General features: G+C 45.3%; 2 long non-coding RNA genes and 1 pseudogene across 4 annotated transcripts; all 3 read right to left on the bottom strand.

The window, feature by feature from the left end:
• Positions 1–4,112: 4,112 nt before the first annotated feature.
• Positions 4,113–17,161, bottom strand: LOC144281710 (uncharacterized). 2 transcript variants are annotated; one of them, XR_013350133.1, is made up of 4 exons: positions 16,864–17,161; positions 16,169–16,370; positions 4,742–5,008; positions 4,113–4,377 (listed from the first exon to the last, which is right to left on the bottom strand). It is a non-coding gene; the product is annotated as an uncharacterized LOC144281710 (long non-coding RNA). The 2 variants fall into 2 exon arrangements; XR_013350134.1 differs by lacking the exon at positions 16,169–16,370.
• Positions 17,162–26,380: 9,219 nt separating this feature from the next.
• On the bottom strand, positions 26,381–52,747 carry LOC144281709 (uncharacterized). 2 transcript variants are annotated; one of them, XR_013350132.1, is made up of 5 exons: positions 52,687–52,747; positions 30,924–31,181; positions 30,135–30,283; positions 29,905–30,046; positions 26,381–28,839 (listed from the first exon to the last, which is right to left on the bottom strand). It is a non-coding gene; the product is annotated as an uncharacterized LOC144281709 (long non-coding RNA). The 2 variants fall into 2 exon arrangements; XR_013350131.1 differs by lacking the exon at positions 30,135–30,283.
• LOC144282711 (NADH dehydrogenase [ubiquinone] flavoprotein 2, mitochondrial pseudogene) lies at positions 46,202–50,979 on the bottom strand (annotated as a pseudogene).
• Positions 52,748–53,046: the final 299 nt, after the last annotated feature.

Raw genomic sequence — 53,046 nt, 5'->3', positions numbered from 1 at the left:
TGTGAGTGACCAACACTTAACCCATCAGAATCATAATAAATTCAGTGAGAAAAATAATTTGGAAGAGCTTTTAGACAATACTGTCTTATATGTACTGATGTTATAAGCACAAAAAGAAAGTTAAAGTGAGGAATACTGCAGTCTTGAAATTTCTTAGTTAAAAATCTTAACACTGTCCCTCGTCAGCTATGTAACTCTCGGTTAGTAATTTAACTTTTCCAAACCCAAAGTTTTGCATCTTTAAATTGAAAATTATAGCAGAACCTATTCGTAGGGTTCCTATGAGGCTTAAATGGGACATTTCATATAAGACATGCAGCATGGTGGCTGGCACATAGTAAGTATCAACTATTAATGTTCACCATGATGGTCAGACTCAAGATTGCTTCCACGTTATCCCAAGATTTGGTGCAATTATAGCAATCATTGGTGCGGGATATTAAAAAGAAGCAGATGTGTTAGAAGAGGAGGTAGATATTTATACCTCCATGGGAATCTCAGGGTTTGAAAGCAGAGCTTCTGAAGCATGGTAAAAAGCATTAATGGCAAGAAAAGAGGAATAGAGCTTAACATTATTGTGGGAATATCTTGCAATCAATTGGCCAGATAGAGAAATTTTTCCTAATCCATATAATGGCAAAATTGTCCAAATTTTTTTTTTCTGCTCTTATCCCTATATTGCAGTTTGTCATTGAATGCTTACCTCGTACCAGGCATTGTGTTGGAAAGTGCTGGGATTACCCAAACAAACACATCAGATATTAGGGAGATCTGCCCGTAGCATCTCTTACCCCGCCGTGGGCACGCTCATTCTGGCCAAAGTGAATGTTCCTGTCCGCTCTAGTTGTTCCATAGATCCTCTTCACAGGTAGGGGAGAATTTGTGTTTTCAGTTAAGGGTACGTAGGTGCCTCGCCCTCTGTGGAATAACAGTATCAAGGAGCATTTAGTGATCCTCACTGTGAGCCAGGCACGATTCTAAGCATTTTATGCACACTGACTTTTCAAATGCCCACCAAATATATTGTGAAGTGTGCATGATTGCCACCCTCATAAGGAAATGAAAAGACAGAAGGTAAGTAAGTTGCCCCTAGTCACACAGCGGACTGTGGCAGAACTATGCTATCATACGTTCAAGCTGATCCTGGGCACGCTCTTCGGCTCCAATGACCCAGAGCAGCAAATCACGGCCCAGGACTTTAAGCAGCTCAAATAGTCGTGGTGGGTGAAGTCAATCCCTCTAGCCACCTGCTGAAGTCTCATTAGGGAACAACAGCGCATCTAATGAGTTCTTCACTTGACTTCCCGAAAAAATTGTATCTCTTCAAAATCTAGAGGAAGAGATGGGGTGGGGATTGCTGCTTCGTATGTAATTCTAACTCACAAGGTCAAATTGGTTATAAAGTTAAAACAAAACAGAGGAGAAAAATGACTGTGCAGCCCTAGAATTAGTTATGCCCACAGGGAGAAAGGCTAGTGTCAGCCGTGTAGCCTCAGTTGGAAGAAGACAGGATTGCAAAGGCATATGGGAGACAAACAGGCATTATCTGTAGGGCTTGAGAAGCTAAAAAGAGTGAGGACTTTAAAAGAGTTAAAAGCTCTCAAAAAACACTCCAATGTTGTAATTATTAACAATTGCAGTGAAGAATTCTGTAAGAGCTGGAGGGGAAGTCACATGGTCAAGTGCAGATAAGAATGACAGTCACAGGCCTGTGACCGCAGCATTTGGAGAGGCTGAGATGTATGGAAACGACTTGGGAGCACGGCAAGTTTGTCCTATTTACGTCCATGATGAAAATAGCAAATGAGAGCATGACCACTTGCTCTGTGCCAGGGCACAACATACATCACACACACACACGCACACACACGCATTCTTTTTTAGCTTTTTTTTCTTTCTTTTTTTTTTTTTAAGATTTGTTGTTTATTTATTCATAGAGACACAGAGAGAGAGAGAGAGAGAGGCAGAGACACAGGTAGAGGGAGAAGCAGGCTCCACGCAACAAGCCTGATGCGGGACTCGATCCCGGGTCTCCAGGATCACACCCCGGGCTGCAGGCTGTGCTAAACCGCTGCGCCACCGGGCTGCCCTCTTTTTTAGCTTTTAAAAAATTTTGTATCGAAGCACATTAGTTCAGGTGTCCGACGTGCTGATTCAACATGTCTTTACCTCATGCCATGTTCACCACCAGCTCACGCACATCTTTTAAAGTTGTACTTTTGTTACGATTTATTTTTTCTGCCAAGGAAAACAAAAGAGGCAGAAAAGGTACTTGAAGAGCTACCACGATCCGAGATGAGTGCAGAATGTCCTTCTTTTTAAAGGCTGAACGGTATCCCATTGATATGTACGTTCCACATTTCCTTTGCCCATTTGTCCATCGATGGGCATTCAGGTTCTTTCCACATCCTGGCTATTGTGAATAGAGACACAGTGACTATAGACAGGACTGCTACTATCTCTTTGACATTCTGATTTCAGCTGTCTTGGAGTAACACCCAGAAGTGGGATCGCAGGATCACACAGTAGTTCTACCTCTAGTTTTTTGAGCAACTCCCATATATTTTTCCATACTGCCTGCACCACGTTACATTCCACCGACAGTGTGCAAAGGTTCCTACTCTTCCACATCCTCACTAACAATAATTGTCTTTTGCTTTTCAGATAATAGCCATCCTGACAGGTGTGACAGGTGTGAGTCTCTGTACAAGGCAACCACATGGATGCACCTTGAAGACATTACACTTAGTGAAATAAGCCAGTCACAGAAAAACAAATACTGCATGATTCCATTTATATGAGGTATCTAGAACAGTCAAATTCATAGAATTGAGGAGTGGAGTGGTGATTGCCAGGAGCCGCCAGGCTGGGGGAGACGTGAGGAGTTACTAATCAACCGGCACAAAGCTTCAGTTAATCGTGATAAATAAACTCTAGAGGTCAGTTGTACGACATTGTACCTACAGCCAATGATAATATATTGTATGCTTGAAAGTTTGTTAAGAGGGTAAATCTCACGTTGTGTTCACAATAAAATAAAACGTGAAAAGAATAAAAACACCAAAGTCAATATAGAGATTTTAAAAATTTATTCGTTCATGAGAGACAGAGAGAGAGAGGGAGAGAGAGAGAGAGAGACAGAGACCCAGGCAGAGGGAGAAGCAGGCTCTCCACAAGGAGCCCGACGCAGGACTCGATCCCGGGCCTCAGGATCACGCCCTGAGCCGAAGGCAGATGTTCAGCCACTGAGCCACCCCAGGTGTCCCACCAATATAAAGATTTTAAAAGAGTTCCCCAATCTTTGATTAATTCAAGTGTTTTGATTCATATGAATTATATTCCAAGACACAGGGATCAGAGAGAGGAGAGGACGGGCTATTAGCAATCTATGTGAAATCAGTTCCAAAAGACCGAAGATAAGGAAATATTTTTATGGTGATCCCAAAAGGGGAGAATGTTTATCACCTAGATGATAGGTTGCTAAACTTAACCAGACTGGTGAGGGTCCTTGCCTCCATTTCATAAACAGCAGTTCTTTCTGGGTTGTTTAGCCTGAAGCAGGGAGGACAGAGGCAAGGAGGGAGGTGGGGAAGGTAGCTTGCATGATAGATTTCTTCGAATATTTGAAGAGTTGTCACATAGAAAATAAATTCTATTCGAACTGCTCAGTCCCGATGGCTGCAACAAGGACCCGAGGGTTAGAGGCAGATGAATTTGGATTCAATAGAAAGAAGATCTGTCTAAAATTCTAATGAGAGAATAGATTCCTCTGGGAAATAATGAGTTCCCTGGCACTGGAAATGCTCGTGCTGGGTATTGAGAAGGAAATTCAAATAATTCCATGTCACTCCTAACCTAGAGATTCTGACATTCCAAGATGAGATGACCTTAAACAGCCTTTTTCAGCCATAAAACGTGAGTACAACATGTCAAGATTTCTTCTTTGAACACGGTTTAAAATGACCAGATGGCCACTAAGAAACCATTTCTGCTTAAACTGCCATGAAATGAGACATTTAAAAAAATAATTTAAAAAGCAAGTTAGCATATAAATGGCTTAAGAATTCCCCATATTCTAGACTATCTTCAAATTGCAATTTAATTTAGGACGAGCACTTCTGGTTTATGGTAATATCTTTATGCTTACCTGCTCCCATAGAAATACAAATAAATAAATACTTAAATGTATTTATTGCAAATCACGGTCTATTTGGTCCCATCAGTGATGCAACTGGACAATCTCTGCATCCTTAGTCTATCAACGAGTCCAGGGGAATGTCGATGATCCAGTCATTTCGGTGTAGGTTATGTAGGTTACTTTTCAACATGGCCCAGGTCACCGTCTTTGAGCTATCTGGAATATATTTCCAAGCATGCCTGAGGGCATGAAATGGAGATTTAATGCAGCACTAGGAACACGGATCGCACTAAAACACAGTCAACATTCCCAGGAACAAAGAAATCTTAAGGAAGGAGTCTTTGAAACTACAGCTGATGCCCAGAGAAGATGAGGGCAAACCTTAAAGTGCAGCCCAGACTGAGAGGCTGTTATTGAGTCTCCAGCTGTGATGACAAATGACGTTTGTAAATCTTAATAACTTCTAACTGCCGTATCCCTTTCTTTGGGCAAACTGTCAAGATGGTAAATGCAGCAGAAAAATCCCCTTGAGTTCAAGTAAATAACTTTAACTCTCTCCCTTCAAAGGTTCCTAATATGAGATTTTCGTTTTTCATTATGTACCTTTCATTTATTTAGCATCTTCCTCATCCTAAAAAAGCCTTGGAAGCATCCGTCCTTATTGCTGTCTCTTATGGTCTTTGTTTTATAAATGAGGCATAAGGTCTTTGTTTTATAAGGCGAGCCTCGGCATTGGAGTTAGAATCTAGGTCTCTTCCTTCTGAATCCAAAACGTCACCTGGCACACGATCTCCTTCTGCCACCTTCGTGCTGACAACTTCATTAATAAGACTCATTTCCAGTCAATCCAGACTTGCAAATTGTCATTGCCTATGGTTCCAGGGACAAGAAAGAAATTAGACCCCTCCTTTAGAAACTCACTTAGCAGAAAGTGGGAAGGGAAAGAAATTAAAACACGTTATAAAAACCTCCCCTCAGCCCTCTCAACGTTTACGTTTCCATCGTCTCTCTCAGTGGAAAGATATATTTACGCTGCAGTTATTTCCAACTATCTGCCCCCCATGAATCAACATGATGGCTCTGCAAACAATAAACCTCTCTCCCAGCTTTACAGAGAAAATGTGGCCAAAAGTCTTTTGTCCAGAGAAGAGACTCAAGCTGTCTGCACCTTCTTAATGGTCACTTCTACGATGCCCTGCTCAGGAAGAAAGAAATAAACTAACTAAGGATGGAAAATATTATCTTCTCCCTCCCACGCCCACTTCATAGCCTGATTTCCCCCTTCATTTCCAATGTGATAGCATTCACTCAGACCCTTATTGTCTCATGCCTGGAATGATCTGATTTTCCCAATCCCACCATTATTTCTCTGCTTCATTCCCCTCATACGTAGAGGGGAGAATAATAACGATTCCTCTCTCACTGGATGGCTGTGGGAAAGAAATGAGTAAACACGTGGGAAGCGTTTCGATGGGTACCTGGCATACAACAAGCACTCAATAAATGTTAGCCCCAAGTAAAATCTTATCCTCTACACTATAAAACTGATAATTCTACAATGAAAATCTGGGTATATCCAGAATCCACCACGTCCCATCTCTTTCATGGTTACCCCCTCTGGTCCAAACCCCATCATCACTTGTCTAGAGTATCCCAACAGCCTCTTTACTGGCCTTGCTGATTCTGCTCTGGACCTTACACTGCAGACTGTGCCTAGCTCAGGAGCCCAAGGATCCCTCTGAATTTTAAGTTGGCTCTTACCACCCTCTGTTCACTCTTTCTCATGCTCGTGTGCACTTGCTCCCTCTCTCTGTCTGTCTCTCTGTCTTCCCATTCCCTCCCTCTCTCTCCCTAATGGCTGCTCATCTCACTGCAATATAAACCTAAGTCCCTATAGTGGTCGATAAGGCCTTGCAGAGCCCATGACCCCCCTCCAGTTACACCCCTGATCTCATCTTCACCTACGCGGCTCTTAGTTTACTTGACTCCAGCCCCCCCAGGCCTCCAGGATTCTTCACACAGGCCTGGCTTGCTCCCAGATTGAGGCCGGTGAACCCCGATTTCCTCCGCCTGCCACACCTTCTCCTCCCACCCCTCCCACCCCATCTGCATCACTTCCTCCAGTTTCTTCAAATCTTGAAGGACCACCCGATTTTGAACTGCAGCTCTTCCTTGTCCACCCCAGCACGACCGAGCCCCTTAATCTGCTCTTTATTTTTCCATGGCACACACCAGCCTTTAAATGATAATATTGATGGTTTCCCACCAGTAGAAAGTCAACCCCACAGGGACAGAGATTTTTATCACATAGTTTATTGATGTTCCCCTAATGCCTGGAAAAATGCCCAGCACATAACATGTTCCAAACACATGTATCCTATAAAACAGTGAATAAATAAATGAGTCGAAGTGTTCCCATTCTGCTGCATCCCCTTCAGGCTTTCCCGGCTGCCAGAGGTCAGGCCAGACTTCTTAGCCACAAAAACCTGTAACCCTCTGCCCTTCCCCATTCCTTCAGCCCCGCTCTCTGCCAGCACACTGCACTTGGTATGTTGTTGCAGCTTCTTGGTCCTACAGCCTTCTGCTGACCTGAGTGCCTCATCTACCCGGCAAATATCTCCCACCCTCCAGGACGTCACCTGGACTGCGAAGCTTCTCTTGATTCTCCAGTTCCCGGCAGTGTATTCCTCTTCCCTTTGTGCTTCTGGTCTAACCCGAGAACTCTTATCTCAGCACCAGTCACTGCAGTGGTTTCATTTGCTTTCATTGGTTTCCACGGCTATCCGCTTGGACCACATGAGGGCAGGGAACCTACTCATTTGCCCGGCCCGGTGCAACCAGGGCAAACCAGGTCTTATGGGTCATAGTACTCAAGATAGACTGTTGTGTATGCTTAGGAAAGAGTAAAAAATGTCCACTGGACCCTGCTGGTTCTAACACATCTAATAGCAGAGGGCGGGTTAGACAGGAAAGCACCTCCCGGTCAGCTATCCTGCCTCGGTGCTTGGAACTCCAGCCCAGTGCTGATGCTCTCAAGGAAGATAAAGGAGTTGAGGCAGAGAGTACTGCATGTGGATGGATGGAAGGTGGGGGTCCCACCAGGAGTGCACGGAGCCCTTGGCTACAGGCTTCATACCCGCTGACGGAGGCAGGGTGGTCAAGGAGAGGTCCCACTGGGCCACCTGAATCTCTAGATCTTTCCTGAATTGCACTAACTCCAGGCTGTTCCTCTTGAAGCACGGGGGCCAGAGGATAGACAATCACACAGGAGGGGATTGCTCCAAGGAGCTTCCAGTAGTGGAAGCTAAATAAGATGCTAGGCAGGAAGAGATGAGGAGTCAGAGAGAGAGAGAGAGTAAAGGAGAAAGAGAAAAGAAAAAAACAAAACAAAACAAGAAGTGCTACTTTTCCTCCATCAAAACCGCCTTTGCAATGCCCCGCATGCCATTAGCCCAAATTTCAACCCACAACCTTTCAGTGGGGGCGATCCCTGAGCACTAGCCCCATAGAGCTTCTTATGGTGCTGCCCTTTCACTATGGCTTTTAAGTATCCTCCCCTTTTCCCACTGATCATAAACTCTCCTTCGGTTCAGGCATTTTCCCTGGTTTTATTATCTGTTCCTTGGGCCAGGGTCACATAACATGCTGACTAAGGTTAATTACTTCATTAATTCCCCTACTTTCCCGATGCGCAGTATTACTTTTATCACCTTCTGTTCAAAGATGAGTTGAATTCATTAGTAGGATTTTGTGCGTGAAGGTCAGTTAAACATCAAATTGCAGGCCAAGAGAGAGGAAATAAGAAAAGCCCATAGGGCTGCCCCTGAAAGTCCTCTCCCAAATGTGGACTGCGCTCAGTTTATCTTGCTGAGCATATTATAACCCACCCCGGGCACAGCTCTGCTTCTTCCACCCCACATTTTCCAGCAAAACACATACCCACAGCATAAACAGACCAGGAGAACCGTCTGCCATCTTCCCAGGGTACTTCCTTCACCCTCACATCCGCCCAAGCCATTCATTCAACAATCAGGAGGACGGTACCTGCTATATGCCGGGAGCACTGCAAGGCTTTGGGCAGGTAGCATATTACGTACGACTCTGCTCTCAGAACATAGGGTGCGATTAAAGAGCAGAAAAATAAATCAATGGTTTTGTAAAGTGTGATGAATATATAGTGACAATAACACGAGTAGCAATGGTGGCTGAGATTAATTAAATGTGTACTATGCTCCAGCCACTCTTACTCTTCATATATTATTAACTCATTTATCTATTAAGTCAACAGCCCTATAAAGGCAATTACTATTATTCTTCTCTGTTTTGCAGATGAGGAAAATTGAAGCACAAAGAGTTAAGTAATTTGTCCAACCAGTTGATAAAAGTCTGAGTCCTGATTCAGACCCAGACACATATCCTGAGGCACATAAAACAAATAGAGGGGCCAGGACTCCATTCTTCAACTCCACCTGGGAACACTTCTACACCTGCGGTCTCTGTTCCTGACTCGTTGGCCAGCACTTCTGTGGCACGCAGAGCACTTGCGTGTGCCATGCGCTGCTGGTTATACAGAAAGCCTGCAAAGTTGAGAGCACAAAGCCATGTAAGGTGCAATAGTAAAATGGTACACTTAGCACGGTACAGGAAAGCTATGAATAAGGTACAGAAGAAGCACTGGGCAGGGAGTGGGCCTGCTCTCCATGGTAAAGATTAGGGAAGTTTTATCATGGAAGGACTTTGCACAACCAGAAGTAGGAAAGCATTCTTGAAAGGGGGGCTCCTGGGTGGCTCGTGGTTGAGCATCTGCCTGTGGTTAGGTCGTGATTCTGGGGTCCCGGGATTCAGTCCCATGTTGGGCTCCCTGCATGGAACCTGCTTCTCCCTCTGCCTGTGTCTCTGCCTCTCTCTCTGTGTCTCTCATGAATAAATAAATAAAATCTTAAAAAAAAATAAAGAATTGTTGAAAGACATTAAAGGTGGAGGGAATCCCCCATCGCTTTTCTTTAGGAAAGTCTCTCCTCTTTCAAAACCATCCTTGAAATTTTCTTCAAGGAGCCTCCACCTCAATATTTGTGCTGCTTAATTTCAGGTATCAACCTGACTGGGACACGGGGCATGGGGCAGGGTGGGTGCTCAGATACTGGGTTAAATGCTTTCTGGGTGTGTCTGATGGGTGTTTCTGGATGAGATTGACATGTGAATCTGTAGACTAAGGAAAGCAGACTGCCCTCCCGAATGTGGGTGGACCTCATCCAACCCGCGGCTGAGGCCGAAGCAGAACAGAAGGAGTGGGTTAGGGGGGATTTGCTCTCTGCCTGACTGTTTTTGAGCCGGGACACCAGTCTTTTGCACTCAGACTGGAACTACGCCAGTGGCCTTCCCAGTTCTCCAGCTTGCAGGTGGTGGGACTTCACGGCTTCCACAACTGCGTGTGCCACCAAAGTCCTTGAAATAAAGGACTGTTTATTAGTTCACCACCGGGTCTGTTTCTCTGGAGAGCTCAGACTAGAACAATCCTATTCTGGTCACCTTTTTCATGTGTTTCCTTGGCACGCATATGTCGTTGGTTAGGGCATCATAGTGCAGCTGCTATGATATGGGAGTGTCTCCACATAAGCATAGGGGGTCCTCACAGTGAGAAATCACAGAATTCAATATTCTTCCTCGTTGCTCCACCCAGTAGCCACTCAATAGATGTGGTTCCCTTGCTGCCTGTGCTAGGATTTCCCAGCACCTGGAAGCAGCAGGAAGGCTTGTCCTTTGGGGGTTGCACGCTCTTTCTAGCAACATCACACATGGCCAGTTATCATAAGGCAAGTTCAGAAAGATGTAAGCAAAGCAGTCGTCTATTTAGGGCATCCTTTAGATCTGAATGACCACTAACTTATACTCTGGCCGGAGGCACCAGACAAACCCTAGCCCTCAAGTAAGTCTGGTCCCCATCATGGGGACTTGGACTTTTTTGGAAGGACAATCCATGCCTATTTAGAATATAAACTGTAAAAAAAAAAAAAAAAAAAAAAAAAAAAAGAAGCTGAGCTTCACTCATCTTTGAATATTTATGGATGGAACACCATGTTTCATGCTTTCTCCACACTAAACTCTGATCGCCTCTAATTTAAGAAGGAAGAACTAGAGGAAGCTCTCATTGCAGTGAAATCTCCCCAGAAGAGATTATTGGAAATGAATTCGTCTGCATCCATGGAAAGTCTCCATCTCAGAATGCATTTAGGACTGGTACTCATTAGCTCCCCATATATATTCGAGCATTCTCCATGTGCTGAAACAGCACCTTAGTCAAGCCTGGACGCAGCATTAGATGAGATAAAGTCTTTGCCTCATAGGGGAGTAAGAGAGATCTACAATGAACTTGAAGTAATTAAAGCCTCGTGAACCATGTTAAGTCTGTGAAGAAATTAAAGCAGCATTAGGAAGTAGAGACTGAAATCGGTTCGTAGTGTGTGCATGCATGTATGATGTATGAGTGCGTGCGCGTGTTTGGGCTCCTTTAGATATGTTGCTCAGGGGTGGCTTCTCTAAGGAGGTGAAATCTGAAATGCAAACTATAAGATAAAATAAAAAAAGGATATTTCAGGCAAAGGAAACAGCAAATTCAAAGGCCCTGGAGTGAAAATGGCTTGGTGTGATGAGGAACAAGAATGGCACTATGGCAGGGGGCGCCTGGGTGGTTCCTTCTGCTGAGCATCTGACTCCTCATCTCAGCCCAGGTCTTAATCTCAGGGTCGTGAGTTCAAGTCCCATGTTGGGCTCCACACTGGAGCCTACTTTAAAAAAAAAAAAAAAAAAAAGAAAAAGTTAAAGAATGCCGCCCTGGCAGGAGCATCACAGGTAGCAGGGAGAATGACAGAGATGAAGCAGAAAACAGTCATGGGCCAGATCTTGGAGTGTCCCATAAGGCATGGGAACCACACGGGACTTAGGGTTTCCCCCAAAATTTGATAGGAATTCATCGTAGAAGAGAAATAATGTGAGAATCTAATTTATCTTTTCACAAGATGACTTTAACTATTGAGTGTGCAAGGGGTAGAAAGGTGGACTCCCAAAGACAAGTTACAAGTGAGAAGTTAGTCCAGGTGAGAAAGGGTGGTGTGTCGGCCTAGGATTAGTGACATATTGTCATGTAATGGGATTTGGGGTATATTTTAAAAGTGGAGCTGACAGGATTTGCTGATAGTTTGGATGATAGGACAAGAGAGAGAAAAGCTGACTTCTAGAGAGAGCTCGATACTCCGCGAAGATAAAGAAGCTGGAGCTCAAGGCCACTCACCTGGAAGGACATTTTTCCAGGCATTTGCGATGAGCACTAGAAATGTCATACTTGTGATTTTATAATCCTTTTCTTTAACAGGACCCCTAGGATGTCAGGGCCCACAGAGCCTGAATCTTCCTTAGTTCCAAGGTTTTAGCCCGAGTAACCAAGCAAAAAGGATCACATTAAGAAAGCGTAAAAAGTTGTTCAAATCACATATCGAAGGCATGTAACGTCTAGAGCCACGCTAACCAACCGTCACTGGTACATTGACCAAGAACGCCTCATGGGATACGATTATAAAGCAACTCTATTTTTTGTCTCCTCCAGTCCTTATTTTGCTGTTGTTTTATTATCATTTTTCCCTGTTCCTAAATGACAACTCAGAAGATCCTTCTTTTATATTTTTAAATACCTTTAAATATGTCGCAGTGCGAATAATAAAAGTTGACAAGTCTCGTTCAGAATCAGGATGCCTGATTCTCATTCAAAGGCGAGACCTCTCCCTTGCTCCCAGGGCGCTGCTGCCAGGAGCAAGGCTGAAGCCGGGAAGGAGTGTGGTTGGCTGCTCCTCCCCTTCTCTCTGCTCCCCGTCATAGGCACCTGCTGCCTCTGACATGGCCAACGCGGGCGTGGGAGAGTGAGAGGAGAGAAGGGCAAGGGAAGCAGGACAGTCCTTACTGGACTGGCACGATCGTAACTGGGCTAAACTCTCAGAGCCTGGCAGATGGTTGGAACTGGCCTCTCCTTTGATGAGCACATTCACTTATTGCTCAGGAAACTTCCGCCACCAGGGGGGTCTTTCTGAGGTTCCCTTGATTCTTTTGGGCACATCCCTATTTCGCCTTGGTGCCTAGATCCTGGGAACTTGACTGCATCCTTAGCTTCCCTTTGCTGAGCCCTGTGTGTCCACCCAGGGGGTTTCTTGGCGCCGAGACTGCTGTAGCCCAACACTTCCCCTGTGTGGAATATGCTGCCTGCAGTCCACCGCTGACAAGTGGAAGCATCCTTCTCCCTCTGCCCCTCCCCTGCTCTCTCTCTCTCTCTCTTAAAAAAGGAGAGAGGTATTTTTCCACTACAGCCCCAAGGGTATAGACCAATCCTAGGACACTTATCCTTCAGCCCATCCATCAGCACCTAGAGCTGTGCTCTTCGTGTCTTCAGGTAGGGTTCCCACATAGCCGCTGTGAGCTCACAATGACCTCAGGAAGCTCTCAGTGACCTCCTTATAGGGCATCCTTTTCAGTCGAGATGAGGGGGAAGCCCCACTTATCCTTTCCCTTTAGAAGGTAAGACATAGCACACAAACAGCTGTCTCCAAAAAGTCCTCTTCTTCCCCAAATCCTCCTTTTACTTGTCATAGCCAACTAATTTTTGGACACCTGTAGTTTTCAATTTCAGATCAGTGTTCTCTCTCACAATAGCTGCCGCCTCTATCTTAATATCCTTAAGCTTCCCCCTCTGCTGTGTCCTCTGCCTCTCTCTCTGTGTCTCTCATGAATAAATAAATAGAATCTTAAAAAAAAATTCTGATTTTAATATTAGTAGTTCTCAAAATGAGCTTCCGATGACTGCTTAATATCCTTAATATCCTGCTTAGCCCAGTCCAGCTTCAATGAACAGTTACGAATAACCGTTCTTACCTTACCCAAACATTGCAGATTCAGATCTTGTTACATCATTTTAACCAGGTGCTTCATCACATCTTACTTACATTCATTCTTCTTCTATACTTGTGAGCTTAATAAATTTCTGTAACTTGTAATTCTTCAAATTCCAAAATAGGTAAGGTCATGTGGTCATACCAAGTGAGGATGTTCAACCCTTCCTCCACACTGGCGGTTGGCTCTTTTGATGACACACTAAGAAAGCAAGCTTCGGTTTACAGAGATTTTGTGAGTTGTCCCTGGAAACTTTCAGTATTGCTTCATTTCTTCACCAGTCAAAACACAGGGACAGCTGGGTGGCCCAGTGGTTTAGCGCCTCCTTCAGCCCAGAGCCTGATCCTGGAGACCCGGGATCAAGTCCCATATTGGGCTCCCTGCAGGGAGCCTACTTCTCCCTCTGCCTGTGTTTTTGTCTCTCTCTGTGTGTCTCATAAATAAATAAATAAAATCTTTTAAAAAATTCTGATTTTTAATATCTGTAGTTCTCAAAATGAGCTTCTGATGACTACTGATGAAGACATGGCTTGCACTGCCACTTTGTTATTACCCTCAGAACACTATGCTCATTATTGGTTTTCTTTTCTTTTCTTTTTAAGATTTTATTTATTTATTCATGATAGAGAGAGAGAGAGAGAGAGAGAGAGAGAGAGGCAGAGACACAGGCAGAGGGAGAAGCAGACTCCATGCCGGGAGCCCAATGCAGGACTCGATCCCAGGACTCCAGGATCATGCCCTGGGCCAAGGCAGGCACTGAACTGCTGAGCCACCCAGGGATCCCCTCATTATTGGTTTTCTTTTTGAAATTTCAATACAAACAAATATCCATAATTATCATTTTGTACATCTTATTTCCACTTTTTCCTCTTCATTGTCCTTTCTTCATTTGTACCTTTATGCCATGCACATCCCCATCCCAACAGACACGCACACACAGACACACATGCAGGCATGCACATACAGCCCCAACGTGATTATCTTGGGCTTGGCCCTCCAATATGAGGCCTCAAAACTCTGCAGCAAGCAGCAGTGGTCAGAAGGCCAGCATCACCTGACCAAGGAGTCTGGAAGCTACCAGAGGTGGTAGGAGTGGATCCAGTGTTAGACTTTCTGGAATGGATGGCTTCCTGCTGGTTGAAAACCAGAAGTGCTAGTAGGAATAGATGGTGATGGAAAGAGAAGAAATGACACATAATTGGAGAAAAATTCAAGACTGGAGCTAGGAGTTTTCTGAAGACAAGAATGAGGTCCAGCTATCCTGCCCCAAATAATGGTTAGGCCCAGGGCAAGAATAAAAGTAGAGACCCCCGGGGGATCCCTGGGTGGCGCAGCGGTTTGGCGCCTGCCTTTGGCCCAGGGCGCGATCCTGGAGACCCGGGATCGAATCCCACGTCGGGCTCCCGGTGCATGGAGCCTGCTTCTCCCTCTGCCTGTGTCTCTGCCTCTCTCTCTCTCTCTCTGTGTGACTATCATAAATAAATAAAAATTAAAAAAAAAAAAAAAAAGTAGAGACCCCCATATCGTGTATCTAAATATTGTAAAAATATAATGTGAGCTAAGGACTGTTCAAAAATATATGTTCTATTCCCCCATCTTAACAAATATGTACTATTAAGAACAAAATAAACAGTTGTGTGAAGCTATGCTCTGTATCTGAGTAAGGATGAATGAACTTAATTATTATTGCATAAATCTGGGTGTTCTGTTATCAGCGGCCCAGTCCGGGAGGCCTAGTGATGTGTGGATGAGTAATAAAATAGACATTTGTGACCTGTAAATGATAAATAGGTATATTTATATTTTTAATAGTTTATATCACTATAAGTTATATACTTAATTGTTTATAAATGATTAATGTCCATTCTTTAAGACCATTTTTCTTTGTTTACCTTTATTTCAGCAAAATCACTAATTATCTTATTATAATAAAAATTATCCACATAATTTAATGGGAAACAATATGGAGCTTCCTCAAAACTTAAAAACTGATCTACCATATGACCCAGCAATCCCACTTCTGGGTGTATACCCAAAGGAAATGAAAACAGGATCTCAAAGACACGTGCATTCCCCTGTTTATTGCAGTGCTATTCACAAGACCCAACATATGGAAACAGGCTGAGTGCTCATCAACAGATGAATGGATATAGAAGGTATGATATATATTTATGATGGAATATTATTCGGTCATGAAAAGGAGGACATCCTGCCATGTGCAACAACATAGATAAACCTTGAAAACATTAGGTTAAGTGAAATAAGTTAGAGAAAAGACAAGTAGTATATGATATCACTTATATGTGGAATCTAAAAAAATCATAAAAAGAGAGTAGAATGATGGTATTTAATTTTTTTTTTAATTTAAAAAATAAAAAAAGAAAATCTAAACTAGGTTTAATTTGAGATTTTTGACTAGGAGTTACAGGGTTTAAAGAGAATGTGGTTTGGCCAGAATAATTGTGTTATTTATAAGAGGTATTTGAGAGGCTCAGCTTTCTTCTGCCTTTACTTCATCTTTGCCTTCTATCTCGTGCTGGAACCTGCCCTGATTCCATGAATAAAGCAGCAACCGCGTTACACGGTAATGCCACCAGCCCGGGTCCAACACGCCACCCATGGCAGTGTGAAGGCTTGTGAAGTGTTCACAAAAGGCCCATACTCACGCCTTCAGAGTGTGTGGAGTGTGTGGAGTGTGCATTGCTTTGGATCTAAGGGTTAGAAACAGGAAAGCTCAAAGTGCATTCTCTGCTGCACACTTGTTAAAACGCCCTCCCCCTACCCCACTCTGTGTGGGTAAAACATACAGTCGACAACTTCAGATGCATCATCAGAGGTGGGACTCCGTGTTAGGGACTCAGTGTTTGTGTCCCCCCTACATTCCTATGTTGAAGCCCTACCCCACCAATGTGATGTTATCTGGAGGTGCAGCCTCCTCCAGGAGGTGATTAGGGTCAGATGAGATCAGGAGGATGGGCTCCACATGATGGGATTAATGCTCTTAGAGAGGAGACACGAGCTCATGCTCCCTCACGCTCATACTCGCCCTCCCTCTTATTCTCGGCCACGTGAGGACATAACCACAAAGACAGCACTTACTAGAAATTCAATCAGCTGCATCTGGATCTCGGGCTTCCCAGCCTCCATAACTGTGAGAAAATAAGTGTGTTGTATAGGGTCTCGGTCTGTGGTGCTGGGTATGGCAGCCTGGGCTGACCGGTGTGCTACGGAATCATTGTCGTTAACTACACGGAAAGGGGATGAGTGGCGACAACAGGTTGGAGCACATGACTTCTTAGTCCTGAACACACATAAATCCTCTTTGAATAAGAAAGAGAGTTTTGGGCATCATTTTTGTTATATTCTACATGTGGCCAATCTTTTTAGGGTGAAATGAGGCAGTTATGTGCACAGCACGTCTCCTGGGAGCTCCACCTCTCACCTCTACCGTGGTGTGGAAATTCCCTCCCTCGGGGTCACTCTTTAAGGCACCTTCTGGAAAAACAGGCATTTTTAACTGGGTCATTCTAAAGGAATGCCAAAAAAACCTTGTAACCTCTCGGGGGGATGACCTGGACTCCGATGAAGCTGTTTCAGGTTTCTAATCTGATTCTCTCAGCAGCTCCCGAGGGAGGCAGGGCAAGTACTACTGCTCTTGCTGTAGGAAGGAGTATCACAGGGAACGGATGAGTGACTCGCCTTAATCTACACAGATGTCAGATCCCAAATCCTAGAAATGCAAAACCATCCCGCAGCTTCCTTGGAGTCAGGGAACAAGCTGGGAGGTTACTTACTGAGCTGGGATCAGTGCGAGGGGGTGGGAGCCACGAGAGAACCGGCTATGAAGAGCTTATCCTCTCTGCAGCATGGGGCTCAGTTCACCAGGGAAAGTGGCTCCGCCTGAGTGATGCAGAATCAACGCTGACACATTCATCCCTGGTTCTGACCTCCTTATTGGCCAAGTCCCTCCTCTTTGCTTTTATTACACTTCTTTCTGTGTTCAAGAGATTTTCATGACGCAGTGTACTTTAAGAATGCACATGGTTAATAATAAGGCTCAAAGTGATTATTTCCCAACTTCTAGCATCTTTGCCTGTCCTTGCACCCATTGCTCCCTCCGTCTGGATGCTCTTCCTTTCTGTCCCTCCACCACTACCACACCCACGCCCACAAGCTTACATATTGATCAGAGCAATACATGCTAATTATGCAAATGCAGAAGACCAGAAGTTAATTTACAAAGATACTAACAGGTTTTGTGTCAGGACATCTAAGTGGTCTTTCTGTGAGATCATGATAGTGACTTTATCAATTTAAGATGCAATAAAATACCACTCAAAATACTTTTCTCTGGGAATTCCTCTCAAACTAGTAGTTACTAGCTGGTAACTTTACTCCTGTTACAGCAGGTAAACCTTCTGTTCTGTAACCTGCTAGAGAGAGAGAAAGAGCACATGGACTTTGGAGCTATGTAAATCCCGCTTCTGCCTCTTTCTAACAGTGTTTATTTAACCTTTGAGCCTGAGTTTTCTCATCTGTAGGACTGAAATAACCCTTACCTAGGAGGGTAAGGACCAGAGGTCACCTGTGTAAGGCAGCTGGTGCAGTGGCTGACCTATGACGTGTATGTAATACAGGTAGTTCTCATCTTGCCGAGACCGCTTCCACGGACAGCAGCGTATAATCCATCTCACGTCCCCCAATGTGCAGCAGAGGCTCCAGCACAAAGCCGGCACTCTAAAAACGTGCATAGAATAAATACACAAATGTATGAACAAATGAATGGATGCAGGGGACACAGTAATCCCATTGGTAGGTCATCTACTAGAACACCGAAGCCCCCCAGCCAAAGACCAGTGACAACACTTGTGTGGTTGGACCAGTTGGGTTCACCTCCACAGCCAGGGAGACTGTGCACCATGGACATCTCCGTCAGGTTAGGAAGGGTTCATGACAGGAGCCGGACTTTGTGTCAAGACTCGTTTGGAGAAGGCTCAAGGAAATGGGGCTTTGCTTTGGATCGAGTGCTGTCAGGAAGCGGGTACGAATCTATGACTGGATCTTATCTAGAGAGAAGGAGAGTAGAGCAAGGCTGGTGCTGTGTTTCCTAAAGATCTAGCAGCCACTTGTCTTAGGCAGGATAGGAGGGATGCTGGGGCGTCTTTGCGGTTTGGATGATGTTCATGGTTTTGTAGTGTTCAGACCTGATTACGGGGTGGTCTTGTTGTCTCGATCCATGACAGTCACAGACTGACCTTGTCCTGTTGTGCCCAAGATTGCGAATCCGAGAAACCACTGAGAAGCCGACAACGATGCAAGTGCACGAGGGTTTATGTACAAGCTGGAGCTTGGGTCCAAGTATACTCCACACCACGGAGCAGAGACTTGGACCCCGAAGTGGGTTACAGCTGGGTTTTTTATAGGCTGGTCTAGGGGACCTCCAGAAGGGGTGGAGGAATTTCTCAGGTTCTGTTAACATTCTGATATGGGGCTTTCAAGGGCATTGAGCTCTGTTCTCATTCTAATATGGGGCTTTCTACCACGGGGGTGGGCTCTCTTGTCTTTCTGATATGGGATTCCCTACGAGGACATTGAGGACATTCTGCAGTTTTTCCTATAAAGTTCAGCTCTTATTCACAGGGGCCTAAGATGGCTGTACTTGTGCTAATGCTAAACTTGAGGTGGGATGGCCTTGATTTTTCTTGGCCTCCACAGTCCGATGCTGCTGTTCTATGAAATTTTTCAACAGGAAGGCACCCAACCCTAGGGATGGGTGCCAGGCCTGCTCTCAATGCTGGGGCAGTGTTTCTTTCCCTCACTCTGGAAGAGCTTTCTGGTTAGCAAGATTTCATTATTATTATTTTTCACGCATAAGTTTAATTGACATACAATGTTGCATTGGTTTCAGGCATACAATATAGTGATTCAATAAGTCTAACAAGATTTAATTCTTAAAAATCTGTCTCTAAGGACTTGGGTCTATCCCTCTGTGGGACATTTACCTATTTTTCATTGACTATTAACCAAATTCCTGTATTTAAGCATGTGAATGTTTAACTTTTACCAAGAAATCTCCATTTGATGACTCCACTTGTTCAGGTTAAGGTTGGAAAAATAAATGAGAATGATACTATAGCACAAAAAAAATCAAATCAGGGCTTTTTCATTTTCTTCTCTTATGTGAAGTTATTTGGTCACAGGTCCAAAAATGAGATAGGCCCCAAAATTTAGAGGAAGAAATATAATAGCCAAAATTTAAAAAAACTTCTAGTACACCTTAACCATAGAAAAGGCCAGAGTTGAATATTATCAAAACCAGCTCATCCTAGATGACAGCAGCACGGCACTGAAACCTTCCCAGAGAAATAGTATTAGTAGCGTGCCAGTCACTGTACATAGCTTTTAGATCTTGCCAACAACATTTTAATTTACATTATATTACCCTCGGTTTACAGCAGATGGAATCCGAGGCTCGAGAATGTCAAGTAACCCTTTCAAGGTCTCACCCGGTGGGTGATAAGGCTGGGATCGGAACTCAAGCCTGGGGGCACCTGGGTGGCTCAGTCGGTTAAAGGTCAAACCCTAGATCTCAGCTCAGGTCTTGATCTCAGGGTTGTGAGTTCAAGCCTTGCACTGGGCTCCGTGCTGGCGTGTGGAGGCTACTTAAAAAAGCAAACAAAACCCCCAAAATCCTCAAGGCTGCATGACTGCGTGGACCACAGCACCTCCTCATTCTGCTCCTTCCCAGAGCCACTGCCGACACGCCTTTAATGATGTTAGCATGAGAGTGAGGCCAACCAGAAACACTCGAAAATTACAAGTCTAAAACTTAGGGTTTTGAGAATTGTCACCTGTAATGAGAATGTATTAAAATGAAGATGGATAAAGTTACCAAGACAACTGCAAAAATAAGGTGATGAACCAGATGGGATCGAATGGGGAAAAAGCATTTTATTCTGGGTTTTGTTTGTTGGCAGGGTTTGTGTGTGTGTGTTTGGTGATGACACAGATGCCCACGGAGAAACACAGGACACCCAATCAATGTACTGGTTGGTCGCTGGAAAGAAATGTCAGTTTAGGTTGTCCAGACAGCAGACGCTAAGACAATAGAGATGCAGAGATTTAGAAATGCAGAGGCGTGTTGGAAAGGCGAGAGGGGGAATGCCCTTGAAGGGTGTCTTCGTCCAGGCAGGCTGCGAGAGTAGAACACCATGAAGCGCCTGGCTTCGAAGCAACGGAGATTTCGTTCTCACCGTCGTGGGTGCTGGTGTGAGCAAGAGCATCCTCCCTCCAGGCCTCCTGCCCCTTCCTTAGCCAGCACGGGAGACAAAGGGAAGAGGCAGGGGTGGGCACAGAGCCTCTCAAGCACAGGGTGCCTGTCACCCATGACGGAGGGGCCGAGGAAGCTGACTTGGCGCAGGCCTCCACCCCCAGCGCCCATCCTGAGCCACGGGCAGAGGCGCCGGGGCCTGCAGGCCCGCTCTGGCCACTGGGTGACGGGGGCTGCTGTGGAGCGGGGCCTCAGCCCCCCGGCCCGGGTGGTCCTGAGGGCCCGGAGCTGGAGGCGGCTGTGGCCTGGCCTCCCTGAGTGGAGGGCACACTCCTCCCTGCAGGGACAGAGCCAAGGGGCCCCTGCCCGTGGCCGTCGGGGAGCACGTTCTACCAAGGAGTGGGGTGTCCTCCTCAACACCCACTGCGGACCAGCTGCAATTCCTTCGGGGCGGCCCCTTCCTTGTCCTGGGCTTAGGGGCGTCAAGCGGCATCACATGCTCAGGGGGCTGAGGAGCTGCCAGTCCTGGGAAAGAGTGAGGAAGCCGCCTCGAAGTCAAACAGCCCTGAGCAAAGAGGTTGCCGGTGGAAACGAGCAGACCATCAGGGCAGCATTGCCACTGACCACCCCCCGCCCCCCCCAAGGCGAGGGCACCGTCCACAGGAAGGCGAATGCACTTGCCCACGGGCCCAGAATGATAGAACCTGCTAGAAGCCCGTCCATCCTACACACTCACTCTCCTTAAGGAGCTTCGGCACACAGTAGGCCGATCCTGCAGAACTAGATAGAAATTCTGTTTCTAAACACGAAAAGCTAAGTACCTGTTTTGGAGGCTATTAATCGTACCGTGCTTAAGACCCATGAGATCTCTCCGGAAAAGACGGTTAAGTATTGCGTACACATACCACACTGCATAGCACCAGTCCTGTGAAATGGCTTTGATTTTGAGTTCATTGATGTTGTTGCACCTAAAACAGACCCACAGATGCCAAGATAAAATTCTTCCAAAGGCCCTATTTTAATGGAATCTCCTAGCTTTCATAGTCTTTGTATTGTCAAAACTTAGTTTAAAAAAATTCTGTTTTCCTAGGGGAAATGTGGCTGTGTGGTACGTCTTCGTGTCTGACTCAGTTTTGAGATCATGGCCACAGGTCGTGTATGTTTTGTAGCAGAAGTCTATATGGTATACGCAGAGGAGATAAAAAAATACACTTAACTTTGAAATCAGTCCTTACGTCTAATATTTCCTAGAGACTTCTAATTCAGTTGCTTTTAGAAGACTAGTAATTTGTATCATAATGCATAGTTTGAAAATGTATTAGAAAATACTGACAATTTCTGATGATGTGTCCCCTTAACAATATTTAAACAGTTTACTATGTTTATCGGACTCAGGAGTCAAACGAAGGAGAGAAGGCTCTACTGACATGAGATGGCATCTCTACTCCGCCTCTCCTAACCCGCTCCCACTCTCGAGTACAAATCAGGTGACTTTGCCATATTGTCTGTTGGGGAAACCAACAGGCGCACATCTAAATGTCGTATGAAATGAGGGGCAGGGAAATCCCATTTGGTGGAGGATGCCTTGAGTTTCGATATTCTGTGATCATATAACTTTCCCTGCTTTGTCTATGAGGCTCCTGGGAGTTAGGGAGAGTGCGAGTAGAGATGCCGTCTCATTTAAATGGAAATGATCTCTGTCTTGTTTGACTACTGAGAACGGGTTCCTAACTCACTCCCTCTCTCAAATACAAATCAGGTCATTTTGCCATATTGGGAAGGGACAGCCTAGCCCCATCTCCCTGTCACCTTATTCTCCCATTCTGTGGCATTAGCCCCTCCAGGTCTACCGAAGAAGGAAACCTTGTTTTACAGTTTCTGTCCTCCCCATTCCTTTCTTTTCTTTTCTTTTCCTTTTTTTTTTTGTTTTTTTTGTTTTGTGTAGCATTTACCAGAATTTTAAGTCATTATTAGTTGGTATTTGTTAAATGTCTATCCTCCAACGAGATTCTTGGGTCTTGAAGGGCAGGAGCTCTGTTTTCCTTGCTTCCTGCTGTGTTCCAGGGCCTGAAACTAGTAGGCTTATGCCTACTTCCATTTTTCTCACAACGTTAGTGTATTTTTGTTGTTGTTTGTTTGTTTTTTAAGATTTATTTTTATTTATTTATTTATGATAGACATAGAGAGAGAGATTGAGAGAGAGGCAGAGACACAGAGGAGGGAAAAGCAGGCTCCATGCCGGGAGCCTGATGCGGGACTCGATCTCGGGACTCCAGGATTGTGCCCTGGCCCGAAGGCAGGCGCCAAACCGCTGTGCCACTCAGGGATCCCACATTAGTGTATTTTGTATATAATTTTTAACTCCAACATCATTGGAAATTATCAGTATTTTTAAACTAATTTTTAAACTATGCAATGGCTACCTAGACCGATTTGTATACTTGAAAATTATAAGATGTTGTTTTGTGCATGTATCTATTATTTCTTTTTTACGTATCTATTTTTTAACACAAATTTTATCCAAGTGCAACACACTTACTGACAAATACATACATCATAGGTGTACAGCTCATGATTTCTCTGAAATGAGCACACCTACATCCAGGGTCCAGATAAAAAAATGGGACATTTCAGGCACCCCCAGAAGCCCTGCCTATGACTCCTTCCAGGCGCTGCTCTCCTTACACAAGAGTAGTCACTATGCTGATCTTTAATAACAGATTAATTTTGTCTGGTCTTGGACCTTTTCAAATCAAATCATGTTGTACATAGTCTTATGATTCTTCCTTCTTTCCCTCAATTGATGTTTAAGGATGAGATCATCCTTACTATCGTCCGTAGTTGTGCTTATTCTTATTATTGTACAGTATTCTATTGCATGAATATATCATAATTTGTTTTATCTTGCCGTATTTATTTATCTATATTGTCATCAGACGTATATTATTTTGGTTATTATGTATAGTGCAAACATTCTTTTTAACAATTTTAAGAGATTTTATTTATTTGAGAGAAAGAGAAAGAGCATGAGTGGGAGGAGAGGGAGAGGGGGAAGCAGACTCTGAAAAGCAGGGGTCCTGACCTGGGGCTCAATCCCAGGACCCTGGGGTCATGACCTGAGTCGAAGGCAGACGCTTACCCGTCTAAGCCACCCAGGCGCCCCTATGTGAACCTTCCTGTGCAGAGCTCTTGGTGAACATATGTACATGTTTTGGGTTTCTACATAGCTAGGAGTAGAATTATAGATCCCTGGAGGGAGTTCTTTGGGGCATATGCCCAGATGTGAGATTGCCGGGTCAGGGGGTATTTTCACACGAAGTTTGCCCACGCACAGGTAGATTGCTCTCCAGACGCCTGCGCCAGCTGTCACTCCCACCACAGCGCATGAGGGTTGTATTTTCTCCACATTTTTGTCAGCACTTCATGCTACCTAATTTTCTAATTCTTGACAAAACCATGGGGTGAACAGTGCTATTTCTTTGCTATCCAATTACCGTTTTCTTAACTAATAGTGAGGTGGAGCACTTCTTGATGTATTTATCAGCTGAATGAATCACCTCTTCATTACCTCTGTCATTTTTCTTTTGATTTTTCTGCCTTTTTGTTGACTTGCAAATCAGAACCATAATGAGATATCACCTTACACCTGCATAAGTTTCTTTATATCTACCAAATATATATCAGTATTGGAAATATTCCCTGCCAGTCTGTTGTCCAAATATTGCCTATGGTGTTCCGCATTGTACAAAAATATTTAAAATTGCTTTATATAGTCAAATCCACTGGCTTTTTTTCTCATTGTTTTGTGGGTTTTGAGGGGGGACTGTTTTGCTTTGCTTTGTTTTGTCTTGATTGCTTTTAGCATCTGAATTTCTAAGGTCTTATTTAAGAACACTTAACCTGTAATGAGGTCAACAAGAATTTTGTAGCTCTCTCTCTCTCTTTTAAAATAATTATACCCAATGTGGGGCTCTAACTTACAACCTACAATCAAGAGTTGCATGGTTTATGGCCTGAGCCGGCCAGGTGTCCCTGTAGCTTTTTCTCTCATAATTAAATCTTGATTCCATTTCTCTAATGCTTTGTGAGGAAGCCAACTTTATTTCTCTCCATAAAGGTAGCCAATTTGTCCTGATTTGTGATACCATCCCTGTTACATAATAAATATCCACATAAAAGATGGATCTGTTTTTGGATTCTATTCCAGCATTAGCATCACACTAGCTATAAAATACAATTAGGAAAGTAAATCTGTGCTCTTTAATTTTTCTTAGTTATTTGTAAACCTTTATTCATCTACATAAATTTTAGAATTGCTCAACTTCCTTTAAAATAGATGCTACTTGGGGTGCCTGGGTAGCTCAGTCAGTTAAGCATCTGCCTTCAGCTCAGGTTGTGATCCCAGGGTTTTGGGATGGAGCCCACATGAGGCTCCCTGCACAGTGGGGAGTCTGCTTCTCCCTCTCCCCTTGCCCGTTCTCTCTCTCTCTCTTTCTCTCATTCACTCTTTCAAATAAATAAATAAAATATTGACAAAATAAGAAGTAAAATAAAACAGATACTACTAGTATTACGACTGGAATTGCATTGAATTTATAGATGAATTTTGGGCAAATTGATATATTTACAATATAGATCGACTAATCTATGAACAGTCTTTCTCTACAGTATGTATTCTAAGTTTTCTAAGGATACTCTGCAATAGTTATGTTAAACTCTTATAGTACCTACTTCTACACTACAGGGAAATATACTAATATAAATAAAATGTTTCGGGGATCCCTGGGTGGCGCAGCGGTTTGGCGCCTGCCTTTGGCCCAGGGCGCGATCCTGGAGACCCGGGATCGAATCCCACATCAGGCTCCCGGTGCATGGAGCCTGCTTCTCCCTCTGCCTATGTCTCTGCCTCTCTCTCTCTCTGTCTCTCTGTGACTATCATAAATAAATAAAAATTAAAAAAAAATTAAAAAAAAAATAAATAAATAAAATGTTTCATGTAAGAGATATAAACATATATTGGTCTTGTAAATTATAAATAGAATTGTGCTTGTTTGTGGCTTACAGAATATAGAGGTGGTAGAAAAAAAAAAAAAAAAGCGACATAGACTAAAAAGTTACGACGTCAGGCAGACCATGAATTGGATTCCAGATTCTTTACTCACTGGCTGTAAGAATTTGAGAAAACTTTATTTAATCTGTGCCTCAACTCCCAATCTCCCAAACAGAAACAATACCCGTGCATAAATGAGATGACATGAAAGATGCCTGGTACATGGTGGGTATTCCATAAATGATAACTTCTCTCTATCTCTCTCTCTCTTTTTTTTTTTTGACCTAGGAATCAGTCCCACAAAAGAACACTAACTCTGATTCTCCAGCATCTTTGATAAAGCTAGACTCACTTTCAACACCATCCCCATCACCCCCATAGTTTTCTCTCACTTCCAGGACGAGAAAATGAAATTCATTTCGGTCTTAGAAGAAGCCACGGATTGATTCCCCTCCCCCTTTATCTTCCTATGTCGTTCAAAGGCCTGAGTACTGTTGACCATCATCTTAGGCAGGCATGTGTCACTGATATACAAATATAAAATTCTTCTTTTTCTCTCCCCAGAAAGAAGTCCCTGCGTGTGCTGTATCCTTAATCATACACGCGATCGCAGTCAATATTTCGTGTCTGTAACCTTCCAGCTGTTCCTTATCACGTTGTCCTATTTAATTCTTGCATGTATTTTTCAAGTTCCAATTATATATTCATGTTACTTTATCTATTTGTTGCGTCCCTCCTCCACTAGACCATGAGCTCATGAAAACAGAGTCTCCAATTGTAAGGAGTCAACTTACCCAGATTATGTACTCAATAAATATGTGTTGAATGAATGAATGAATGAATGAGTTTTTTGAATAATTGATTATGTGGGTTTGGGGACCAATGTTTTGTCAACCAGATAAAGAATTTTTTTTCATATGCAAACTTTACCAACTGACTCACATTGTTTCTGCATATCTGCATTACAGGTCAGACCGTTCAATTTTTTATTTTTTTATTTTTTTATTTTTTTGACCCTTCAATTTTTTAAGGTACAGATTTTAAATGAGAAACTGCACAAGGACTAAATATCATACCTTCAATCAAAATTAATTCTCCTTCCATATCATTTTTTCATAAATGAGGTCTAGCCATAAAGCATGATTCTATACATGGAGTGTTGGATAATTCTTATTAAATGAATCAGTTATTAATAAAATTGAGACATTAAAGACAAGACTATTATTACAAGAAAGTAATAAAGCAGAAAAAGAAAAAAAATTTGAACTTTTGGAAATGAACTGGATACCACAGAAACAGTTACAACCCTAGGAAATGTAGATAAGATGGAACACATGGGTCATGTTATGCCTTGTGAGACATTAAAGCAAACATTGCAAAGCTCCCCTCACATTTTCATAACACGTGCACGTACGTGCACTCGTGTACCGAAGCTCCTCCCTAAAGTTCACAAAACCTCGGCGTGTGCACACCAGAGAACCAGGTTTTTAGAAGTCTTAACTGGTGCCACTTATATTTGAAAGCCTGTGAGAGCCAGGTTACAGGGGCCTTAGGAGAGAAACCGCAGGGTTCTCCTGGGAACCCCTAAGTCCCCACACCCTCTGAGTTATGGAGGTCACCATGGAGACATCTGCGTACAGCCCTGCTCCGCCGTGGACGGGCCACAGCTGCTAAACCTACTGGGGATCCATCACGCCCTGTCTGGCTGCATATTAAGTCACAGTCTTATTCCACAATTTCTGAGAATCTCTGAACCCTTGAGCTCATCCCAGGAGAAATAATTAAAGTCACACTGACTTGACTAGCATATGGGATGGCGTATGTCATTAACTATTTACGGTTCCAGCGTGACAGTTTGGAAGGCAACCGACTACACCTGAGAGGTGTGGCCCCCGTGAGTGGCCCCGAGGGAAATGCGCTGAGCAGTAACGCCCTCGACTGAGTTATCTCAGCCGGGGAGGCTGGGCAAGGTGCCATGGTGCCAGGGTATCAGCCATGCTCTTTGTTAGAGGTGACGGGCCTTCTCCGATTGCTGTGACTTAAAGTACGAAGTATGGGCTGTTCCTGGGTAAGTGTGTCTGGGATCGTCCAGTTCTGAAAACCTGTAAACACAATTGGGAAAATATACACCGCAAAGATATACACGTAGAGACAGAAGAGCCCCACATGCTTTTTAGAAGCCGCCAGACCCACCCATGATCTGCTGCCACTGAAGAGACATGTTAGGCAAGTTTTCCTTTCTAACGTATGATCTTCTAAGTACCGAACTTAGTATACCCAAAGCTCGCTTGTTCACACTCCTACTGGGATATGTTAAAAAACCAGCCACCCCTTCCAGTACATAGTTCCAGTTGTGCACTGCACAAGTAGGACACATCGAAGGAGGTACCACTCAGATCATATCCACGTGCTAGCGTACACATGCACCAACGTAGAGATCCAGCTCATGAGCCAAGTTCTGGATCAGCAGGCAAGGCATGAGCCACGCTGGCACGGAGGGCCACGCACACACCTGGAAGAGCTTGCACATGTATACTCATTAGCACACACCATGTGCACGGATGTCCCGTCAGAGCTCACGCTGGCGTTCCTGAAACCACGTCTCTTGCTCCTCTTGCCCACTCCACTCAGAGTCCTCACTTCCGCCCCACGCTACCCCAGCCTGGTCAGGTCTTCTGACCTGTTCCAAGTTCTAAGGATTTAATTACAAAGGATCTTTTCTAAAAAGGAAAGGAAGGCTTGGTTAGAAACCCAGGTGACTCTGCAAGCACGTCGGTGAGCATGGACTCAAAGCGAGAGGTTCGGGGTCTTGAGGAAACTGGAGCAAAGCAGGAACTTGGAGGAGGAGGGCAGGCCGGGCGGGCAGGGCCCAGAGGGTGAGTGGGACACCGCGGCCTGCCGCGTGCGCGAGGGGCTCGGGCCCCCCCAACCCCGGGCCACACGGACTCACTTTTCCTCCCCAACATCCACACGGGAAGACCGGCTGCTCCGGAAGCGTCTGTCAGACCCCGAATCACGTCAGCATAGGTGCGAGGGTGGCCCATGGGCTTTCGGGGAGGTTCCCACAGTCAGGGACCCTGTGCACCTCCGGCCCAGGGGCCCCGGCTGCAGCTGTCGGGAGGGGGGACGGGGCTGTGGGCGCAGCGTGTGGACGCCTAGTTCACCCCCAGCTCCCACCCTGCTCTCCTCACGTGCATGTCCCCCGTCTCTCAGGGCTTCCAGAGAGCAAAGCCAGGCTTTCCTTTAGGGTGAAGCAAGGGGCGCGGGGATCCACCTTCCCCTATACAGTCTCCCAGGTGGTGCCTCCTCTGCGACCTTCTCCTTCCATAACCTTCTGAAGTAACTGGCTCTTCCGGCTCTGAGCCCTCCGGGGTTCTCTGCAGTGAGCAGGCTTCCTGGTCATCAGCCTCCTCGGTAAGACGCTAAGTTGCAAGATCGGATCTATATTTGCTTGAAAAAAAAAAAAAGTATTCCTACCCTTTCTCAAAATATAAGTTGACGAAAGCAGAAATACCGTGTGGCTCATTGCAAAGGAGAGGGCTGGTAGCAGGGCTCCACCTGCTTTAGGGAGAGATGACAGCGGGACGACAGTGGGGCGACAGCTAGAGACATGGTGCAGGCATCGTGGCCGCTGAAATGGTCTCTCGCTCTCTCTCTCTTGAGTTTCTAATTGCTTTACTTAGATGCATCATTTTAGTGCTATTTCAGGAGATTCAAGATACCCGCACGTATTCAATCCATGGGGTTTACCAGGAAGGCTACTCTTTCTTTTAATCGTTTACCTTCTCTTCTCGTCCATTTCCCCACCAGAATCCATGTGGCCCTGGTGACACTAAGTCAGCTTATAGTCCTTCCATGCTCATATCCCTCCAGTTGCTTCCCAATTCACCGAGTCAAATCCAAAATCCTTAAAATTCTTGTGCAGCCCTGCTACCTGGCCCCCCTCCCCTCCCACCACCTCTTTATTCTCATCTCTGCTTCTCCTCAACCAGCTCTGCTCCAACCACCGGCCTCCTTGCTCCTCCCAGATCACAGAGAGCACACTCACACCACAGGGCTCCTGCTCTTTCTGCTCCCTCGGCCTGGGATAGCTATATTCCCAACTCCCTCCATCCCTGTAAGCATTTCATAAAACATCTCCTCAATGAGCACTGACCCTTCTGTTTAAAACAGCACTACCACCAGCCCCCATCTCTTCCTCCAACACTTGCTTTATTATTCTCCATAGCACGATGACAATCTGAGATCCTTTGTATTCAATTTTTATTTATTTCCCACTTGTGCTCAAAATATGTCAATGAAGACAGACTTTATTCTGTTTATTGCTAAGAACAGTGCCTGACACATAGTAAGCACATGATAAATATTTGTTCCGTGGATAAGTGAATACGTGAATGAATGAACAACCCCACTCCCCAAGGATCTGAGTTAGGAAAATCCGTCAGGTAGTACAGGGTATCTCTGACCAAGGTCTACTGGCAGATGGAGACCCAACGAGAGGTGAGGACAACTCACCAGGAAGGAGAGGGAAGTCCAGGCTGGTGATCCACGATGAGCATAAGGCCATAGGCTTTACAGGAGAGGTGGATTCCAGCACAATACGTGGTTGGGTCTGGAGACGTCTACAAATCAGCTGTCTAGCCGCCTTGACATGGTTCTGTAACATGAGCAACAGTGGCCGACTATGTAAGTGTGAACAGAGCTTGTAAACCAAGCATAGGCAAGACCTCAGGCTTTTTATAGACCTGGGGCAATAAGAGCTTGGCCACAAAGTGGTGTCTGCACGTGGGATCATCCAGGACCAGAGTTCAACGATGTAGGCACCATGGGATTGGAACAGAAACACTGGTGCTTGTGCATCAATAAGGCTTGGCAATTTTCTCTCTCGCCTGGCCTATGAAAAATAGACAGACCTTTAAACCAAATAAAGGATAGCAGGGAAGAAGAGAAGGGCCATGGGGATGCAGGGTCAAAGGATCAAAAGGGGCCTTCCCGATACTTGGGTGCTACAGTGATTACGTTGGAAAATACAAGAGATTTGACCCATTATTTCCATGAAGCTGATGAAACAGAAAGCATACTGGCTAAAGTAGTGAGCATTTAATGGAGTAGGATGAGGAGACCTACCTTTCCGACTTACTCTGATAACTTGTCATAAAGCACCTGGCAGTGTCCATACACAGAAGCACTCAAAAAATGGGTGCTCAAAAAATTAGACAAGTAGTAAAGCACCCCCAAAACCATTAGTTGTATTTCAATGTCCATGCTGCTAAAAACTAGGTCAGCATAATTTTCTCAGTTACTCTTCATTGGCAAATTAAAAAGCTGGACATCGTCCATCTAGGCCGTGAAGCTGCATCACTGGCATTATTATAAACGGGGCAGGTTACGTCAGCTTCAAGGAAATTGGTGTTCGTCACTTAATTGCTTTGCCTTACAAAATAATACAGGCTTTTAGTCCAGTGACTTTTTAACTATGTTTCTCCCAATTTGAATTCAATTCCCTCTGCTGCAGAAAAGGAAGTAATACCTACCTCACACACATTTTATGAGGATCAAATGAGCTCGTGTTTGTCAGCAGCATATAAATGTAAGGCTCTGTTGTTGTTGCCTCTGCTGTCCTTTCAGAGAACACACTTCACGCTTCGAGTACCTGTTGCATGATCCATGAGGCAATGTGCTTGCCTCTGAGGGCCAGGCTAAGCCAGACACCTACGATCCCCTCTGAGTCCGTGGGTCTCTGCCATGTGCACAATGGGAACAATGGATGTGAATGTTCCAGTTCCATGGTCCTAGAAGGATTTGATAAGAAAGACACTGTATGGTGGCATAAGACCATTTTTACCTATTTTACTTATTATAGGGCAACTTTGAGTTCTTAAGGGGCATTACTAAACCTGAATTGATCATACAATGAAAAGGTCATGCTGACAATGCCACCACCAGCATTTCCACAATGGGTTAGTTACTCGGATGTACATTAACAAAAATTTGTTATGTGTCTAATGCAGTGGGATAAATATTAAGGCCATGATGGATAATTCTGATATCAAATAATCATGGTCCCCTGAGGTGAGAATTTTAGGATAGGTTTGTATGCTTTTTGTTTGTCTATTTCTTTGTTTTTTATTTTGTTTTAAAATAATTCTTTTTTTAAAAAAAGATTATTTATTTATTTATTCATAAGAGACCCAGAGACACAGGCAGAAGGAGAAGTAGGCTCCTTACGGAGAGCCTGATGTGGGACTCGATTCCAGGACTTGGGATCATGCCCTGAACCGAAGGCAGATGCCCAACCACTGAGTCACCCAGGTGCCTCTGTTTTAGAAGAATTCTTAAAAGGTGTCTTGCTCTTCCTTCAAGGTAGTGTTGCCAGATTCGACAACTAAAAATACAAGATACACTGTTAAATTTGAATTTTGGACAAACAACAATTTTTAAAACTTTTTTGAAGAGTTGACCACTGATTTTGGTTTTAATCTAAAGCAAATAATTCTCTAATTTTTTGGGGGGGGGCGAAGAAGAATGACATATATTGAGGTAGCAGCATACCTACATTCTCTACATAGTTCTCTCTCTCTTTTTTCTTAATATGGCCTGCAACTAGAAGGAACTGAATGTTTTTAAATACAGAAGTCATATAATCAGAACTTTCCCCTAGGATGAGAGTTCCAGCACATAATATATACAACAGGTAGAGATAAGGAAAATCAGTTGAGATCCTGCTGTTCAGGGTCGGAGAGAAGTCTGAAACCCAGAGACAGAAATACAAATAGAAAAGGAAGGAACGGTGTGTGAGAGATGGCGAGTCTACATGCCCAGGCATTCATTAAATGAGGAGAAAATTAAATGTCAAAAGTAATTCTAGAGTCCTGAGTCTCAAAGAATGTAAGTCTCACCTGAGGAAGATGAGGAAATCAGAAGAAAAGACTAATTTGGAGGACAAACACTGTAAAATATCTTTAGGACTTACAGAATTGCAAATTTTCTATTAATTAAGCATATCCAAAACTAGGATATCTAAGTCTGCATGGAAATCTAAATGCATTAAAATAAACTTTCGATAAAAGCAGAAAACATACCTACGCATGCACACACATACACGCACAAAGCTTTAAACGTAAATAAAAAAATTATGTGATTTCCCGGGCATGATAAATTCAGATTGTAATTTCACCCATTGAATTAATCTTCTTTCCAAGAAAAGCAAGCATTAAAATTGTTTAACTCGAGTAATCTAATCAATACTTATTATGCATTACTGGACATGCTGGGGGCACAGATCCAGAGATCGGCCAGGCCCCTGGCTGCAGAGTTTAGGTACGTCAGAGATAAGATCGACGCATAGACGTAGTGCATCACTCCAGGGGGAGATGAGAGGGATGAAGAAAAACGAACCAGGGTCAGTATTAGAGAACGACTGGGTTTCTGGGACTCTATCTCAGGGGATGTCAAGGAAGTGTTCTTTGAACAAAGACCTAGATAAAGTGAAGAAATGGCTCTGCTCAAAAAGCAGCCCAGCAGAAGTACTAGCAGCAGCAGGGTCCCTGAGGCCAACAGCCAGAGAGTATCACTTGTTACGACTTTCCTTCCTCCCCATCCTTGCTGTGGTTCCACTCTAGGCGGTTTACTCCCCTCAACCAACTGTAGGCTTGGGCGTGCATTTTGCTTTGGGGCCAATGGCATGGGAGTGGTTGTAATAGAGTCACTTCTGTCCAGAGGTTGTGCATGTCCTTGTATGGTTTGGCTTGGTCTCTAGTGTTCTTGCCATCTGTCATCGGTGGGTGGATGGCCAGCTCTGGGTGGCCACGGCTCTCAGGACGAGAGACTCATGAACCTGACCTGGAGCCTGCAACAGGGCTGCCCACCCAACCCACCAGGCCATGAGCAAGGAAAAAAAAATCTTTATTTTAAGCCCCTGGGATTTGGGGAGGTGGAGGGATTTGCACAACTTTACTGCAACCGAGACGTGAGTGATTCAGCGACAGAACCGAGCTTGAAGGTTTGTGGAATACGAAAAGTTGAAAGAGCTAGAGCAGAACACATGGCAGGGAGGATGCTTCAGCCCACGGTCACAGAGAAATTACAGTAGACTCTGTGGGGAGTTCACGTCAGAAATGTCCTCTAAGTGGGATGGGGAGGATTGTGAGGCTTGTGCTGTTCAAAGGTCCTGCTGGAAGCTGTGCAAAGAGTAGAATTAGAGGAGACATGGATGGGGAGGGTACCAGTGAGAGGTGGTTCCAATGGTCTGGGCCAGGTGTGACGGGGATGGCACCACAGGTAGCGGTGGGGAGGACAGATGTGACTCCACGTGACGCATCTGTAGGTTGGACTGGCAGGACTTACTGGTGAGTTGGAGGTGGGACTGCAGGTCAAGACACATAGAGGTGACACCTTAGAATCACGGAGAACTTCCTAGAATACTCCCAGCACAACTATTTGCTCTATGGGAGGCAAGAGACACATGTGACATGGTTCTCACATATTCACGCCTGTAAAATAACACATGAACTTTACATTAAAATAGACTTTGCCTTTAGAACAAAAGAAAATTGAAATCTTACGGCAAATATTGAGGATTTCCAGGAACATGCTACACAAGAAGCAGCATTATTCATGTCTGGTACGTTCACAGATTTGGACCTGTATCCACACACACACACACACACACTTTTAACCATGATTTAAAGCCACCTTAAGCAGTGCAGACACTGAGTCCTGCGTGAGTTGCTGGTGACCCTGTGCTTTGAATCAGGATGTCAGGAACTAGAAGGAAAGGACAGAAGCAACGACTTGCCACGGCGTGTGCTGGTGTAGCCGCATGGCAGGAGGTTAAGCACGGCTTTCAGGTGTCAAGCAAGGCTGGCTGAGAGAAGATGACCCCTCAGATAAAGAGCGAGCCAGGCCAGTTTGGGGAGGGGGTAATGTTGGCGTCCACAAGTGTCATGTTCAAGGTGACAGCAGACTATTGCGTGGAAGCGAGCACTGGTGCCCGGAGAGAAAGGCCTGGAATACCGCTAGCGATCACCAGCTAACAGTTTTGAGCACCTGCTTGGTGCTTGGCACTCGTGATCTCACTTGACCCACATAAGAGCCCCGAAAACCAGGTCCCATTGAGGAAGCTGACTGGGGGAGTCCTACGGCTTCCCGAGTGGCGGAGCCAGGCTGGTTGCAGAGCGGGTGTGCAGTAGAGGCTGGGGGGGAGGGCACGGAGAGCTTTGGGAACCGAGTGCCCTCGGCCTCTCCTGTAGTCGCACTGAGGCCAGTTTTCACGAACTCTGCTAGAGGACATCGGCCTCCAGTTTGCCCTTCCTACCCCCCACCCCGGCTTTTCAGCCGCCAGAGAGTCCCACATGCGTCTGCCTCTCCTTGATGCTCAGCACAGTGACCGCCGTGTCCACTGGTTCGCTCGCTCGCTCCTGCAACACATCTTTACCAGACACCAGGAGAGGAGGACCAGGCACTGGGCTCTCGGGGTGCGCGGATCTCAGGAAGGATGACGCTCCCCAGCCTTGAGAAGACACGGCCTGGTGGAAAGGAGGGAGATGAGAGCTTGCCGCTGCAGGCCAGTGTGACGGCCGCGTGACACAGAGGCAGGGCCTGGCCTGCACTGCAGGTTGAGGAAAGCAAGAGATGCTTTCATTCTCTCTGACCAGATACAAAAAGGCCACACTAATTTCTAAGGATGGTCAATGTAAAATGACAAAAACTGGGTGGCTTGCAACAACAGAAATGTATTCTCTCAGTTCAGGAGGCCAGAAGTCTGACATCACAGCGTCAGCAGAGCCTCCAGAGGCTCTAAGGGCAGATCCCTCCTTGCTCCTTCCAGCTTCTGGCGGCTTCTGGAGGCCGTCGGCTTGTGGCAGCATCAGTCCAATCTCTTCCTCCATTGTCATGAAGTCTCCTTCTCTTCCATGTCTATCTGTCCTCGAAGGAAAGGACATCTCAGAAGGACATCAGTCATTGGATTTAGAGCCCGCCCTAAATCCAGGATGATTTCTTCTCGAGATCCTTAAGTAATCACATTTGCAAAGACCCTATTTCCAAATATGCTCCATTTTGAGGCTCTATGGTTCCCATTATGAGAAAAATGAATGGTCTTCCCAGGCAAGAACAACTCTGGCCACAAGAGACAGACTCATGGTGAGCCCAGCTGGATGAAAGAGGGAAATCGGGAAGCCTGTAAATGGAGAGGACGGTAGTGTCCAGTGGGGCCCGGTAAGCCAGCTGGTCTCTCCTGCTTTGCTGCTCATTCGTCCTGGGTTTTCTCTGGGTCTGTGTCATCCTCTACACACCTATAGAGTGGCCTCACCCCCAGGCTGGAGACGGGGCCACTGAGAGCACCACACTCTCAACTTCTCCTTCATCATTATAGAAAGTGTGATGCCCATGTCCAGCCCGGAAGGCAACACGGCAGAAAGGATTGTATTGGCTTTTTTCCAAAAAAAAAAAAAAAAAAAAAAAAAAAAGAGAGAGGTACTGTATAAATAATGAAAAAAAAAAATCTCTTTAGACAACCAAACAAGAAATTAAAAGTTTGAGACCATGGCCAATCTAAAGGTTCGAACAGAAAGCATATGACTCAGAATGGTTGATAACTACATATAAGAATGATTGCTATTTTTTTCTGATAAAATAAAAATCTAATGCTTTTTAAAGCACTACTTTAAAAAAGCAAAGAGAATAATTAACCTAACTCACTGGAGAATATAAGACAGTCGTCCATCCTGAAGAGAGGAGTGGAGTGGAACCTCTCTTTGGACCTAACGGTCATTGCAAGTATTTATATTTTAACTTCTTACACAGGGTGTGAATAATGCAGGAGTTAGAAAAATTTACTGGGCCAGATACTCATATTTCAGGCCTTGCAACCAAGAGGCAAATTGAGGATATAATGTAGGTGCTTCTATAAGAATGTAAAATATAACCATTTAAAGCCATAAAACAATGCAAAGCAAAACAAAAATAAGACTTTCCTAGCTCTTGGTTCATACAAGGACAGGTGACAGTCCCAACTTGTACTTCCGGCTACAGCTGGCCTCAGCTGGCCAAGCCCTGGTGCGGGCCTTCGGGTCCCAAGCCCTCCACGTCTACCATTGAAGTTTGATCTTGGCTTTCCTTGAGCCCATCCCTGAAGAGCTCTAGAGACGGTTGGGTGATGGCAGTCATCTAGTTGATTTTTCCCTTTGCCGTAAGGAAATGGCCCCGGGCTCTGACGCAGCCTGCTCCTGCCTCCAGCTCTCGTCTGCACCGGAACCCAAACAGGAACTTGGTTCTTTTATCTCCTGACCCTGGGCCCTTCCCTCCATAGTGAGGTGCCTCTTACAGATTCATTCTTCTCAAATCTCCAACACCAGGCTACTCAAGTTTGAAGACACCGGCATCCCTGCCTGAGCTAGGCCTGATCCTGTGGTTGGTCCCAGTTTGAAAATTGCCGGGGATGCCACGGCCAACTGGAGCAAAGAAATGCGACATCTGCGGGGAGGGCGTTGTCCCGCTTGAGAAGGGCACTTTGTCAAATCTCCCAGGCCTCAAGGGCTATGGCCCAGGCCGCCAACCTCCCGGACTCCTCCGTAAATGGCAACAGCGACACCAGGAACAGCGACAACAATTAACATGTTTGCGCATTTACTCTGAGCCAAGCCCTTTTGTCAGCTTTTACAAGCATTCATTCATTGTTTTACGATTCCCAAAAAATAAGTAAAAATCTTTGCAGCTTTTCTTTTCTTGCAGCCCATCAGAAGATGCACACAGCTTGACTGCGTGAATAATCGACATTACATAACCCAATTCATTTGTCGTGATTCAGGCCGGTTTTTAGAGCTCATGATTTATGGCTCTGACATGCCATCATGAATTAAAACAGGGCGGGTGTCCAGTATAGCTCACAGGAATGACGTTCCACCCATGAAGCCCAGATTCTCCAAGGTGGAAGGCAGCCAGACATGCCGTGTAAAACCTTATGCACGATAACTTCTTGTGTTCCTTGGCGTGCGGCACACTTGTATCACAGCACGGGCACCCCCGCCCCCTCCAGCACATAATTCATTCTCATCCGCGGTGAATTCTCACAGCATTTCATCAGGATCCTGCACCTGGTAACGGAGATGCTTGCAGAGAGACCACCATGGAAACAGAAAACATCACGAAATGAATTCTGAAAATTGGACTCTGTTTACTGCCAGAAAGCAGATGAATGAAAACATTTAAGCAGAGAAGACCGCAAAGGCCAGTTTAAGGTACCTAAGTATTCTAATGGCAGTTACGGTAAGCACGCAAGGTCCTACTCTGGAAGACCTCAATAATCCCCCAGCTGTATCCTGCAGTCGATCCAAACTGCCTTCTGTTCTGTCCTTTCCGCCTTCAGATCTTTGTCCCTTCACCCAAGCCAGCCTCAGTGTCTGCAGCTTCCCCACCACTATCTTGATGTTCCAATTAGTGGTTCTCAGTTTTTTCCCTGACAGATACAACTAAGGACCTCAACGCCCTGCTTGTGGGTGCCGTGGCCCGTGTTGGCAGGGTGAAGCGGCGGAGGCATATCTGCAGGGAACTGCATGCCATTTGAGAAGTCCCTCCGATTGAGGGAAGGGGTGTGCAAGCTCCCAGCTGAGAATCCCTCGTCTCTCACTGGATCTCAATTCTGGCTACACAACAGAACGATCTGGAAAGTTTACAAAAGATCTGAAGCCCGGGCCCAACGGCAGAGCAATTGAATCAGAATCTCTGGAGGTGGGTCCAGGGCACTGTCAGGTTTTAGAAGCTGGACAAGGGGCGCCCGGGTGGCTCAGTCAGTTAAGCAGCTGCCCTCGGCTCAGGTCCTGATCCCAGGGCCCTGGGATGGAGCCTGGCTCCCCGCTGGGCAGAGATCTGCTTCTCCTCCCCCTGCGCCGCTCCCCCTGCTTGCGGTCTCTCTCTCTCTTTCTCTTTCCCTCTCTCTCTCTGTCAAATAAATAAATAAAATATTTTTTTAAATGCTGCACAAGTAAACAAGTAAGTCTGTTAATTCTGAGAACCACTGGCCTAAGTTCTAAATTTTACCCTATCTCCCAAGATCTCAGCTTTCTTAAATCCCTAGGTAGAACGTCAGTAAATACTGCTCCACAATATCTTCTTTGAAACCCTGGGATCAGATGTATTTCAGAATTCAGAATGTTTTTTGGAGACCCAGTGTGTGTGTGTGTGTGTGTGTGTGTGTGTGTGTGTGTGTGTGTGATTAGATTACGTAACACCCCCAGGAAAGTATGGGGCAGCACCTCATAATCAAACACATTAACACCCCACAGTTGGATAAAGAGATATCCAAACAAAGTGGGATAAATAGTCCATATCTTAGTTGAGACCAGATTTAGTTCCCAAACTAGTTAAGAAATATGTTTCGATTTTCAGAGCTTTGAGATGTTGGAATCATGGGTGATAGATTGTAGATCTGGGCTAGTCAAGAAGCTCCCTTTCCTGAAGTACAGACATTGATCACAAAGATGTGCAAGACTTGGATCCCTCCCTTGACAAGGTAATAATCTAACTGGGGAAAAAAGGTAAGAGGTCGTAGACAGCCAACTATAGTCCGGGCCACCGTTCTCGAAGCATCCTGAGGACAGTGTTCTCAATCCTGCCTGCGCACAAAAGTCACCCGGGGACTTACAAAAATATTGTCACGGATACCCTCCAGAAATAATTAGATCAAAATTTACATACACATATTTTTGCATAAAAATACATACTTTATACATATACATATGTTTGGCACAAATAGTGGGTTTAAAAATAATTGTGAAGGAGAAAATACAATTAGAAGAAAGCAAGCAGATTGATATCCTCTTGCTGAACGTAAGTAAAAGTGGTTTCAACACTTGTGCTCTTTGGGGTTTCAACAGTTGAGAAAAGACCCAGGACGTGAGAGGAGGCTATGGAGGGATACGGAGCAGTGGTGAGACATGATCTAAAAGGAGAAACTTGGTTTGTTAAAAACATAATAATAGAAAAGGGGGAAATAGTTGATGTACTTCTCTTTCTTTTTTTAAAAAAGATTCTATTTATTTATTCATGAGAGAGGCAGAGACACAGGCAGAGGGAGAAGCAGGCTCCATGCCGGGAGCCCGATGTGGGACTTGATCTCGGGATCCTGGGGTCATGACCTGACCCAAAGGCAGATGCTCAGCCACTGAGCCCCCCCCCCCCCCCCAGCCGGGTGCCTGAACACATTTCTCTTTCAACCAGTGCCTCTTGGTTAGGTCGGGGGAGAGGAGTGGCAGATGAAGATGAAGTAAGAGAAGCTCCTCACCCTACTGTGTCTCACCCTCTTGGCCAGCCCCCACTCAACACCAGTTAAAGACAACTCCAAATCTTCTGCCCTCATGGCAATTTCTTATATACTATCTTGCGATATCCCATCAATTTTTTGAGCTGCAATTTAAGTCCTTTATTATGAGTTAGGTCTTTACACATACATGCCTATCCTCCTAACTACATCATAAACTAGAAAGGAGAGAATATTTCTTATAATTCCTTGTTTCCCCACAATACTACCATGCCTTACATAATTTAGATTTTTGGTAATGTGATTTTTTTCTGTAATGTGACATCATAGCTTGATGTCAATGAGAGGACGCTTGAAGAGGGACGGCTGAGCCTCCATTTTTTTCCTAATTTATATGGAAGCATGTGGCACAGTGAGATACATGCTATGCAGGGCCTGTGACGTTAGTTATGTGCACAGAAAACAATCTAGGTCATGGCACGTTAGAGGCTCAGGGAGGACTGACTCAGGGTTCAATCAGAGTAACAGATTACTAGGAAAAAATAGATATATTCTCCATATATAATTATATAAAAATGCATATTCTCCTGATATATATGCAAATGCCCCACACATACAACATGGATTTGTTATGAGACTTGAACCGGGCGGTCGGAACGGAGGGTGGATGTAAGGAGGGGAAGAGCAAGAACGGGCTGGAGTCCACAGCACAGCCTGTTCTGACTGAGACCCTTCTACGTCCAACCTTTGTGCAAAGGTGTCCTACGGAAACCAGAGCCCTTGGTCACAAGTCCACACACATCTCCCAGCCCAGAGTCTAGGAAGTCATCTGAGGAGGGAGGGGCCATGGGACAGTCCAGGCCCCAGGGCCCCCACTCAAGATGAGTCCTTGGGTCAGCATCAACACCGTGAGCTACAAGACAGTCGCTGGGGCCTCCGTGCCCCCTAAACAGAGACGTGAAGAAAAGCAAATTCTGGGAAATGGAGTTCCACTTAATCAGGTTGACACATTACAAAGCCCCCATGAGGACTTTAATTTACATTGTTTAAGAGGTTTTAGTGGAACAAGATATTTTCTTTAAAAGTATTTTTTTGACGTCTTTACAGAAAACAATTCTAAACCATTAAACTATGACACGTGGACTGGAGATCAATGATTTATTTTTAAGGTTGTCATGACACTGACGATATCCAAGCCAATGGCTTAGGTAAACCATCAAAGACCACAAAAGGTATGCAAGCTGGATATTTGAAAATGTCCAAAGGATGAAGGGAATTTCCTCAACCAGGGTTGGTATAATAATGGCACACCCTTTATAATTTTCTATTTTCTTCGAAACATGAAAGTGGAGTTCTGTGCATCTTCCACAGAGGCAAGAGTTCTAGAATTTAATGTCTGACATAACATCTTTCCCTTAATTCACCACAAAGACTTATGTCTCCAGCAAACTGTTCATCATATTTGCATATGATTTCTTTCCAGTGAATCCAGTCCTTTGAAGCCATGAACTTCCAAACATAAATAGAAATGAAAAATAGCACTCATCAAAAAGAAGACGTCGTACGTCTCCACCAGTCATTTTTTTTTAAATAAGAATCACCCTTTTTCTGGAATTTGAAATAAACTACTAGCACTTCTGAAAGGCCTCGCTAAGTGTGACCCTGAGAGTATGGCGTTGCCGTTATCCTTATGCAGCCCATGGGAATGTGAAGATCGCATCGAGGTGGAGCAGTAGGAAAGGGGCCCAGTAGTGAGAGGCTATCTTACCCTCGGCCGTCTTCAGTGTCTGATCCATCTGTGTGGCTCTGGCTTATTGTCACGCGGCACTCTGAAAATCAAGTTTTCCAAGCCATAGATGAGCACAAGTGTTGGTCTGTGCCACAGGTGTGAAGTGCTGATGCTGACGTAACCCTTGGTGCTTACGCCCATCCACACTACAGCTAATGGCCAATGAAATCGGGCCACAGGCCCTGAGTTAGCAAGGAGTCACCTTGCAACAGGCAGCAGCACCTAAGTTTACAGGCTTGGCTGAACTTCCCTTGCACAGCAAGCCAAAGAGGTCAGCATTGCCTCTGTTTCACTAAGGAGGAGAAGGGTTGAGTGACTTGTCCGAAACCTGTCTGGTTCCAAAACGCACGTGTGCGGCTGTAGTATCCCCCCTTCTGCAAGCTCTCTTCATGGTCACAACCCAGGACTTTCCTCATTTCAGTAATAACAGCCCGGATTATGGAGAACCGTCCGTAAAGATGCGAGTGTAAATGATTTATGACTTTATGATCATTTAATCCTCACCGTTGTCCCACAAGATAGAGATAACTATCATCAGCATGACATACAAAAGGAAAGTAAGCCTCAGTGAGGTTCCTTTAGTGGGAAAAAGAGAAAGAATTTGTGCCCTACAGTGAGAAGAGGAGAAAGAATTCGAATCCTGGGGTTGGTTCATCTTCCACATCTTTATTTCAACTTAAATAATACCCCCCAAGCCCATGCACTTATCCAACTGGCTTCAAGCTACTTTATTTCTAACCTTGCTTCTCATTACATTGAATTGCCTCACACTTTTGGTTCTCTCTAATTTGGGGGTTTTACCTTTGACCTTTTAAAAATATTTTTATTTATTTATTTGAGAGAGAAAAAGAGCTCTAGGGGTAGGAACAGGGTGGAGAGGGGGAGGGAGAGGGAGAGAATCTCAAACCCATACCCCCCTGAGTGTGGAGCCTGACATGGGGCTCGATCTCAGGATCCTGAGATCATGACCTAAGCTGAAACCGAGAGTTAGACGTTTAACCAACTGAACCCCCAGGTGTCCCAACCTTTAAACTTCTTGAATTTGTTTTTTCTTACTTCACCCATCAGACACTCTAAACATTTTGACTGATGGCCAGACCCCAGCTATAAAGACACCCCTAAGGACCTTGTTCAGTATATTGCACTGTAGGACTGCATGACCCCAGGCCTGGATGTGCTCCGTGCTAGTCCACAAGGGGATTAGGACCCAGGCCAGACCAGACTTCTCTCTGTAGCCATCCCTCAGGTGTCCACATGGACAAAAAGTAAAAATTTTTGCTTGTCCTTCACCACCGCATTCCCTGACTCCAAAATTTTTTACTATACCTTTGACCATAGTCTGCTGTGCACACTCATCTTGAAAGTCTGGTAAAAGCTAATAGTGAGATGAATCAGTCAATTTGTGCACATTAATGCATTCCCGTAGACTGCACTTCTATGTCTTTGAAAATGACTAAGCAGCATCGATGGCTCTGCCCCAACCCGGAATTCAGCAGAATTTCTGCCATAAAAGACCCATAAGGAGGTACATTTCCAGCTACAGCTGGAGGATTAACTGCGTTCCTGTTTGTCAATCTACGGCAATGGTGTTAATACCTCCAAGTGTGAAAATCGTCAGCTAGTCCCGTAGTAGTCATCAAAGTTTTGTTGACCAAATGGCTGAATGGAAAAAGAGGCTAACCATCTCGGTGGACGAACTGCGAAGTGTTGATTGAGCCAGCAGGGAGCTCTGAAAAGGAGATTCCTCCTCCTGGAGTTGCCACCTGGTACCCTCAGGGTAGACAAAAGTGACAAGCTAACCATTGTATGCGGAAATCCCGTCCAAGTGTGTTCTGCAAACAAGTGTGAGGTGTGCAGTCCCACCAGAGGAAGACTGGGCAGGTTCCCGTAGCTCCGCAGCTGCTCCCCGGACCCAGGGCGGCTGCCCTGAGCCCCATTTAAGGAAAACCATGAGACCCCTTTAGCCATCTCTTTATGGGCTAAGCGAGCAGATCAATGTATTTAGGCCCGTTCAGGGTACAAAGGAAAATCTCAAATCTCTCCCTTAAAAACACTTTAAGAAATGGGCTGTGTCTGGTTACTGCACACACTGCGCGATAATTTCCGTTGCACCTTCTCCACACCCCCACCAACAGGTCTTGGAAGCAGAGTATAAGCCTTAGAACAAATGAGTCGTTGGGGTCATGCAAGAAGTAACGCGTTTTTTGTCTCAGCCACAGGACCTATTAGCAAACGTAGTGGCAGCTGCGTGCTGCAGCTCCCTGGATTATTCCTGACGCCAGCACGGCGAAGGGACTGTGGGGAGCGTTTGCACCAGCCTCCTACAGGAGCGTGTCTGCTGGGCACGTTTGCAGGAGAGAGAGCTTCACGGGCTGTTACTTTGAAAAAAGTTGGTACCGATACTCTGCCTCGTAGGTCGCCGTGGAGGAAATATCCAGGATGTTGTCTTCTTTCTGCCTCCCAAAATACCATATGTTCATGCTTTTGCAAGGAAGAAATACACAGAAAACTAAAACCAGGGTTAGCAAGTTTTACTTGTTTTTTAATTGGCTTTGTGCTCTTCGTGGCGTATCAGAGTCACTTTCCCAGGTCATTCAATCTTCCCCTGACTGTGAGTAATGGAATATTCTAAGTTTAGCAATGCTCATTCTTGAACTTTTGGGTTAATTCCAAACTCACTATTATAAATCACACTTTGAGGAACAAGCTCATGCATTAAATCTCTCCGCGGGTTTCTTGGAGATACATTTTTAAAAGTAATGACAGGTCAAAGCTCTTCGAGTATTTTTAAAGACTCTGCTAAGCACCGTCAGGTTCAGGCCGGCACCGACTGTGCGACAGAGGAGAACGGGTCATCTGTGGCCTGTCCTGGGCAGGAGCAGCCTCGATGCAACCCGGCCTGCGGGGCGCCGGCCACGCTCCTGGCCACCAGGTGTCAGCGCAAGGCAGGGTGACCGGGCCAGGCCTGGCCGGGCCACCCCGGTCCCCTCGGCCACGTCCCCCTGGGCGCCTGCAGTGACCTCGGGTCCAGGGCTGACCGTCGGCTCTGCTTTAGGGCCCCCCAAACTGTTCCACGGCCTCTGCGGGGCGAACCTGGTCTGGGGAGGATCTGGCCGGCGACAAAGCCCTCGCATGTGCTCGTTCGGCAGCCACAGTGACACAGAGTCCCCCGGAGACAAGTGGGTGTCCCCCGGGAGCTGAGCAAGGTGGGTCAACCGCGAGGTGGGGACGCTGCCAGGAGGGCCTCTCCAAGCGGACGGGGGGCACTCAGGTCTGCTGACCTCGGCAAAGGCTTCCTTGCTTTTCTTTTCCTGTTATTTTATTTTCTTTTTATTTTTTCTACTTCACGAGAGACACAGAGAGAGGCAGAGGCCCGGGCAGGGGGAGAGGCAGGCCCCATGCGGGGAGCCCAATGCAGGACTCGATCCCAGGACCCGGGGTCACAGCCTGGACCAAGGGCAGACGCTCCACCGCTGAGCCCCTGGGCCCTCCCTTCTCCTGTTTCCGAGGAGAGGCCACCTCACACCCTATTGTGCGTGGAACGTGCAAAGATGTGATGGAGCTGTTTTTGGGGTGCTTGGTGCTTGCGGAAGCCTTGCACGTGCAGCCCGAGGTGCCCTTGATGTGCTGCGGCCACCGGAGCAAAAGGTCCCTGGAAGGGAAAGAGACACGGGGGTGCTTCACGTCGTCCCGCATCATGAAACATTAAATGAGGCTTTAATCTAAAATATGCTCAGGAAATTAAAGGGACTTTCGATTGATACCGGTGCTTTCATCACAAAACATTGAAAATGTGAGGATAAGGGTAGTGACCTCTGTTGAGTAATAAGCCCTCCATACCAGCAAAAAGGAGGGTTAAAAATAAAAACAGGGGGATCCCTGGGTGGCACAGCGGTTTAGCACCTGCCTTTGGCCCAGGGCGCGATCCTGGAGACCCGGGATCGAATCCCACATCAGGCTCCCGGTGCATGGAGCCTGCTTCTCCCTCTGCCTGTGTCTCTGCCTCTCTCTCTCTCTCTCTGTGTGTGTGTTACTATCATAAAAAAAATAAATAAATAAAATAAAAAATAAATAAAAATAAAAACAGGGATAAAGGAAGGTCCTGAATCTATAATCGACTAATTAGATTGTCTAATCTAATCTCTGCCTCTCTCTGTGTCTCTCAGGAATAAATACACAACATCTTAAAAAAAAAAAAAAAATTAAAGCTTCCCTGAAGGGAAGACGTAGGTAACAAGTACCCAAGGGTTGTCTTCTAAGCAAAGCCTTGCCACCTGCCCATGGCTCCTGTGCGCAGGCCAGCATCGGCGTGGAGGTCACGAGGGGACAGACCCGGAGACCCAGTCGCAGCTCCCAAAAGCCAGGGCCCGGGCGTGGAGCAGAGTCTTCCTCGCTCCCCTCCGAGGCAACCAGCCCCGCGGACACCGACCGTGGGCCCCTCGCCCCCAGGACCGCCAGACAGTAAGTTCCCTACAAGACACGGGGTCTGTGAGACTGGGTCGTGGCCGCCCTGTACCTCCTGAGAACAATAAGCACCTGTTTATTTAACTAAACCGCTGGCTGGATTTTCTATTCCCTGCGGTGGATGCAATCGTCACTAAGATCGGGAAAGGGAAGAAAATGAAGTCATTATGGGGGCGGTGGGGGGAGGAGCTGATGACCGGGATGAGGCCGCCGGTCACGATGTCAGAGGCCAGAGTCTTCCTTTCTTCACTAGGAGACTCATATTTTATTTGTCCAGTGACATATTTGCAGCGGAACGGACATTAGAGACCTGCTTGCACCCCAAAGCCAGGTCCTTTGGGTGGTTGGTCAGCAAGACCCCCAGCCTGCCCAGAGAGAAGCCTCCACGCCTGGGCCCAGGTTTTCAGATCTGCCAGCCTTGAGCTCATCGACCGGAGGTTTCCGATCTTCATAGTAGTTGCGACTTATTGGAGCCATCGGTGCAGGTACACAGACCCCAAAATATATCCCACCTCATTAAGAGCGAAAAGTTTGTGAGGTGTGATACCCCCAAGGTTTTTCTCCAAGCTTCCTCTGAGCGGCCTCCTGTACGGCGTCAGAGCTTGGCGGCATGCAAGGTGTCACAGGAGAGCGGAACTCGAGATTTTCCAACCGGCTTTTCATCAAACGTTGTATGAAGAGCTGCTGCTTCATACACTCTTGCCGCAGGGACTCGTAGAACTTCGTCTTCGCTCGCAGCAGAGAGAGCCATCCGGCCTGTCTTTGGGCCAAATCCAGGTCTGGAAGCGTGGGTGCTGCTTTGTGCCCGTCTGGATAGTTGGGATTTTTGTGGGGTTTTTGTTTTGTTTTGTTTTGTTTTACAGCTGCTTCTCTCCTCTTAGATATTTCTGGTGTGAAATTAAATCAGCCCTGAAGTCACCCATGATGAGGATTTGGGGGGACAACATGGAAAGACTGCGACCGCCAAGAAAAACCAGGAGTGAGCAGATTTGAATGACACCAAAAAAGGTGATAAAGTCTGAGTGGAGGAGATTCAAGAGAGGGAAGGGTTTTGTTTGAAGGATGAAAGAGAATGGTCTAGAAGGATAATGATAGTCTGATGATTGATAGAATTCCAACACCACCTCCAAGCCTCATGGTAGATGAATTACGGGAAATCTAGTTCATTCAGCTCAAGGAAACTACAAGTGAGATGGTGACTTTGACCTTGGGTGATGGATGATGTATACACCTTAAAACATTATCAAATGAATCATTCAAACAATTGATGCCCAATGGAATGTAGAAGCCTAAATTATTTGAGTGAGTCTCAGATTTGGAAGGGATTTTATGGGTATTTAGTTCAATCTCACACCAGAGTAAGGGGATTGTTTTTGAGTTTTCATCTCAAGTGGAGGGCAAAACCCCGGCCTTAGATTTTCCCTGGGTTACATGACTGCGTGTAGAGAATAAAGCAAAGAAAAGAATGGTTGGTAACACATTGTTCTGGATGTGTTGATTCAGCAGATTATTTTTAAATACACCCAAATTAAACTCTCATTTTTTTCTTTCAGATTCCAGCACAAAGGGGCCTGTTTCCAAAGAAAAAGCTCTTCTGACTATAAATATACACTGACAAACTGCATACAGAATGTCCCAGAATTAGGGTAGGTTAGCAGAGAGCTAGCATCCCACAATTTGCAAAGGATGGTAATAAATATATGTTTATTATACATCATTTCACGCCTTAATTTTTTGAGGTGCTACCGTAGTCTAAACTAAACCTGATGGAACAAAGTACATTACTATTTTCCCCTTCCCTCTCTTCTATTAGAAACAAGAAAAAACAGCAGCGGCGCCTGGGTGGCTCAATCAGTTAAGCATCTGACTCTTGGTTTTGGCTCAGGTCACGATCTCAGGGTCGTGAGATCGAGCTCTCCTTCCAGCTCCGGCTCAGGGCCTCAGCCCAGAGTCTGCTTGTCCCCCTTCCTCCCCTCTCTTCTCCTCCCTCTGCTTGCTCTCACATGCTCCCTCTCTCTCTATCTTTCAAATAAATAAATAAATAAATAAATAAATAAATAAATAAATAAATAAAATCTTTAGGGAAAAAAAAAACCCATAAAAGCGAAATGATCTGTAAAGTGCTCAGTGCTGGGAGGAGAAGTCTCTCTGGATTTGGCAACTTGTCACCCTGCCACGTACTGCCTGCTGAGCACTGGCTTGCTAGATGTTGCAGAGCTAGGCTAAGAGCGAGAGACCTCCTAAGTATTAGCTGGAGAGCTCCTAAGCACGGGTATTCATTCGGATTGGAGATTTTGAAGAATGAAAAATAAGGTACTGATTAAGTGCATGCAAATTATGTAATGAAAATCGGAGAAGGACAAATATTGTATGTTCTCATTAATTTGGGGAATATAAATAATAGTGAAAGGGAATATAAGGGAAGGGAGAAGAAATGTGTGGGAAATATCAGAGAGGGAGACAGACCATGAGAGACTCCTAACTCTGGGAAACGAACTAGGGGTGGGGGAAGGGGAGGAGGGCGGGGGGTGGCGGTGACTGGGTGACAGGCACTGAGGGGGGCACTTGATGGGATGAGCACTGGGTGTTATGCTATATGTTGGCAAATTGAACACCAATAAAAAATCAATTTATTAAAAAAAATTATGTGGTGAAGCAGCACACCCGAGGCTATAAATGCCTCACTTTTCATTGAGCAAGGAATGCACACCATGTAGGACTTCCAGGAATAACTAAGTTTGAGCCACCCCCTGGACTCTTTTTGCAGCATCAGGGGTTAATGTGATAAAACAAATAGCTCTGAAAAAAAAAAAAAAAGCTCTGCTAAAACCTAGTACTCAGTCTCTGCAAAAGATACATTTTATTTTTCCAGGATCAAAACAATTAACCCAGAAGTGATATTTGTCAGAAATACATGGTCCTCGGATGAAGTAAAGCAGCTGCAATATCCAAAACTCACAGTTTTCTTTACTCTTCTATACCTGAGTGCGGCTTACCAACCCTAATTTCCACTGCATACGGAAATACCTAATGGTGTCATTTCAAGAAAACCTGGTTCTTGTGGTTTATTATTCAGGTTTTTTTGGTTGTCTCTCTCGAGCTCAGGGATTCTTACTCCCTCCCTTACTCCCAGGTGGCATCCCGGCCTGGGGGAAACTTATGCAGCGTCCCAGGACCAGTGGGGGGGCAGCAGCCGAGCTTTGAGTCTGTGTGCTCTCGTCTAACCCATTACAGAAAAACTTACTCTGACACTTGCTAAAATGTTAAGGGAGATTTTATTCAACTATTAAAATAGGGGCTTGCAATAGGGAAGGGAGATGGGGCTCAAGTTCTAATGCAGTTAAGGACAAGTGGGGATTTTTAGGCAAGGAACAGGGTGAGGGGGAAAATCACTAAGAGGACACACCGAGGGTGGGGGGATACTTACGACACTGACCCAACAGGATTCTTGCTAAAAGGAGGCCAAGGATGCACACATCAAAATAAGGAATAAGGAGCTTGATCAGATGCCCTGGGTCGGGGTGGTGGTGACTCATCACGGTCTTTGTGAACAGGAGCTGGGCAGGACCACAGCTGAGGCGAAGTTGGAAAGGGCCCAGAGGAGCCTGGCCAGGTTGGGTCAGGAAGAGCCTTCACGGGCGCTCTGCAGCCTCCACTGAGGCGCAGCCCATCCTGCTGGTCTCGAGTCTCCATCACGGCCCTTCTAGCATCTACAGCTGAGGCCCTCAGCCCACGGCACCCTCCACTCCTCGTTCACTCAAGCTTTCTAAGCCCGCTGCTGACATCTTTCTGCTGTTCCAGGGGACTCAGAAACTAATCTGCATGATATTGGGGTGCCCAGCCCCCCGGGGATGCCTTCCGTGTCACCCATTTAGACATCTCCTACTAGCTCTTGTTACTCTAACCTGGGGAAGCTTGGGGGCCTCTCTTCACGGCTCCCATTCTCTTTGGCTACTTTTTGGAAAGCCATTCAAACCCTCCCATAATTCACCAAGGGTTTCCACTAGTGTGGACTAATAATGAAGGAAGCGATTGTTCCAGATCCGCCCAACTTTATCTCAGATTTGAAGACAAGTACTAGAAAAACCCATAATGTAATTGGAATTGAGAGATGAAAAAAAGGGGGGGGGAATGAGAGCAAATATTTTCTTCTTTTATGGAATGTTTTTTAATCAGCAAATCATCCTCTAGGATTAACAGACATCCTACGTGTAAAGGATAGTTGTGAATTAAATTCTGCTGACATTTTTTTTAATGTATGGAGTATAGTGTTCCTTGATTATAAACCAGGAAGTAATCTTCTCCACCCAATATTCTAATTTCGGTATATCACTGTCTGTAAGAAGAGGCAGAAACCTGAGCAGAAGGAGCACTTGTCAAGAAGTCAGGGGTCTGGGACCTGTCTTGGTTCTGTCACTAACAAGCTGGATGATCTTGGGCGAATTACTGTACCTCTCCCAACCTTGGTTACTACATCTGCCAAATGATAAGCGATCTGAATACGTAAGCTTCTTTTTGTTGTGATATTAGATGACTGTTACTGGAAGCTGGGCTCTCAGCTTGAGGCCAAGAATACAGGGACACGTCTGGGCATGCTCAGCACACTATCGTGGCAGCCAGCCTGCTGGCTGGTGCAGGAAGACCCAGGTGCTTCTTGGAAGAACTCATTCCGAAGGAAGGCGAAGCTAGACTCCAGAAGCCTGATTGGCAGCAGAGCCTCAGTTGGCAGAAAAGTGGTTATTTTGAAAGTGTGACAGTGTTCACCATTCTTATCTGTCTTCTAAGTGTATGTCTAAGTTCAATGAGGACTAACTAATTAAGCAATAATAAATTACTAAAACGCGAAAGACTGGTTTCACTAAAAAAAAAAACTCTAAAAAATATGGAGTCAAAATACAGTGTTTCGTGACCTTCCAACAAACTGTGTCACCAAGGGAACGTGGGCATTTTCAACATCCATACCCGAAGCAGAATCTCGGCCTCTCGATTGTTGTTGCATTGGCGGCTGGAGGAAGCACAGCAGCACGGAGAGGGTGGGATGCCCACAGACACGGAGCAATCGGTGTACCACGTAGACCATCCTGGCACTGCCCAGCAAATGGCCCCAGCACTCGGTGGGTCCTGGCATGAGCACAGTAGTTCTGAAACCGTCATGAGACAGCTCCGAGGGTGCCCACTGGCCTCTGAAGGACTTTGCAGAGGCTAGAGGGCCTGATTGAGCATAAACCTAGAGCACAAATGCTGCTTTCGACTGCACAACGTGCACATGCCCTTCTTCCAGTAAGAGAATCTAATTTTTCTTCCGGAAACCACCCATACCTCACTCTCAGTCTTAGTAGTTTGAATACAATTGATCCCCTTCCCAGCTCCAGGGGGTGGGCATGAGTCCCAGAAAAGGCTAATTGATATATTCCATCCTTTTGGCTGTGGTGATTATGTTATGGACTGGCGCATAACCAAGGCCAGGCCATGAAATGAAAGTATAGGACTTTTATGGAATTTTTGGAAAAGAGACATTCTGAGATTGCAAATGATGAGGAAAATGGAAGCCTGGAACTGCCAGAGAGTGATACATAGCAAAAAGCCTGCCTGAGAAAGAAAGAAACACAGAGGAAGGAGAGCTCAGTGTTGTGAAGAATTCTGAAAACGTGGAGGTAAGGCCAAAGGTTAGGGAACACGTCCTTTCAGGGGTCAAGGCCTCCCAAAGCCTATCTAGGGAAATGAATTTAGTCTGTCTCACTCTTTTTAATTGATTAAAGATCCAGAAGTAGTGAGTCCTGTGCTAACCTGTAGATATTTGTCTGGTAGAGATGCAAATGATGTCTGTCCAGCGGAACAGATCATCCTAAACATTTCAGTTCATTGCCTTGTTGGCTATTAACCAGCTTATGTGTCCCTCCAGCAATCTTATTTTAGTACGCCTCTATTGAATTGCCTTTAAATGTCTAGCTTCTCAAATGATGTTTGGGCCAGTTTTAATATCTTTATGTTTCTCTCATTAGCAATTTAAATAAAATTTTTAACTCATGGTTTATTTTATACTCACCCAAGAGTCATTTTTAAAGAGTATTTAAAAAAAATTATACTTCAACCCAAGAGATCAAATTAAAAAAAAAAAAGAAAGAAAGAAATAGAGAACAAGTCCTGTCTACTTCTTCATTTCAGTACTCAGATCCTGCTACTCCTCCTTGTGGATTATCCCATCCTTTGAGTCGATAAATTCTATATTTCGGCAAGCCAGTGTGATCTAGGTCTCTCTTTTGTATCCAAGAGTCTGACACTCAGTTCCAATATTTTTTCCCCCTACCACCAGGCAATTCTCCAATGCCAGCTGCAGGTCCATCAATTCAATTCCATTCTGATACTATCTACCCACATATAGCATCAGATTCTACAGTTGAAGGATTCGGTCCCATAAGACTCCCCTTCACCTCAGGTACCAATCACAGACCTGGGCTGTTTACTTGTGCTTCTGATGCACCCCTATAGGTTCCAGTGTCCCCCTCCTAGCATTGGATTAATTTGTTAGATTGGCTCACAGAACCCAGAAAACATTTTATTTTTACTAGGTCCCCAGCTTATTATAAAAGATTATAATTCAGGAACAGTCAGATGGAAAAGATGCGCCAGGCAAAGTGTAGGGAAGGGAGTTCAGGGCTTCCATGCCCTTTTCAAGTGAGACACGCCTCAAATCTCTTTGTGTTCACCAAACCCGAAAGCTATCTGAACTCTGTTCTTTTGGGGTTTGTGGAAGCTTCATTACATAGGTATAATAGATATAACTCACTGCCCACTGGTGATTGTTTCAACCTGTCGCTCCTCTTCCCTCCCTGGAGGTGGGGGAGGGGGTGCTGAAAGTTCCAAATTTGTAATCTCTGTTTTGGTTCTCCTGGCAACCATCCCCCATCCCCAAGCCATTCCCCCAAATCACCTCATTAACATAACAAAGATACCTATATGGCTGTCATCACTTGGGAATGAGGATGAAGACCAAACATATATTCCTTATTATAAACCACAATATCACAGTATCCATAACAGTGGTGATAAATACTGATGGGTTCAACAGCCAGAAAAAAAAATGCAGGTTGGTACCAATTGAATATGTAGCCTGACAAGATTTGAGAAATATAGGGTTATATGTTAA

Source organism: Canis aureus, chromosome 13 (assembly GCF_053574225.1).
Source record: "Canis aureus isolate CA01 chromosome 13, VMU_Caureus_v.1.0, whole genome shotgun sequence".
Classification (NCBI taxonomy): domain Eukaryota; kingdom Metazoa; phylum Chordata; class Mammalia; order Carnivora; family Canidae; genus Canis; species Canis aureus.
Note: the sequence above shows the minus strand (reverse complement) of the source record. Positions and strands in the feature narration are given on the sequence as shown.